We start from the raw sequence: 72,089 nt of genomic DNA, 5'->3' as shown, positions 1-72,089 counted from the left end.
TGCCAAGAAATTAAAAGCCTTTGTTAATCAATTCTAATCCTGAAAAGTGAAACATGTTCAACTCAATGTTGATTTATTTAGTTTTTTTTCTATTGTTTAATTAATCCAAAGAAAGTGGTTAACGTTACAGGTTGGATAACACAAAATTAGTCCTTCTGTGATGATCAATAATTATTTTATAAAGTTTAATCTTTGGCTTTTTTTTTCTCAAAGTAGTTTAGTACATTGAAACTGAAAGTACTTAAAAGGGTTTCATTTTATTGTTGTGGTTTTATATATTCTGTTTGGAAAATAGTGAAATTCTAATCGATTATGAGTAAGGGATTTCTCAACTGAAAATTCATTTGCTCTAATCCGTGTGGTCAAAATCTGACATTACGTACACCTGGTTCAATACAAGAAACCTGGGTTATTTCTACGGATTTATAGTCATTAAGTGTACAAAGAAATTTTTGTGAGTTTTAGAGATTTGTAGAGATTTTAGCAATTTAATAGTTGAATTCATAAGTCAATTAAAGCTACACCACCATGGAAAACCTGGAAGAAGCAGGACTCGAACCTAGGGCCTTCGATATCCCGCTCGAACATTTTACCTCCAAACCGCTTAGCCAGCATCCAACGGTGTTGACGTCCAACTTCAACCAATCCACGAAGTTGCATGACTATCTTCTATTGTCTGAAGTAGATGCCTGACTTTACCCGACACGGATTAGCTCCACTGGTCACGATTTCTAACATTGTTCGATTCATAATCTCAATAAAAAAATCTATTAAATTCCTGTTAACTAAATATTACAACATTTTAACTTGTCAATAACTTCATTTATTTTCATTTTGAAAGAATGCTACACATCATAAAATGTTATTCTACAAGCTGAATTTATTGAAAAATAAGTGCTATAAAGCATACTTTTTACGTAAGATGTAAGTATAAAACAATAGTTTACACAAAATAAGCTGTTTTCTTCCATTCAAACTATTCATTCTCCAAAACACTTAATCTTCCATGTACTGATAGTTTTATGCAACCCATAATATCCTGAGTTCTTTTGTATATTCTTACATATATTAGACTTTAGCAAAATCCCTTCATCCGATCTGTATTATTATTATTATTATTATTATTATTATTATCAAAACTACCCAATAGTGTCAGGTTTCTGTGCACTATTTATATCCTGTTTTATTTCTGACATTTTTTCTTATAGGTTTGATCTTATTCAAGTGAAGTAATAGTTTTAAACATTAATCCAAACATTAGTTCAACCCAAAAGTTATGCTCGCTCTTCCATCACATGAATTATCTACTTCAAGTAAAACGTCTTCGGGATATTTGACTGACTATAAAAGACCACTCAATAAATCTGATTGTTGTTCTCCTTCCACTTCATCATCTGCAACACCATCTTCATCTTTGTCAACATCGCCTCCTGTATCCCATTCTGTATTTAATAAGATGACATCAAATTCTTTACTCCAATTACAAAATTATTCAGACCAATATATTCAACAAAACAATGAAAGGACTATTTATGAGAATGAAAATTCTTACAATATTCAAAGCGAAATGGCAATACCACATTTTAAATCGGATTTAAGGACTTTAGCTCACTTCAATGACAGTAAAACCATGAATTCTAATGGTTATCCTGTTGGTAACTATGAAAATCAAAGATATCACCTTCATTCTAATGAGTTGCTAAACACTGAAAACGAGCCAGTTCGTTACAATCCCGTATCAAATTGTTTCATTGACACCTATCAGTCTCCCTGTCCACCATATTCACTATATAATAAGTATGGAAATAATTCCACTGGAAAATCAGATCATTACGTCAGGCCGGAAATAGAATTAAGTAATATAAAAAATTTCTCAGCAGTCGATTCTAGAAGTCATCAGTCCAATTGTAATCATGAACAAAATGGAACAGTACAAAACAGTTCATCTTCATCGAACTCCGAAGTTTTTGCAACAACATTTCACTCACCATTACTCGGTGTTGGTAAAGAATATGATGATAATGATAATGCTAATGAAGATATTGATAATTCTTTACATAATTCTGCTGAATCCAATTATTCTTTGGAAGAAAATGAAATGAATAAGATGTATTTGACTGAAAATATGACTTTAAGCAGAACAGTCAATATGAATTCATCTTTACACCAACATGGATATAGAAAAGCTATGGTGGAGTATGAAGGAATAAATGCAAAAGGTAAACTTTTCAGCTACTCATCACTTCAATGTTTAAGATTAGAATTCATTTGTTGGATTATATGTTTTTCGATTTTTTAATATGATACAATGAACTATCATTAAGGATAGTCACTGTTAATGATAGTGGCATGTTTGTCAAATAATTAATCATAGATAACTTGCACTTTTGGTTAAAAGTATCTACAGAAACACCAGACTGACAAACAAGAAGGGAGAGAACTGGTGTTTATCACGTACGACAGGCAATTTGAATCAAAGGTATGATAGGGATATGTAATGAGAAATGAGGAAATAAAGTAATTTTGTAGTTAACAATATTAAGTACTTGTCACTGTAATCAAAGATGGTTGCTAGCTTAAATGTCAATTCATATCCGTCGAACTCCCAATGTAAATTAGTTTTTATAGGCATGCTTTCAAAATGATGTCATTCATGAGAACTGCTTTTGGGAGCTTCTCTCTGTAGGATTTTTAGCCTTTCTATTTTGTAACATACTTAACATGCTTTATGTTTCATGTTATGCTAATGAAGATAACTCAAAAATCACATATCGATGATATGACTATATATGACAATTGTTCATCACTAATATTCCCTAAAAAAACACTTCATTTTAGTACACTGTATTTCCTTGATTTGACTGTTTATTCAAGACTCATTTGTTTTTCGAAATGAAAAAAAAGGATTTTTGTATTTATCCTGAGGTCGAATATTTCAGTCAGTAACAACGTAGAACTTCGTACGTACGTACATTAGTTCGAGTTGCCATACCACATTAGCACACAGATGCAGTTGTCCATTCAAATCCCGTAGTGGTAGAGGCGGTAAGAGTATAAGTAATAATCGGAAAGATTAGGGTTTGGAGATGTTATTTAAAGAGTATAATACAGTGAAATAAATTTGGAAAGAGGAAAAAAGATACGAGGAGAAATCAGGAGATTAGGATTTAGGAGAACACAAAGAGTGGATGCACTTGCGCCATTGCAAACGATTTTGAGCCATATCATTCAGGGTCTCTAACCATCGGTTGCTATCATCTCGCAGTCCCCAACCAGGTAGTCTACACCTACCAACATGACTCAGTCCACTTTTCAGTGACTTTATGGACTTGTGCCATGTTTTGGTCTGGCCGCCTCTAGCTTTCTTCCAATCTACTCCTATACCACTGAACGTCGCACGTCGAGGCAGTCGGTCGTTGGGCATACGTAACACGTGTCCCAGCCATCTCAACTGATGAAGTCTCACCACTTCATCAATGGATTTGCCATCCTTACCTAGTGCCCGTTTCCTAACAACTGCGTTACTTACTCTATGGTCCCAGGATATACGAGCAATGTTTCGAAGACACCTATGATCAAATACTAGTAACCTACGGATATCCTCTACTCTTACCGGTCGAATATTTATCATAGTGTTTACATAACTTAAAGAATATTAGTGTGTACATGACTGAATTGGCATTCAGAAAGTTTACTTTCCATAAATAAAGTGTAAAATTACTGATAGATATATTGAGTAAAGTCAAATAAATCAGAGTTAATTATACCTATCAAATATCTGAATACAATTAAGACAGATAAATGGTAGGTTCCACTTGTTCAGATAAATACCCAGAATAAATTATTATGTAATATCTAAATACACAAATGAATTACGTGTAAAAGTGAACACAATAAGAATGGAACAGATTATCAATTAACTTATATCTAAATGTAAACAACTCACTCAAGTTTTTTTTGTTTGATGACGTAACAACTGATTCAACTTATCAATTAATTGTTCTTTTTTTCTGTTGTTAAATCGATCTACCAGGATGAATCGTAATAACAGGCTTCTACCTTTATTCAATTTAAACATCAGTCTTAAACATTTTTTTTCATATCACTATCTTAAAAAAGAAAGTTTTGACAGAAATTGATTATCATAATGATGACTGATAAGAATTAGATAAGTATTTCTACTCTTATATAAATGTAAGAAAGGGTCACAATAGTTAGTTCGCTATTTGTTAGGAAAAATTAGCGTTGCCTTTCAGTTAAAGTTCTTAATGAGTCATATATATGTATAACTGAAACGCGTTTGTTTAAGGTTTGTCTGGTAAGTCAAAATGAATTAGTCTATCTATGGTAGTCTTAAATAAATGACCAATATGAAAAGGATGGTTTTGTATATCTAAGATCTACTATTCATTTGATTCCAATTTCTGGAAGTTCCATGTTGAACTTAATTCACGTCTTCAGTTTATGTTCCTTTAAGAATATTCAAAATATTTTGTAAGATACACTTATCTCTTAAATATTATTTTCATGGAGTAAGTATTTTATATTAATCACTATCCGTTGTGTTTATTATCATTTTTTAAAATTATTTTATGAAATCAGCCTAAAATCATTCCATGTATTTATCAATTATAATAATTTATTCTCAAATAACAGTTTGTTACAGGAGACATGCCAGTTTACAGGCAAGATCAAATTGTTACAAATGATACAATATCCACTGTAGTAAATTACTCAGCAGGGTTGATAATTTATAAGAAATGAAATGTAAATGGTTGTAGTCAGTATAACAGCTGGCGCGCTTCATGAAAGTGGCGTTGCGATGTGCAACTGATGGTCAAACATAGATCCATTGAAGGTGGGAGCTTCTAGAAATTGCAACCTTATATCTTACTTACTTACTTACTTACTTACACCTGTTACTCCTCGTGAAGGAGCATAGGTCGCTCACCAGCATTCTCCATCCAACCCTGTCCTGGGCAATCCTTTCCAGCTCCTTCCAGTTGTAATTCATCCTTTTCATATCTGCTTCTATTATCCGACGTAACGTGTTCTTTGGCCTTCCTCTTTTCCGCTTCCCTTCAGGATTCCAAGTTAGAGCTTGCCTCGTAATGCAGTTTGACGATTTGCGTAATGTATGTCCTATCCATTTCCATCGTCTTTTCCTAATTTCCTCTTCAGCTGGAAGTTGGTTTGTTCTCTCCCACAGAAGGCTATTGCTGATGGTATCCGGCCAATGGATGTTGAGTATCTTGCGTAGACAGCTATTTATAAATACTTGTACTTTCTTGATTGTGGTTGTTGTAGTTCTCCAAGTTTCAGCTCCATACAGTAGAATTGCCTTGACGTTCGTATTGAAGATTCTCACTTTGATATTGGTTGAAAGTTGTTTTGAGTTCCATATGTTCTTCAATTGTAGGAATGCGGCCCTTGCTTTGCCAATCCTCGCCTTTACGTCTGCATCTGAACCTCCATGTCTATCGACGATGCTTCCCAGATATGTGAAGGATTCTACATCTTCCAGAGTTTCGCCATCAAGGGTGATTGGATTGCTGTTCTCCGCTTTGAATTTAAGGACCTTGGTTTTCCCTTTGTGTATACTGAGGCCTACTGATGCAGAGACTGCTGCTACATTGGCTGCCTTTATCTGAATCTGTTCACGTGTACGTGATAGGAGGGCTAGGTCATCTGCGAAGTCCAGATCGTCTAATTGGTTCTGAGCTGTCCATTGTATTCCGTGTTTTCCTTCAGATGTCGAGGTCTTCATAATCCAGTCGACCACCAGAAGAAAGAGGAAGGGAGAGAGTAAACAGCCTTGTCTGACTCCGGTCCTTACTTGGAATGCATCTGTCAGCTGTCCTCCATGCACTACTTTGCACTGTAGTCCGTCGTATGAGTTCCGGATAATATTGACAATCTTCTCAGGAACTCCGTAGTGTCGAAGAAGTTTCCATAATGTCCTCCTATCTACACTGTCGAATGCCTTTTCATAATCAATGAAGTTGATGTATAGTGACGAGTTCCACTCAACTGATTGTTCGACGATGATCCGTAGTGTTGCAATTTGGTCTGTGCACGACCGATCCTTTCGGAATCCAGCTTGTTGATCTCGAAGTTGGGCATCTACTGCATCCTTCATCCGGTTCAGCAATACTCTGTTGAAGACTTTCCCTGGTATTGACAGTAGTGTAATGCCTCTGTAGTTTTCACATTTGCTCAGATCTCCTTTCTTTGGAATCTTGATGAGGTGTCCTTCTTTCCAGTCCATCGGCACTTGTTCCTCCTCCCAAATCTTTTTGAATAGAGGGTAAAGCATGCTTGTGGTTACTTCGACGTCTGATTTCAGTGCTTCAGCTGGTATGTTGTCGGATCCTGCTGCTTTCCCGTTCTTGATTTGTCTGACGGCCATTCTAATTTCTTCCGTCGTTGGTGGGTTGACATCTATAGGAAGATCTGTGTGTGCTACTTCGATGTTCGGTGGATTCATTGGAGCCGGCCTATTCAGGAGTTCCTCGAAGTATTCTACCCATCTGTTTCGCTGTTGTTGAATTTCAGTGATTGGCTTGCCTTCTTTGTCTTTGACCGGCCTCTCTGGTTTACTGTATTTCCCTGATAGTTTCTTCGTTGTATCGTAGAGCTGTTTCATATTTCCTTCTCTAGCAGCTTTTTCTGCCGTCGTTGCTAATTCTTCCACGTATTTCTTCCTGTCGGCTCTAATGCTCCTCTTCACTTGCTTGTTTGCTTCTATGTATTCAGCTTGTGCTTGGACTTTCTCTGCTCGTGTTCGGCTGTTGTTAATTGCTGTCTTCTTGTTCTTCCTTTCTTTGATCTTGTCCAGTGTTTCTATAGAGATCCATTCCTTATGATGGTGTTTCTTTAGGCCCAGAACCTCTTGACACGTTGAAGTCAATGTTTCTTTGATGCCTTTCCAGTTGTCCTCCATGGTAGTTTCTTCTTCCTTCAGTAGATCTTGAAAGGCTTGGAATCTGTTGTTGAGAGCTATCTTGAATTCATTGAGTTTGTCAGTATCTCGAAGGAAGGCTGTATTGAACCTTTGTAGTGCTGTTTGTCCACTTGTCCAGTTCTTTTTTAGCTTCAGTTTTAAATTGGCTACAACTAGGTGGTGATCTGAAGCTACGTCAGCTCCTCTCCTGGTTCTCACATCTTCCATTGTCCTTCGGAATTTTTGTTGATGCAAATATGGTCTATCTGGTTCTCTGTAGTGTGGTCCGGTGAGATCCATGTAGCCTTGTGTATACGTTTGTGTGGAAATATTGTGCCTCCTATGACTAATTTGTTGAATGCACACAAATTTGCAAATCATTCTCCATTTTCGTTCCTCTCTCCCAGTCCATGTCGTCCCATAATATCTTCATATCCAGTGTTGTCTATTCCGACCTTGGCATTTAGATCTCCCATCAGAATGGTGAGGTCCTTTCTTGAGCATTTCTCTATGATTGACTGCAGCCGCTCGTAGAATTGATCTTTAATGTCGTCGTTGCTACCATTGGTGGGTGCGCAACCTTATATCGCTTTGGAATATCTGAGGCTTTAAGGATGGTGCAGGATTAAGTCACGTGTTCCATATCTCAAGGGGGCTAAAAAAAGGAGCAAGTAAAAGAAAGGGAATATTTAATAGACTGCACAAAAAGTATCAGTACTTCACAGAATATTTATTAATGGTATTCTTAATAGTTTGTCAAATTATCCTGAACTTATACACTGTACATGCAATACATTGAATAAATGAAATAATAGAATAAGTGTAAAACTACGCAATTATTTGATGATGATCTTTGTAGACTTCTGTTATTGAATATCTTCCATTTCTATACTAACATTGAGTTTCTCATTACATTAATCTATATTCCTTATTCAATATTCACAATAAATACTCACTAATAATTTCATTAAATTAAAATGACTTTAAAAAATGTCCAGTATACAAAGAAGTTTACTTTAGGAATTCAGACGTTGACCATAGAAATCATACCATATTTCTTGAAAATAATATAAAGTTCACAGATATTTTACCACGAATATGTACATTATTTATATTTACACTACATAATTTGTAAACGTCATTTGACTAATTTTCTCTTCTTTTCTTTTTCTTTTACTGGTTCGATTTTTAATGCGGTCAACATTAGCCTCATAAGTTCCTTCGTTTTTTTTTAATTTTTATTTTTATTATTTACGTATATGTGAAAGTGAAATTGTTTCAGGGTCATATGTGTGAAAATGTGATCCAGTTCATCTAGACTTTTGAAATTTAGATCAAGAACATTATTTTCTTGTGCGTAATTATCATACATGAAAAAGAACTAATAGTAATAATAATAAACTGTTCGTCATAGAAATCGAAAATGATGTGTTCACTTTTGTTGACCGTGTAAAAGAAAATACTTTAACTTATAGTTAAATAAGCTAGTTATGTGTCTATTATTAGATGTATAATAAAATTCATTACTTTTAGGTTTATTTGGAAACAAATGTTTAACTACTACTAGTACTACTCAAGCGAAAAAGTAACAGCCTTCCTTGCAATCAAGATCAAATGACTATGATCAAATCATATTACCATTTGATCATTCTTAAAATCGTAAACACAATAGAGAGTAATTGTTCAGTCTATTATTCACAATCACTCATGAAGATAAAAAGAGATATGGATAGGAATCGGTGGAAAAGTAATAATAAATGAAATAGAATATAAGGTCTTACAAGAAACACAAAACAGGTATATAATAATTTAAACTTTACTAATAAGTGAGTAAAATTTATTCAGCAGTGAATGAATATAGATATAAGTAGTATATTGAGTACATACCGGGAGGGCTTATGTTTATGTTTATAATGATAATCTTTAGAAATAAATATGTTTTATATTTTAATTATTCTTCCGATAACAATGTACCATAAATATACCAATAATATGGGATATTTGCAAATTCACAATCCAGTTAGGTGTGTACGATATTCTCCAATCAACTTATTTAACATCACCTACTAGGCCAAATAGAACTATGATCATTTTTGGACGCCTCCACTGGATTTGGGGGTGTATATTGGCAAAAATAACCAAAAAGTATCTAATGATCTTAGTTCTCTTCACAATGTGACGTTCCAGTACTTGGTCGTATTATATTATGATAATATTATTAATGACCAGTTGAGCGTTAATATTCACGAAAAATTTCAAATGACTTGCTATGAAGATTTACTTACAAACAGCAAATATTACACTGTTAATTATTTTATATTAAGTAAATTTAATGGGTAGTTGAAAATCAACCACGTGGTAATCAACAACAACAACTAATACTAATACTACTACCCTCGAAGTAACTGAGGTGTATAGAAATTAATAACCCAACTATAACCTTGGCATAATCACAACATAAACAATGTCCCGTTGGTGATAGAATGTAATTAGGCTGATTTTTTATTTGATGCTTCATTATTATTCATATCGTTTTGTGGTTAGAAATCTATGGTTGACCTACAAGAAGCATCATATGGTTTTTGGTACATGATTGTAGAAAAATAAATTGAGGACAAAGAATAAAGATTACTTTATTTGATAGATTTGTGGGATATGTATGCCACTGAAATTTAATTCAGTGTCTCAAGGAGATTATGTTTGAAATAAGACCTAAAAGTTTTGGATTCACTCTTGTGTGAATCGATTCATTGGTATGTACATTTAGAATAAGCTGAATTAAGAGGAAAAACTGTTTATCTTTGGTTATTTCTCAAAAATTTTCTAGATAACGTTGGTCACTCATGAAAACTTCCACAAACTGAAGAAAAATTTATTTATTTAAGTTTATTGACAATATAAACAGGTATCCGTCTTTAAATTGGAGGCTGACAGCGAACAAGGTAGTAATCGTAATATAATGAATAATTTGAAACTGAATAACTGTTACTATCAATAGAATCCGAAACTTTTCTTTAGTGGAAATCACGCATATAATCTCACATTATTTCATATCATATTGAGTTTCAATCCCTCAGACCAAATTATTTGTTCAAGATTCAAGCCTCAAATGGCTGCATAAAACATGTTATATCACTAATTGATAAATATCATTTCCCACAACAGTAATTCATATAGTTAAAATTATCCATATCTTTCTATTTGATTCAATAGATTCAAAGTTATCAATGAATCAAATTTTTCCTAAGACTAATCAAGAATGTGTAAAATGTGGTGAACAAATCTATTCAAATGGGCAACCAGATGGTACAGGTCATTACTTTTGTAGTCGATGTAATCAGCAAGAACAACAACAACCACTCAAGTATGAAGGACAAGAAACAACAAAAAATACGGAAGAGTACGAAGATGGTGATGATGATAACGAAGATGACGATGATGATGAAGATGAAGATGATGACGAAGAAGAGGACAGAGTTACAGATCCTGATAAAATATTTCTAACTAACTGGCCATCTGTTTCGACGGCTATAAACTGTACAGAAAATAATCAGATATCTAAGTTATCCATGGAAGATGGAATAAAACCATATGCAACATCAAACAGAACCAGTTGCTGTGATGTAAAAATCAACAATTCAATTAATTATGGAGTGAATAATGATACTTATGGAAATAAATTAAATTCATATGAACCAGTTAGTGAATCTTCAAAGAATGTCATCAATGATCATGCATTTTTATCCAATACACCTTTTTCTTATTCACCATTGTCATGTAGACGTGCCTTCCGTAGTGGTATTGAAAAAACTGTTACGAACAGGAAGTCAGTAAGTTAATTTATTTCCATGGTAAATACTTTCACTGCATTGTTTAACTTTATGAAATTTTAGAAATCCTTTGAAACCGGAAGGTCTTAAGTTATGATTGCGTCTGTTAGGCAGATTGGAGATTATAAGTTACGGACAATAAAGAATTTGTTAATTTAGACTGTTTTCTGTTTCAAATTAGGATTATGCATGAAGATTTCAAGAATGTTTTCTTCTTGTCAAAATAATATACTGTGTATATCATTTTTATCATAATCATTAATGATATGATCCACTTTAACGAATGAAGTTAACCTTAGTTAATTACTATCGATGATTATTATGGAAATTTACATCATGCTTTAAATTTATCTAGAATAGATCAGTTAATTTTACTTGTTTCCATTAGGTTTTTATATTTCAACTAAGACTCACTGTTATAGAGTTGTGACTATAATGTACTGAATATTTACCAGCCGTTATTAAACCCTAAAAGTACCTATGTGTGATTTAGTTTGTAAATCGACTTATCTAATATATGTACTCCATTTCTTTTACTTGATAATTACGCCTTAGTTCCAAAGTTGATAAACCGTATCTGATAATCATTGATATATCAAACTAATTCTAACCAAGTTTACTTTGTGTAAATATTCACTATATTAGTGTATATCGTACTGCGACGTTAAATGACTCAGATTTTGAGAACCGGTCATTCTGTCTTATCATGATTATTCATTGGTGAATTGGATTGATAAATATGGATTTCTCAGTAGTTGCCACATTAATCTCATCAATTCAGTTGGTCGACAGAAAACAGCCCAATTCATATAAATTCACATCTGTTATAATAGTGCTAATTTTTGACTGTACTGATTAAATGATTTCAGCACGAAATTAAATGAATAAACTGGATAACTTTTGATTAATTCAGTCTTCAACATACCTTGATGAAACAAATGTTGATTGAACTCTGATATTCACTACAAAGAATATACTGTGGATGATTGACAATATCAAACTCAACTACGTCTAAAATCTTATCTTTACGGTAGCTGCAATACTAAATCAACAAATGTTTTCTAGCCAAAACAATATCAGCTCATACTGAAAAGAAGCACCTAGATATCTTGATACTATTTAAATAATTATTAAAAATTTCAAAGATCAGAATGTTTCCCTATCTCAGTGTATGAATTTTTAACAATGTAAATAAATTAACTTAAGAGTAAGGTGAAAACGTTAAAACTTTTGGCACATTAGGTTTAAAAATATATAATGATTAATCGTAAGGTAAACATTTTTCTTCAATGTGATTATGTATACTTAGATAATGTTATACAGATCTTATAATGGACAGAAAATCAAGGAAATTACGAATCGATAACTTTTAATTAGCAGGTCGTTTTTCGACACAGTGAATTATGATAATTTATATATTTTAAAGAAAATAAGGCTATATTGAATTAGAAGTCACTAATCTCCTAGTTACCGTTCTAACATTATGTAAGACGTATACCATGGAATTGATATCTATTTTGTTAAAATCATTTTAATTCAACTCTAGAACAGAAGAACTGACTCACATTATGAAACATAACTGGATTACTGTCCTTCATTTGGCTATCTACTAGTTACTAGTTATGTTTCATCTGTTAGAACAATATGAGAGCAACTTTGGGTTCAGTAGTCCGACTGAAATTTCAACTCAGATTTTGGTTGACCCTATTGTGTAAAGAATTAGATTTATGGTTCAGGCATTCAATTTTCTATAATTATGTCACTCTACCTACTTAGATTTGGACAAGTGAATAGTACTACTAGCCGCCACATTAAAGGTATACCACGAATCACAGCAAATAAATTCTAGCTCAACTCCAGAGTTACATTTGCATGAGTTTGAGGACTAATTTATAACTATCATTGCCATTATTACTATTAATATTAATACTATTATTACTGACATTGTCTCCTAAGAATATTCAAATATTTATCAACTATGTATCGTCCTGTATCATAGATTACAAATAAGCGAAATAGTTTTAAATGACTAGGAAATGTTATAAAACTCTTTCATCTTATTTTAATACATTTTAAAACCAATATTTATTTCATAATTTAATGTTTTCCTGAAAACACATTTGACCAGAATTCATGTGAAGTATTTTCAACATTCCAATTGCTACGTAGCAGCAGACAATCTAGAAATATTCCATAATAAGATCTAACTTCTCCCTAGGTATCAAGAACTTCAAATGTTTGTTTTGGCTACTATCATGATGATGATGATGATGATGATGATGATGATGATGATGATGATGATGATGATGATGATGATGATGATGATGATGATGATGATGATGATGATGATGATGATGATGATGATGATGATGATGATTGTCTTTAAGTATTAAATGAGTAGAAATCTCTCCTTTAGAAATTTCGACATAGATAAACGAAAAGTTATTAGACATATATAGTTTATTTAAATAAATATATAAATATATATTGAAACACAATGCACATTATCATCAAGTTAGTTAATGTTCTGTTTATTCAAGAAAACGAATAAAACCCAATATTTTTGTTTTGTTATTTATCATAGTGTTGATGATGTTCTTCACACCCTCTTCTACCAAAAAAAAATAAATTTATTTAGTTTTAAATTTTTCACTAAAGTAAACAATTAGTTCAAATTTAGTGTACATTTGTCCACTTTGTCTCTTTTTCATTGAATATAAGAAGAAAAAAAAACAAATTGATGAAGACATCATGGGAGGTGTGTGAGGGTGTGTACACATATCTGTTTGTGTATTTATAAGTGTAAATGAATAGCTGTGTGGGAAAATTGTGCTTCTTAGTTTTAAATAGAAAAATACAAACTCATTTAATAATTTGCTATATATGCTTATATATTTACATGTATATCTGACTATAGACTATTATACCTCAGTAGACATGTATGAATGCGAGTGTGTACAGTATTATTATTATTATTACATAGACCATAAGAATATTATAAACTATGTTATCGTCATTTTTCTCTCTGTTTTACTGTAGCGTTATAGAAATCTTTAATAAAAAAACAACAACAGAAAGTCTAGTTAATGGTATTTTCAAATTTTTGTGCATTTCCATATTTGTATATTTTAAATTCTTCCCATATATATTAATGACTAAATAAGATAGTCATATTATTCTACATTCAACACTAAGTTATTTCCTTTCTACATTTGTATATATATAGTTAGATCTAGTTGGAAAGTAGGTAATATATATATATATATATATATATACTTTCTTCACTTTACTCTAGTACACAAATTAATTGAAAGCTTAAATATATACAAAATTACTAAATGCCCATACAATAATTTGTATCTTTGGAGTTTCTTAGTTTATGGTTAACTATGAAAATTATTGTTATTATTATTAATACAGTTGCTTTCTTCTTGTTTTTTTCTTCCTTACTTGACTCATTGTCGCCTACCGCTGTCTGTAAAACTTAACAAACAAAAAAAGAAACAACATTGTTTTCCAAACTAAGTTTAGTTGGTTTATATGTACTTGTTCGTTAAACCTTTATTAATATGGATTTTTAAGGAGATTTCCAATTTTTATAGTTTAAATGAAATTTCAGATCTTTAAGACACTTTTATGTGTAGTATATAGTTCTAATCAATGTGTTGCTCTTTTGTTTGTTTATATTTTAACTGCATTTATATGTATGTATGTTTATCTTGTTTTTTTATTTTTTATAAATGTCCTTTAGACACTTTTCATTAATTGGGAGTTTAAAGGGATTTTCATTTTTATAACTCTCTCTCTCACACACACACACACACACGCACACACTCTCCCTTTCTCCATAATTGTCTTTTAACTTAGTACAAAATAATCACGATTTATTAGAAAACGTAGGCGGATTGTGATATATTAAACGATGATTGTGTATGTGAAGCACATTGTACCCTCTTATTGAACAATGAACAGTGACTAGTAATCGCTATTGATAGTTAAATTTATTTCATTAAATGTAAATTCTCAGTTTGTAATGAATTTTTTTTCACGAGTAAGTGTAAGAAGGTACTGATAATGATTCAACTTTTAAAGGATCCACTTTCCTCTTGTAAATATTTAAAAATGATCTGTAAATTGTGGTATAATACGTTTCATAATTAAGCCTACTTACTTACTCCTGTTATCCCTTAAAGAGTAGAATAGATCGCCAACCAGTATTTTCCATCAAATTATATATTGAATAATTGTTTCAAGTTATATCCAGTTGCTATAATCAACTGGAAAGGACTGTCTGACCGTAGCTCTTCTAGGATTACTAACGATCCCAAGCCCGGGTAAAGGAGTAGAGTTGGGTTCATATACCTACTTGATAGTTTTACACTTAATGAGAACATTTATATTCCTGAAAATTAGTTAGATTCAAAATATTTACAAAGAGGATTTTACGGACTAGAACCAGTCTAATTATAATAAACCATTAACTGTTATATGTTTAAAATATAATGAATATAACTGATCATGGAAGAATCTCAACTAAAAACCTCAATTACCGCTTCAAAGACAACTGGAGCAAGTCTGAAAGGTGAATGATTTACATTCTATGGAGATTTTATATATATTGAAATAATTTAATGGGTTCATTATAACAATAAAACACATGAATGAGATACTACTCTTAAGATTATAGTGTTTGATCTTTATCAAAATATAATATGGCAAAATTATGTGTTAGCTTAGGTTACCAGACCATTTAATCACAAAGAGATGAAATTAACAGGCAAAATCCTAAAAGGTTTGAAATAATATCCGTGATGGCAAGGAAATTTAATTATAGGAGATTTCGGTACATTGATTGTAATGTAAGTTGGATTTATTCAACGCATTCTAAATATTCCATTACTGATCTGAAATGACATTTTTAAGCAGTAACATTTATTGATAAACTATAATGACATCCAAATAATACAGTTTGGAACAGATAATAAATATCGTTCAATCAATTATCTTTGTAGGAAAATAGTAAATATGTATAATATTTTTGTCATAGCATTATATTCTAGTAATATGCTTTTATTAAGTACTTTAACTCATTACACTTACAGCAAACTAACAGAAGAATTGGATTGATTTGTTCGAATTGTGAAACTACCAAGACCACATTATGGAGGCGTAATCTTGATGGAGAACCTGTATGCAACGCTTGTGGGCTATATCAGAAATTGCATGGTGTAAGTGTTCTATGGGGGAGATTATCTAAGTTTATTTTTTAAATTTTCTTTTATGGATTGGAACTGATCTACTATAAACATAACGAAGGTAAATTTATCCCGATAGGATATTTTACAAATTCATATTGCTTAGTTAATGGGTATTTATTCGAATCTTATGCTAACTTTTCTTTTTCGATGAGGAATTCAGTTAGAACAAGAAGATGAACTAAATTCGGATTATATTTAATACCCTCCTATCTGTTATCTTCTAAGATAGAGGGAGTCAGCTACAAAATAAATTTTGACCTTGGCCTACGAGGTCTGAGTGTGTTTAAGGTTTAGGAAGTATATTGCTGGGTAGCCTCAAATTGGCGCGATATAGTTCACCATGGACAAAAACTAAATACTTGTATTAATCTTCTCGAATGACCTATTCGCGCTTCAGTTCCGAAACTAGTTATGGTTGTAAGCCGTCACTCGTGAAGTGAACCAAGTATGAATTGAAACGATAATTTATTGATGATAGTGAATAAGAACCGCTTTATACTCAAAACTGACCAAAGTCGAAAACGTGGATCATTTATTTGTGACTCGAAGATGCAAATATATTGCGTTGTTCGGGAAATTCGTAGGTCCTAGATTCAGTTAAAGGTAGAGCGTTATAAGCCTGTGAATTCTAGACAGATCGTACGCTATATCGAGGTCATAACTTAATTGAAAGATACAAGTGTAGAATTTACTTTTTTGATTGCATCATTCGGTCAAGGTAATAGTCCATATATCCCTATCCAGGTCAGTGAAGATACACAATAATAATCCCACGGGTTGTATACATTACTATCCTGTTTTAGAAAGAAAATTTCATACACGTTCTGAGTCTTACTCTTGTTTAGTAGGGTGAGTTGAAAATTATGATGTCTTGCGCTTTGCACTGAATCGGACTTGTAGATCATAACAGTTAATATGTTTGGACTTTTTAAAAACTCGAACTGTAAAAAAGGGTTGTTCAGCTTCATGTTTCTCAATGGTCATCTGGTTGATACCACCATGAAAATTATCTTCCAATTTCAAAGCTTCACACTTTTAAATATCGCTTACTAAGTAAACTCACTATAGATCACAATGTCTCAGAGGTCAATTAATTACAACTACCTAGTGTTTTTGATATACACATACACAGACAAATTATCTCATTTATATTTTGATAAAAAATGTGCCCAGTAGGGAAACTAACAGTCACTTGTTACGTATCACTTTGACAACTAATAAAGTGATGAATTAGAAAAATATAAAAACTATCAATTTCATTATCTTTGTTGTTAATATGTGTAAACTGAATTACGTAATAATGAGGTGACAAACAAAAGGAATAAAAACAAATGAATAGTGGTTTGATTTAATTTATCATGACCTTTTACCTTCTTAGTTTTGTAAACGGATAGACCTCGAAATAAATAAATGAAAGGTTATGATAAAATTTTCAGTAAACATTTTTATGTGTATGTATTCTTTGTTCGCTTCCTTGTATGTTTGTGAAAGCCTCGCATTGTTGCTATGTTGTTATTGTTCAGCTTTGATGTTAGCGCCCAACAGTAAAACTAGTTGCTAGTATTCTGATGTAGGACAAAATATGCACTCAGTATCCCATTACTGATAACCATACGAAATATATTTTTTTAGGTATCAATGCTAAAGTTGAACTTGATAGTTTCAAATAAATTGAATACTGGGTAGAAAGTTAATGATAAATGTATTTTTTATGACATCCATTTGAGTATAAAATTGTATCTCTGATGTTTCGTGACTTATTGCAAGCCACTTATTCAGAGTAAATAAATAACCGATATTAAATTAACACAAGTTCAAATAGTACTATTTACTCATTGGGATATCACAAAAATATATTTGTCATAAAAATATTTGATAGATATTCAAGTATATTCGGGTTATAATCAAATGCTTGTTCCGATAAATTTTCTGAGCTAATACTTACCTTTTTCATTTCACTGGATACTTCGATTTCAAGAATATTATAAATCCAATGTTAGTTTATAACAAAGTGATATCAGATGAAATTTGGATTTATACTTAGTTTCAATCATCTGGTTAAATATCATCATTGTGATTGTTGCTAGAAATGAAAACAGTTATCTACTTCACTATTTTTTAGAGAACGCGTCCAACATCAATGCGAAAAGATGCGATCCAGACAAGGAAAAGAAAGTCGAAGAAAAGAAAAGATTATAGCTTGACAGTTGCTGTTGCAGCAGCTGCCGCAGCTGCTGCAGCATCAGTAGTATCTGTAACTGCATCATCAATCTCTTCAACACCTGTAGTACCCACACTAACGAACCCTTTTTATTGGAGACCTTGTTCAACAACTGAATTATGTCAGTCAAACAAAATGTCGGTTTTTAATCCAGGTCTATTCCATTCAAACTCAACTAATTCACACTTATTACCAATGCCTGGATCATTTTCACGATTTCTTCCAGAACAATTGCCGATGTTGCGAAATAAGAATTTTGAAGATTCAGGTAAACCATTAAAATTGTATGATGACTGGCAAATATAGTTTTATTCCGTAAATCAAACATGATATTTGTAAATGGATCAATTGGTTTAAATTATTTTGATGGTCAAATTTTTAGTTTTCGATGATTTGTTTTCCTTTCAAATGACACATCATTTTAACTTAGTGTTTTCATGTATTGATGGATAAAGTGAATTATTCACACAATGATTAGATAAACTTTATTCAAAGAAATAATAATATTAGGAACAAATTATTTTGGTGGAGTTTCGTTCTCTGAGCTGCATAGTTTTATCATGCAGCTTTCACTGCTCTTCTGAACAATCTGAAGTTTGTGTCGATGATATTATTCAGAAGAACAATAGAAGCTCCACGACAAAACATCCGGCTCCGAAAACGAAGTTCCATCAAAATCATTCACTTGCGCTACAAATCTTCGCCGCCATCTGAATAACAAAATTAGTTTGCCTCATATGAAGTGAATGTAGGATACTACTGACTTTATAGGACGCCTCACTGAAGACTTCCGCTCAAACTGACACTTAAGATTTTTTATAGTCTGCCTCAAATAATCGAATACAAGAGACAGTAGATAAAAATCCCAAGTTGTCTAACATAATAAACACATCACGTACAAATAATAGTATAATCCATTTAGTTAATAAATTCCTTAAATATGCATAATGCATAAGTTTCCTCAAATAAAGAAGTCGGTTTCATCATCATGATGATTTGGACACTTAAAAACAAGAAGATAAACCTGATAAAAATTCACAGCATTTATTTAAATACATCAAAGTTTGGTTGTCGAATCTACTTTATGGGTACTTTTGGGACTGATTATTAATCCCATTTTTGTAGATTAAAGCTCCCTATCTGATAGATTTTGTTATCCTATTCAAATTTTATCTATATCATTCAATGATATAATAGATTATATTAATGACCGGGTTCATATCATAATGAACGGCTTAACGACGTTATAAACAAAGTAAATCTAAGAATCATTTAAGTAGCAAAGAAAACTATTCCATAGAAAAGATTTGAACAGTTCCACATATGAAGGATTTGTAAATATTACTTCTATACAGTATTATGATTTTATGACTTTTGTCCATATTATTTATTATTGAATCAATTATCATTCATATAGCCGGGTTGAAAAACATCGTAATTTTCTTCAGATTAAAAGTTCTAACTAAGTAGTCAAGGAAGATTCCAATTGAAATTTCGTGTTACTTACGAGAGATGAGAATGAAGTGCTATATTCACTAAGAATGATTAAAGATTTATATGACTGGTCATTTTTAACGACACAAGTTCATAATTATTTATTATCTACAAGTTGTTTTTATATTCACCATCATTTGAAATCTCTCTATTGTAGCATAACATATTTGTTTTCAAGTTATAGTTTGAAGATCTATCGCATAGTTTATAGATACAACTATACTTATATTCTGATGTATCCAAGATTTTTTAAGTTTTGTGTTGTCATGTATTTCGTTACTTCATACAGTATATAGTATATTACAAATGTATTAATTTACTTTCATATAGTGTGTTCTCCTACGTCTGATAACTATGATAAATCATTAAGTCAATACGAAATGACAAATAACAACAAAAGTGTGGTTGAAAGAACATCAGCCTACACTACAAGTTTTTTAAATTCAGAGTCAAACAATTATGCTGATCATCAGAAGCCAATGTTAAATTGCCAAAATTATCAGGCTGAATTAACTTACCAGTTACAAAAGCATTTCTCACTACAATCCAATCAACTAAACCTTCATTCAGGTACACACTTGAATAATGATAGTTTATGCTTACCTTCATCTGTGAACTATCAACAAATTCATCGACAAGAACTTCATCCATCATTCCCATCCTTTTCACCATCATCAATATCGTCAAATCATCGACAATGTGATTATCCTACTTATCAAGAAAATGAACGATATAGTCATAATCCTCATTATAACGGACCATTGATGAGCATACAGAATAGTTTATTATTAAATTCTTTAGATTTAAATGAAAAAAATTCTCATGTAGTAAATGAACATCATGTCAATCTACTGACAACTTTAAATAATGACAAAAGCAATAAACTAAGTGCATACAGTATATTATCACCTTATAGGCAACGACACTCGTATCACTCAGAACAGCTTCAACAACAACCAAATATCTTTATTCGGTCGTCAGAAAGAAACCATAAACCACTATCATACTTTCCGATACAATACACGGATGATAAAATGCTTTGGAATATATCATCGTCATCATCCAACAATGATAATCGAGAAAGTTTAAATCCCACTAAAAATATGCACCTATTGAAACAACAGCAACAAGAGGAAACTTATGAGTCAAACCGATCATTGGATAATTATTTGGATCAAATGTAATGTAATTATATATTATGTACAAATCTAGAATGCACAGAAGTAGATACAATTTTGAAGGTTCTTAACATTATTGCTGCTATTGTAATGTTAGTTAGAAGATGGATAAACCGAGTTATTGGACCATTTCAACAATGTATTATAACATATCAACCTTCAATGTGACCATACATCAATTACTTAGTAAAGTATTTTCTTTCATACTTTGTCAAGAAGGCTGAATTCGAGAAGGAAATAGGGAAAAAATTTAGAGACAGTAGTAAAAAAATAGTCAGAGGATAACAAGTGTATTCAATAACTGTACATAAATATACATTCTGTTATCTTCCGCACTTATCTTTCGATATATATGGAAAACTTTTTCATTTATACAGACGATTTCTTTCTTCCATTTGACAGAGTACTTGCTTTCGTGTTTGCGATTGTTTAATAAAATTCATTCTTTTTCTTATGATTAACGGTAATATTAATCATAAATATGTCAGATAATTGATTTACCTTCATTGTTGAAACTATCTGAAAACAAGAAGCCGCAATAAATAAAATAAATGAATGAAAAATGAGTAAGACATTCTTTTAACGGGTAGTAGTATATCCAGAGTAAACGTTCGAGAGGCTTGTTTTGGTGTCTGCACATTTTAGTGGGTCTACTGACTAATTAAAATTATTTAATGGTTGTACTTTAAATCAATTCGAATTAGGTAATTAACTCATCTGCTGAAGCAACAGCATCGAAACATAAAAAGAAATAATTATGTCATTCAATGTGATTCTTCATGTTAGGTTTAAGAAACAATCAAACTTCACTAGAACAATGATCGAAATCTCTTGTAGTATATTTAGAAACCAGTCAATTACTTATGCTTGATTATCAATGTTCAGTCTAACAGTATGTTTAGCAAAAGGCTCAAGTGAGTTTTTTTCCAATCTCTATTTTTACAATTTGTTGACTAGATATTGTTCGCGTGCTTACAATCAATAATGTCTCAACCAACAGATTTAAAATTCATCTATGATGAGTCGATGACAAATATATGATCTACTGGGCAGGCGATAATAAAAACCGTTCTCAAATTTATCAATTTGCAAATGTATATAAATTATAATTGACGAAGGCGATGGATAATACCCGCTCAATTTCGTACGGTAAATAAATTTACAGACCCGAAACATTGAATATCAATCTAGTGATCGAAAGCTTAGACGTAAGCCGAAAAACATGAGTGGGCACTGTCAAACATCTCTATACAAGGATCAGACAGCTCCCTCTTTTGCACTATACTACTTACTAATGTTCAGTAACGTATATTGTTATCAATCACTTTTGGATATATGGCGTCGCTTCATTGCGACGTGAGCTAATTCTAATTATGTACATGTACTTACCACATTTAGCAACTTAAGGAAGAAAATGGATTTCCCTAACATTCTCCATAGTTTTTCTTCACATCACGCGTGTTCGTTGAATAGCCATTTATTTGCAGGAATTTTTATGGTTGGTGTACGTAGTTCCAGTTTCAGTTTATTATCTGTAGTTGTTCCTGACAAAAACCCATCCATAATTATGGCAGGAAACACTTCCTTTTTAAGCTTAACTTGTCAAAATCATGTAGGTCAATCAAAAGAGCCTCCAGTTTAACATATACTTCGTATAAATCCTAATATTACCTTACCGGGTTCATCGAGCTAGGTGTACTTCGATTTTTACAACCCTTTGCCAGTAAGAGTGGTCAGTAACAGCTTGGATTTCTCCGTGAGAAATACTCAGAAAATAAAGCGAAGCGACAAGTTCAGATATAGACCCTGTAGTTTTACTGGTTGGATTTCTTTGTTGAGAGATGCTAGACAATCTCACAAGTAGCAGGCTATCTCAATAATTTTCTTGGTCTGGTGATAACTCCTGTCACTGTAAATCCAGGAATTAATATAACCGTATATGGCGCTATAGACAAAAGACCTACAATCAACTTTCGTTACACAAATAATGACTTAAGTGGTAACAGATATGTAGAATCCACTTCCGACAAAAAACAGTAATATTCATCATAGTTTAGTAGCTGTTCTGAATGAACTATGTCTTAAGTATTTTCAAAAAACCTTGTGGTATTTGAACGAACTAATGATTCCTTTGTACTTGTTGAATGCTTGATTTCGAATTCTAAATACGGTACATTCGTTTGTGCTTATCTAGTACTTCTTGATTCAATTACGTATTTTCTGGGATTCTTAGTTCATACTATAATTCAAATACTTCTAATCATCACAAACCTCCATTCTTAAAGCGTATGTATAATCACAATAGTGTCCGCTTTACCAGGATTCCGCTGACTAGCTTAGTTCGATTTTTTTTCACCTATCCAGGTTCCAAATGAATGAAAAATAGATTTTTACATCACTACTGAAAAGCTTGAATTTCCGAGTTTTTGGTATCTGAGCAATCTTTTTGGCATATAAACATCCTCTTGTGTTTGCTACAATGGACAACAAGGTCGGTGTTTGAAACCAAAAGTTTTGAGTTCAAGGACTAGATGTGGATAACGACATTAGGATAGAAGTGTGTTCAGCTGACGAATCCAAATTAGGACTAAATGAGAAACATAAGATGAAAAGACCATAATTTATAGGCGGATCGATCAGATTTAAGATTGCACATCTTGGATTTTGGTGCGAAATTCGTTCAGTCATTTGGCCAAACACATTTTGGCATTATAGTTGATGTCATTTAGTGATTAAAACATTAAATCTAGTTCATAACCCTAACGTTCAACCGTAAATCCTAATCTTAATTCCACCCAATAATCTATAACCCTCATTTAACCCCAGTAGGTGAACATTTTAAGGTCATTTTAGCGCTGCTCAAAAGTCGTCAATAAGTCGTAGTTTCACATACAAACTCGATTTCTAGTTAAAACATACCTATTTCGAACAGTTAAAAGTTCTGGAAGATTTTGTTCACAGTGTAAGATCCATTTTGAGTGTTTTGTGTGTTGGTGGAAATCCCTCCATGTATATACTTGTGCTTTGTTCCTGTTGATCCCCTTAGTTGTACATTGTTGTCTTTTGATTACATTTGAATTGTTAATAATTGTATTTTTATTGTAGTCTTTGTTTTTCGTACGCATTCACTAAGTTTGTGTTTCTTCCCGAACTGCATCAGTGTTGTTTTACTTGACACTTGTTCTTGGCGGTAGCCATATTGATTTGCTCCTCCTTTTGTGTGTGTGTTCTATCCAGTCAGGATAGAATAGCGTTCATTTGTTGTGACTGGTAATTTTCCCTCATCTTTTACCAACTTCTTTATTTATTGTAATTTAGATTTTATTGATTGAACAATTATTGGTTGAATAGCCGGGTGGTAATATTTGTTTAGGTAACGATTTACACTTAAATTTATGATGAATTATAGGACCGCTATTTACCCGATTACTTGTTTTGATTTCGACGGGAAAGGGAGCGTGTCTAACGTACCTGGACGGCTATTCCTCTATCCAAACCATAGTTTGGATTCTACACACAGTATTCTTTTGTTCCTCAATTTGTCTTGTTTTCATCATCGTTGAGTGTATCTTTCAGTAATGTTTGTGTCCATAGGTGTTAAGCTATTTTGTAACTAATAAAGTCAGTTTTTAAATGTTGTTAGGTACAGTTATACACAAATCTCTGTTTTGTTTGTGTTCAGTGGCTATCACTTATCAAGCTTTAAAAGAAACATTATCAGCTTTTGCTGCGAGATAACAAAACGAATTTATGGCGCAAGTAAAACATCGTTATGGCACACGTGCATGCCCTCTCCCTGTCGATGATGGGACGCAATGTGACAACTGCAATGAGTGGTATCACGATGTATGCAACGGACTCCCACCAGCAGCATATAAAGTTGCAGCAAGCCATTATCATGTGCAAAGAATGTTGTTCAATAACACCTATGCTGATTCTAGAGGCGATCGAGCTGCTGAGCATAGCTAGAAAATTGCCTTCAGACAAATAGACAATAGTAGATGAGCAGAATTCTGCTTTCGCAGAACGTTATCATGTGCCCAGTTCTGGATTTGAATGAGACCATAAAGGTGGACCCCATTGTCACAAGGAAAAAGAAAAAGCACTCTAAGAAGAAACTACCTATGGACAGTACCAAAGTATGTGAATCTACTATTTCATTTCCGGATTCACATATCAACGCAAAACAAACTATGGGGGATCGAAATCTGAGCGGTGTAGAGGATGTGTTTCGGAGACAAAATAAGGTGATTGAGTGGCTCACAGTCACATCTAGGAAGAGATAAGTGAGTAAACAGAATGTGACCTCTGTGTTTGGCGCTAAATTTGAACCAGATTGCAGGGAAGAGATGATTTTAGGAATTAAAATTCCATAGGCCATAAGTTAAGAGAATTTTCCGAAAAGGAACCAAGGGCTAGATTTGAGTACGACCTCAGTCACATTAAGTCCCTAATAAGCAGCTACTCCCAAAAGCACTTTTAGAAATTAACATCTGTAAGCTCTATAGAATAGGACAAAAGGTGGATTCTGGAAGTATCCAGAGAACCTCCTCCTGAAGGTCACCTTTGCTGTGGTTAAAGAAGGAAGGCTGATCCTGGGAAACTCACGCAAACTGATTGGATCCAGAATATACGTCCATGAGAATCTGTCTGGTTGACCGTATTAAGGGACGAACTTCAGAAGTAGAAATAAATGAGCGCCGCCGAATCGGCGTAAGAAACCTCGTACTTAAGAGTTTTCAAATTGTAAGCATTCGGAGCAAAACGATCCCCAGACCAGCCTGATTGGTAATGAAAAGTTCTCTCCAGGATTTCAGGTGTGCTACACAAATGCTCGCAGCCTACTAAACAAGATAATGGTGGATATAGAAAAACTAGATGTTATTGTTGCCTCAGAAACATGGTTAATGTCAGAAGTGTTCGATAATGAAATTCAGTTGACTGGTCTTTTATCCAGTAGGGCTGATAGATCAAACCGTAGGAGAGGTGGTGTTATCCTGTACACGAAAAGTACCCTAACTGTACGAGCATTTGAGACAGTGACACTTGATTCATGGACATGTGAACTGGTTCGCTGCAGGCTGAAATGCAGACAGCAAGATGTTGAATTAGTCGTAGTATATCTCGTTCCAGAATGTGTAGTAGATGGCTTCCTCATAAACAAACTTAAGTCTTGGTGTAATATGTATAAAAGCCTTATAGTAGGCGACTTTAATTCACCTTATATAAACTAGATAAACTTAGAAGTAGTGTCATCGACAACGTCATTCGATTGCAAACTGTTAGAAACCTCAATTGCATTAGCTTTATTCTAACACATTAGAGATCCCACCAGATATGATTTGCAAACTTCTTTTCTTTTTTGGATTTAGTCTTCACACATGGTGATGACGTCGGTCAAGTGACTTTCCTTCCACCGCTAGGAGGAAGCGATCATGCAATCATCTAGTTGAAGTTTGTGACTGAGTTGGCCTGTCAAACAGTTGCGCCGGCCCGTTCTGACATATGGAGCGCAGACATGGAGGCGATAGACTCTGCAGCATCGGCTGAAAACTGGATAATTGACTCAGGGGCATCACGTCGGGCTCACCACTTTCGTGCCTTTAGGTAACCCTCGTGCTATTGATAGAAGAAACCAGAGAAGTAGTGAATAGGTCTTTATTTCGATCTTCGCGCAGTCACAGTGGAGCTTTGGATTATCTGTTCAGACAAACAAAGCCTCTCAACATTCAATATAAGATATTAGGGAATATAACGCTTATACAAAATAAGGAAGTGAATGAATACTTGAACAATACTGTTTTGGCATATGTTTGGTTGTTTGGGGTCAACTCTTAACCAACCAACCTAAGCTGTTACAGAGGCATGGACTCATTAAGGCAATTATACATTCGGGTAACTCAACCATATTGTTATGACCTTGGATGTCTGACTTTTCGATCACACGACTTATCTACCAATCCGAATACGACTTATACGAATCTTCGCACTAGGCCAACCAATGACGTTCAACCGGTGTGGGCAGTTTAGTGTCCTTATTGGTCCTATGTCCTACGAGCCCTTCCACTTGAGTCCAGAACAAGATACCAGCTTCCGAATCAGAGCAGATCAGACCAGAATCAGAGCAGATCGTTTATTTCAGGCATACTTAGTTTATATATCAATCACACAGACCGCAACGTACCATAAAATAGGAAATAATATTTGTACACAAATAAGCCCAAAAAGTGGCTGTGAATGTGGGAGGCAGTAGTTAGTAAACTGAACATAACTTAAGAACCGTAAATCGTACAATAATAAATTATAGGCCAAAATAAAGCTTGTCATAAGAGGGATATAAATATACATAGTGTAATTGTTGAGTAGTTATACAATAAGAATATCAGTCCATGAATAGTCCTCGGAAGTTACCTGTAACTTAATCTCCACTCGGATATAACACATATATACCCTGGACAGTCCTAAAAACGAAGAAGCACGGCTGTCCCTTGACAGGTCGGGATATTTGACGTTTACCAAGACAAAAGCAGAAATGCTGGCATGTTGCCATCAGCCTCGGCACGGTAAGTACGATGGAACGTCACAAGTTGATATGAACAAGTGTATAATTAAAACCCGGGAAGCTCAGAGAAAATATGAAATGTACTTAGCACAATCTGCTTTCAAGCAGCCTAAGAGGATATTCTCGTACGTAAATTACAGAACACAGATGCAGCATTGGATTTTCAAACTAATTAACGAAGGGAGTGGATCTGAAATAATAGAGGAAGGTCGGGAAAAAGCCGAGGTTATGGCAAACAACATTTTGGCAGTTTTCACTCAAGAGCCTCTTTTATATGAAGAAATAGACCCAAATACAAATTCGGAAAACCGTCTGCCCATCGTGGATTTTGATCGAGACGATGTACTTAGGGCTCTTAGCACCCTAGACACGGAAAAGTCAACAGGACCGGATGAACTACACCTCAACATCATGAGACTTATTGCACAATATATCGCAACCACACTGACTGTGATATTAAATATGTCGCCTGAACAAGGTGTGTTATCTACGGACTGGAAGGATGCAATCGTCACTCTAATACATAAAACAGGACCAAGACAACGTCCACCGAACTACAGACCTGTCAGCAGGCTCACCAGTGTCGTAGTCAAAATACTGGAAAGAATGGTCAACATGACCATAATGACATTTCTGGAAACCAACAACTTATTAATTAGCAAACAGTATGGTTTCAGAAAGGGTTTATCTTGAACAACATACCTCCTTATAACAAGAGAGCATTGGATAAAGGCGCTAGACAACGGAAGCTCAGCAGCTGTTGTGTACACAGACTTCAGCAAAGCATTTGACAAGGTACCAACAAATAGACTGCTACTGAAAATAGAAAATCTTGGCATTACCGGACCTGTCTTAAAATGGCTTAAGGATTTCCTAGTTGGTCGTAGACAGGAAGTAAGAATAAATTCGAAGTGCTCCACCTAGAGACCAGTACGTAGTGGAGTACTACAAGGTTCTGTCACAGGTCCTTTTTTACTGTATGTAAGTGGTCTCCCAAGTATAGCGCAGTCTCAGTGTTATTATACGCTGACGATGTAAAAGTCTGGTGAGGACTAACGGGAGACGCAGATGCATGTGCACTTCGGGCAGACTAAAATAGTGTGGTTAACCGGTCTAAAGAGTGGCTGATGCCTATCAACGCGGCAAAGTGTGTCCACATACACTCTTCGGATACAAAAATTAATAGGCAGAGGAAGGTATTTAGAACTCTATGGGCTTTAAGATCGACATTCACTAGGTTAGATACTACCATGTTCACTACAGTACACACAACGTTGATGAGAACTAATCTTGAGAACAATTGCGTTCAGGCTTCAAGCCCCTGTTTGAAAGATGATTCGGATATCCTGAAAAAAGTACAGAGGGCAGCTATAGAGCGCAATTACAGAACTCCGACGTTTACCATACGAAGAGCGGCTTGGAAAGCTAGACCTTTATACTCTGTCCTATGGCAGACTAATAGAAAAGTCAAAAACGAATAAAATACCCGTGGCATACAGGTTTTCACACCGAGTCGTCAATTATTGGGATCTGTTACCCGAAGCAGTGGTGTCCATACCTTCAATAAACCCATTCAAAAGAAGACTGAACACTCATGGAAGCATACTAGAAGAGAAATAACTTACGCCGCAGGTCCTCTGTCCTTACTACACAAACCTGAATATGAAGGAACAAAATGTGATTATGATATTTGACACATGTATACATGAAAAACAATTTCATTTATGAGCCTCAAAGTAGCCCTTTAAGGAGGTGTGCAAGTTAAAATTGCAAAAGTTTCGTGATATAAAAAACTAGTAGTTTTATCCAAAAACTGTTCCAGCAACACTGCACCACATCACATGAAAATATAGAAGTTGATGCTAAAAATATTTTTTAATCATCAGACACCTAAGTCTTCATCAAAATATACATGTGAAGAATCGATCGAAAACTTACTGTTTTCTATTTGTTTTTCTAACTTTATGGTTTGGCGAAAATCCAATTCGTTTTGTTTTGGCGGGTTGATCTCCTTCATTACTTTATTTGGTAAATGCCATCTATAGGTCTAGAGTTAATTTATCCACCTAATTGTAAGCCCATAAATGATGATTTGTCGAAAGAAGAATTAAGAAGACGCCTGACTGTATGCATTATACTCATTATTATTCTTCAGGAGCTATGTAACGCACTAGACAATGTTATCGAGGAAGAAGGAAAATCAACTGAAACTTTACTGGATGGAGAGAGATTATCGCTTTCACAGGACCATACGAAATATAAGGGACTATTTCTTTTGCTTGGATCACCAGAGTTCCTGAAAAATGCAGATAGAGATATTCAATTACGAGTCGGTGTATGTATTTGCAAGCTACTTAAAATATTTTGCCCATGCAACCCTCTTTCTGGTTTATCAGAAGAAAAAGTCCTTACAAAAGTACTGTTCACTTCTTAAACTAAGTTTCTAGGAAATCCTATATTTTTTAATTGATTGTATTGGATTACTTTCAAACGTGAAGACGAAAACCGATGCTGTATATATTAAACTTCATACAATGATTTATGTACGTTGCAAAATCTCATAACGTCCCCACTTAGATCTGTGCTCAAATTGATGTCTTCATGTGGTGTTCGTTTTTGGAAGATGAATCTGTTTTATTTGGCTTTGTCAAAATGGTTTTTGCTATTGTTAAGTATGATTCATTTTACGAAATAATAGTGGTAGAAACCTTGATGTCTGGTCTTGGACTGATAATTCCATCGTTCGCCAGATGATTTTAGATATGGCTGTGAAGGTTATCATCCAGTCTGAGAAATTCCTGTCTTCTGACCTAGTCACTTTTATACTTCAGTATCTAATAGAACCTGCAAAAAGTACTCAACCGGCTCAGCATACATTCGCTCGAGACTTAATAATAAGGACTGCTGATCAGCTGGAATACCGAATTCAAATGGTAAGTTAATTATCTAGTATTTCCTAGTGACAAGTTATTACAAAACTCCCTAATTGTAGGTAAATGTAATGGGACCCAAATGAAAACTGAAGGTAAACCCGTCCGTCCTCCTGAAGAGGTTTTGGAAGACAGCAGTGAGGGAATATCTGATGTGAATGAGTCTAAAGATGATGAGGGAAGTCCTGACCTACTTGGAGAGCACGCATTTCTCATCATATACGCTCTGCACACAATACAAAGCAGTATAGTAGCTCCAGTCCTTCCGACTATTGAGTTAAAGTTAAAGTCGCCTATTGTACGTGAGCGTAAACGATCTTTCAGATTATTAGCACGCTTATTTTCTGAACCGGTATGCATTTACGTCTTTTTTATATTAAACATTTAAGAATTCTTTACTTCACAGGAGAAATCCAAGTCTTTGGGATGCATTCCTGGGGCGCTTCAATGACATTGATAGTGAAGTCCGCAAGTTATGTATTCACATGTTGCCTCAGCTTTTAAAACAAAACCGGGATTTGCTTCATGAACAGTTGCTGACAAATTTTCAACAGCGTATTTATGATCCCGATGAAGGTTAGTTTTATCATTTTATGGCTGAATGTAATTAAGTTCTTATATAAGGTTTAAGGGAAGTAATCTTATCGTATTTCACCTGGTTGCTTCATTCCGAACATTTAAGTGTCTTAAGTAAATGATTATTGCCTGAAATATTGGATTCTGCAAATGTTCATTTGATAAGAAACTGGCTAACTAACATGTCCCTGCTCCGACTACAAGGATATCTCAAGTAAGGCAGCGGATCTACGGAATCAGCTATCATTAAGTGTTGACATATGAGTCTATTCATTGACTGCTAGATGCGAAAGTCAGTAGCTAGTGAATAACTTTTCGAACTCGTAAACTTTTTTGTCCTTACAAATATGCTGCATCGAAAGCATGTAAAGTCAATCAGTCAGCTACAATGTAGGACCAGGCACATATATGCATCTATCCAAGTCGCAACACATCATTAGCACAAGATGAACACCAAATTCATAGAAGTAGTTACTTTAATGGTAGTAATATATGAAAAAAGATTGCATATATAATACAGGGAGAAGGAATTAGTTTGTAGAATGAAAGGTATAAAGTGTTTTTATTCTCACGGTTTGAGGGAAAACAAAGGGTGTATATACCTACGCCATTGTGACCGATTCCGCGCCAAGTCATATAGTCTCCAACCATTGGTTACGGTAGTCGCGAAATCATTTTTAAGTAGTGAGTTGTAATAATGTCATTCAGGATTTCTGTATATGTCATCAAGAATGTATTCTGTGTAGTTAATTTTATATGACAAAAAACTTAGGATTCGTAGGCACAGGCTTTTACGCTTCTTTTTATATTTCAACACATCATACTCCTTAAACTGACTGCTGAAGCCTAAGTCAGTCAAAGAATGTCCACATCTGTAATCTAGTTTTTGAAATTCACATGTATAATCGGGAGTCCGACACTCCATACATGTGGATTCATACTTCTTATTGTTACTTTTTTATAGTTAAGAATCTAGTATATTTCTAACCCTGCCAATTATTTGTTTTAATAGTAGCATAATGTTTTCATAACGTTTTTTTTTTAATTCATAGAAGTCCGACTTTTAGCTTTAAAAACAATGACTGGTCTTATTAAACAATCTGAAAGTGAAGTTAGCGATGATGCATTCGAATTGTTAAAGGAGCGTTCTCGAGACAAGACCCTGTCTATTCGTAAAGAAGCTTCTTCCGCTTTAGCTTCGTTGTATAAAGGTGGTTTGCAGTCGGGTTGGTTATCTGCTACAAAGTCAGCTTCCGCTCTAAATACAATTTTGCACTTGTACTATCAAAACTCAACTGATGACAAGTTAGTTTCAGACATATTTTGAGTTCCTATAAGTTTTGAATATTTTTGTTCTTAATATGGGACATCTTTCGGATGTAACCATCAACTGAGGCATTGTTTATTTATCGATTATCCAATGTGTTTTCGGGAAAATACAATCTTACATTTCCTATAGTTCAAACTGAGATTTTTGGTATGCTATTATTTATCGTGTCCTTATCGTATGATATTTATTTATATGCAGCGACTCGTTACCACATGTTGATTGACAGACTCAGGTTTAAGAGAGATCCTTGGGAGTTAGTGTAGTAATTCATTTCATTGGTGAGACCAGTTTATGAACAACCTTTGAGTGACACCAATGTTACCTTAGGAAAATCCACCTACTTACTGGGGTCTAGTGTGAGTAATCAGAATTGGGACTCAAAGTTAAAAGTTAAGGTTTTCACCACGAATTGACATCAGCTATAGTGCCAAAACGCTATTTAGCTATATGAAAGAATAAATTTCTCGCCAAAACTTAAGATTCGTTATCCTAAATCTGATTAGTCCCAACATAGATCATTGTTTTACTATTTTATTCGCAGTTATTAGTAGGTTTCCTTATTACTTTGACCTCGGTGTTTATGATATTCCCAATTGAAGGGTACGTCTTTCTGTTACACTTCATCTCATTGCTTCTCTGATCCCACGCAAACTAATAATCCAGGTGTACGGGTTAGTGTATCTGTGTTTGATTCTGCTAGTTCAGCTTCTTGTATTCTAATTGAAATGCAAAGTGTATGGCTCATATGGGTCTTTTTGATTCTAATATTGTAGTGTCCAGATCTTAGTTATCATTCCTTTGTATAAACTAGGTATTTAGCACTTCAATATATGTTAGACATAGTTTTGTTCTTTTCTTTTGAAACTTTTGTTGTTCGAATATGCCAACCATATCTTTAGCTCATTTCTAAGGCCTGGATCCCAATGATCACACAATGGTTTTGCGTATGCCCGTTGAATTTTATGATTTATACGAGCCATCCCAAAGAGTACTTTCCAATTTCACTCCACTATAGTTTTGTTTTTGTCGTATAATTTTTATAAGAACATTTAGTTTGTTGATTATAGTGATTATTTAAATTTACCAGCTACCTGTCGACATCCCATAAACTACGATTAAGTTTTTGGTGTATTTTTTTTCTTGCTGATCTTAGATGTTTTGTAGTCAGTAGATTAAGAACAACAAAATATATCGCTGTGGATTTCATAGATAACTGTTGGTTATTTTGCAGTAACAGACAAATATTGCAAAGTTCCTCAGTGAAAATTATTTGACATTTTAGTAGTAGTATTGTCATTACAGGACGCTAGGAGGTTTGGCAATAAAAAGAACTGTTCGGCTTCTTATTAATCTTTTAAAAACTTCAGATCTGGTCATTCAGTTTTTTCTTCATTTTAAGATATCCTTTTTTCAATAATTGCTTTATAGGCTTATCGTTGAACGGTTATTAAAGAGTTCAATCATTCCGTACAATTTTGAAAATGCTGTCCGTATGCAAGCCTTATTTCGCTGTTACAGTTTGATGGATGAAGCTTCAATCAAAGCTATGCAGGAAATTTTTAAGACCCAATATGTGTAAGTCTACCAGCGTGTTTTAGGAATCCTGTTGAGGTTTAGATTATTATGTTATTTATAAAATATTGTGTTACAGAATTTTTGGGTTTATGCCCATGATATTTTATGGTGCTCATAAATACATAGTATTTTATTTGTGTTATGTGTCTCAGAATGGTGGGTATTCCAGTACAAATAGTTTGCGGGCTTCACTTGTAACCAAATAAACAACGAAGGAATAGGACAATGGGAAATCTTCATTTCCCGTAGTTTGAGCTACTCTAATAGAAAAATTCCAGGAATCACATGATTCACAGCGACCTTCAGATATCACAGCCGAAATCAACTGACGTAAAGAAAAGTGATAAATCCCTTATAAAATGACCTGTAAAAACTAGCCAATTCCCCAATATGCTGACATTTTGAAAGAAATATTCTATTAAGTTCTATTTTGCTTTACCGGTTGTCACCACAGTCACTAATCCGATTCAGAACTCTCAGCTGACTTGAATGGATGCCTTCGTTTATGATTATTTTTGGGAATACATTTTAGTACTAGGAGAGTAAATCCGCTATATTATCAACTCACTTCTAAATCACCTTGTTGTTTGTCAGTAACGATCTGAACATTTTAAAATATCTTTTTATTAGTGCCCTCAAACTTCTTCGTGATGTTGTCAAGTTGTTAACTGACCACCGTGATGCGAAAATTCCTTCCGAAGTTAATACTGAAATAATGAGTGTCATACAGCATCTTAGCAGTAAGTATCCAGAAATGTTTTCTTATTTTGTACGATTTTCCTTCAAATATGGGTTTCGTTTTATAAATTCATTTGTTATTTTATTTACATAATTCATATTGAAGGCAACATTCCTATCGGAATCCTTATATAAGATTTCAGTCATTTTGAATGTTTTGCACAATCATAACTGAAAATAAAAGTATGCGACTATCTGCATCTATTTTCTTAGATCAATAATTTAAATGAACTGAATTATCTTACATTGTCATTCCTCTATAAATTTACTACCGGATTTATGACATCACAAATAGTGTTCAAAGAAAAGACATTATTACCCGTAGGAATGTTTTTTTTCTTACTTTGAACGTACAAACGATATAGCAGTTACGTTCAGTATTATGATGGTTTCATAAGCTATACTCCCTAAATTAGTATTTATAAGCGTGGTGTTTTCCCTCATTCAAATGGTAAATACTAAGAAAGTTAACATTCGTTTTTTCTTGAACTTATTTTTGATAATGAGTCTGAAAATAACCTGAAGGTCCATATGCTTGAATGAATATCAATGTATAAACGATAAAAATAGTACCTGTATCACTTGCGTTCATGATTTTATATAAATTATGTTGCAGTTTAATTTCATGTTTAAACAAGTGTGATTATTTTACCTGCTAGTATTTAAGTTATCAGCAACCGCGAAATTGCTAAGTCATTCCAATTATTTACAATATTCTGTTCACAGTTTGAGTAACTTGCTCTATGAGTTTGTCGTTGATCCGTCTCAATTTTCATATATTAGATTATCACCATTTTCGAAACAATCTCTTATGTTTTTATTAGTTTAGCTACACTTATAGATTTCAGATGCTTAGTGATTCTCCAGATTTTATATTAAGCTACTGTCCATGATCATTATAATGGTCCGTCTTTCGGTTTATCTCATTTCATATTATATATAAAAGTCATCATTTATAGACTGTTTCTGTTAAAAAAAATTTGATCCCTTGGATTCCTTCAATCATATAGGTAGATTACTAACTTTGTCTTCAACAGTCTACGGCAAATTCTTTATGATACCAGACAATCAAAGGTTAATTGCCATCTCTCGTTAGTTGTCTAGTTAGTTCTATATTATCCCCACCTACTTCGGTTTGAGTAGCCCTCTCTAAATGTATTCAGTCTAGAGCTGATTTCCTCGAATTTCACGACAAACCGTCCTAACTTTATGCTAATAATATTCAAGAGCAGACAACAATCATAGGATAAATGAAGAAAATGCCAAACGACTTACTGTTTTTACGATCCATTAAATGTCATCCAATTGTATTTAGTTCAGTTGACTTAGAAATCCTTATCATGTTGATTTTCTTGCCGCTATTCTTTCTTCACTTTGGGCTTCATTCGTTGAATTTATTGGTTGTAACTTATAATATTGCGAGATCAAAGAAGATTCTGTTTTCGATCTTCAAATATATTTTTAATCTATTGTATTACCTAGGGTTTCTAAACATTTATTCCAGTTGACTAACCATGTACGTCAATAATGTTTTCAAAATATGTAGTTACCCGCAAATCTTGTTGTAAAGATTTCAAACGCCATATACTTTTATCATGTGTTTAATGTCAGTGTAAGTATTTTTTTAATACTGTAGGTTCATAAAACCAATATCAGTCTTTACTTTCTATCAATTTTTTAATCTCTATAATCTTTTTTTTTCTCCGTCAAAGTTTTAATACCGAAATCAGAAAAGTCAGTTGAACATCTGAAACGTTTCTTCAATCAAGTTCATACAGATAAAACACTATGGAATCATTTAGTTAAACTGACTAAGCCACAAACCGCTTGTTCTCAGGCAACATCAGCGTTAGTAAGTATTTATCGTTCTGATTATCAATATTTATGTTACACATATATTAAGTAAGTCAAACTGTTACCCGCATAGGGTTTCAATTTTTGACAAATCACTGTTTGTCTTATATTCCTGATCCTGTTTTTTTTAGAGAGATATATTAAAAAAAATAGGGACGGCAACAGAAAATCCCAATAGTGTCAATGATAACCAAACAAACTACGCACGTGTTGTAAAGATTTTACTGGAACGATGTGCACCTGTTCTTTTTGATCGTAATTTTGGCGTGGAATTAGTCAATCAGCTATATATTATCAAGAAAACTGGTTGCTTATCTGGAACTGCTGGACGTATGAATGTGACACGTTCACTACGTTTATTACTTGCAGTGTCCGTTTATTTTAAAGTGAGTTGATTATTCACTTTTAGTAAAATTACGCGTTGTCGACTTTCTGAATGCGTAGTTGGTTTCGAGACTATTAGGAAAATGTTTTAACATCAATTAAGAAAATAATAATGGAGTTATTGGGAAATTAGCGACTAGATATAATCTTTTATTCAATTTAACAGTATATTCTCGAGAAACTTCTTTCCTAATTGTTATGTAGTGGATTTTCCACATTAAGCGTTAAAGTTGGTTTATAAACTTATTGGCTCATCAAAATCATCCATGGTCGTTGTTTTAATTGTACTGATTTTCATAAAGTTCCTCCCCTTTGTATTAACTTTATCGATTTAGACCTACATAAAACAGTAGTACAGTGTTTTTTGTTGTACTTAGGGCTTGGTTACTGAGTAATAGATTTGCCTCTAAAATAAACATTTTCATTTATCTCGTATGATAAAAACAATGTTGAATTATAAGTGTAATACATTTGTACGTTCTAGGGTTGGGACCCTCTTCCCGCGCAGACGTGGTTGTACCTTTATCTCTCAACTGATAAAGGAATAAAACTATTGGAATCCGTTCTCAATTGATTCAGAGTTGAGTTGCTAGTCCACCAAGCTATAATCTCAGCGTTAAAATATTTTATTGATTTGAAATTAAATTACATGGCTCCGGCAATTTGCGTAGTATAATCTGTATTGTATAGTAATCTCTTTATAAGAAAGAAATGAATTATTTTCTCTTGATTATTTGAGATGCTAAGTTAGATAGCTTCTTAATGAACTGTGCAATCCGTGGAAATAGTCATGCAAACCATATATCATTAGTATGGATCAATCATAAACTACCTTGTCTGATGGCAACCTAGTTGTCCATTTTTTTTAGTTATCACCTTTTTCCCTATATAATTATTTCATTATTATCACTACCATTCCTATCATTTTAATTCACAACTGTTTATTATATTTTTTTTGCATCGAAATCTAATTAACTTCAGGAAATACTACCTTTAAATAAGGTTATGGATTACCTACTCTGTATTTTATCTGATGAAAACTCGTCAGTGCTTAATGATGATAATGATGAAAATGTATCATCGTCAGCTAATTCAAATTCTTATGACGATTCGTATACATTACAAGAAGTGGCTTTAAGTGTAAGTAAGAAGACATAATATTTCGTAAACCTTTATTCCATTCAGTCCTTATTATCATCTGATATGCAGTTATATTTTTTTTAATGATTATTTTGTCGGTATTGAACTCTATGTTTTTGGAGAGAAAAAAACATAAGTTCATTATGTATTATTCAGTAAGTCTTGACATACATGATTTTCACCAAGTACATTTTATTTGAAAATATCACTTCAGGCATATTATTACCCAATAATTGGAATTGAGGTTACATGTGAAAATCTAATTTTAAGTTATTACTGTCGTTAATTCAAACAGTGTTAACATACATTCTCATTATACAGCTGAATAATATTTAGATAAATATTAAAGATTGCAATAAGTGATTCTTAAAACATATCTGTTTCAGTGTAACTTAAAATTGTTAACCATTAAGAAATTATGATGTGGACTTTTTAAATTAATAATGATAATAATGTATTAAAAAACTACAGTGTTTCAGTATAATATAGTTAAATGACTTTTTATGGTATGAACCTGAAACCACTTACTACTTATCATTCAATGAGTCCTACATAGGATTACATAAATTATTTAGAAATAAAACTATTAATATACTGTAAAGGGATTCCAAATGGCATTCATAAACGAAGCCGAATTTACATCCAGCCTAATTCTAGAGTGAAGCATGTAAGTTTTTTAAGGTCAGATAACTGTCATCTAATTTTTCACATAGTCCATAACTCAGCATACATCCATTTCGTTTATTTGATAGTGAATTCAATGTGTCTACAATTCTGTCAAACCTGAAGTTTGATACTTTAGAATTTGACTGTACACCTTCCCAGTTGTTTTTAAGTGACAATTGTAAATCTCCTAAAGTTTCACGAAAATTCTGACAATGTGATGGTTTTATCACACGTTTTAATTTTTTTGATCTGGTTACAACTCGTTACTTATTTAACAGTTCTCTGTCGAAAAGGAACATTAGAATGAAACGAAGCAGTGTACCCAAAGTTCTATAAAAGTGAGGTTTAGCTAGGACATAACAGTTGATCTGATCTGTTGTTACCATGGCCAAGTAGTGAAACTGGTAAGAATCAATGCGTGCAGAAATAAGGTAACATCCCAGAGGTTTTGAAAATCTATAATCTATAAAAAAAATATCATTTGATGTAGTTTTATTGGCACTAAACCAATTACTTTTTCTTAATTGCTGTATAGTGTTTTGCTAAAAGATACACGAACTGAAATGGATACTCATTTTATAAGGGAAATGAATCTCAAACCATGCTCTTTTCACAATACTGAAGTTTGATACCAGGTTAATTTCCAATCAGTCAAGAGTATATTATTATTTTATTCCTCTGAATAATCTTACTCTACAATAATTCTGATATCTGAGCAGTTTTCTTATTAAAACTGTTACTAACGTGATACGAAACATTTGGTTTTCGTCTAACAATTCTGCGGTCAAATATCAACTGTTTAGTCAATAAGAAAGTATCATCTTTCTGTTACAACTTCATATTTCCATGCTTAATGATGTTATTTTTTAAAAAAAATTTTGTAGATCCTATGTTGTGTACTTGGTGGGGGTCCAAGTGGAGCATTTAGTAACAATGACCTAACTGAGCCTCTTCAAAATATTGCTGACAAACAAAATCTTAGTATTTATACTCAGTTAACTGAACGTTCGGAAGAATTATTACCAATTTTACGTCGTTTTTGCTGTACAGGAATTGTTCCCATTTCTCTGGAATCATGTCAAAATAGAGAAACTGCACAAAAGTCTATAAAAAGTAAATCTAGTGAAATTTTATTTGCTGTTTAATCAATGCGAAAGACGTGTTATGCTTCCTGATTAGTTTTTTTTTCTCAAAAAAAATTTGACTTTATTTCAATTTATTAGCTCATGATTTTCTCCTTAGTTATTGACGAAATAATTGTTATAATGTTCATCAATGATTGAACTTAAATTTGATAGTTGTTTTTCTTTTCTCGTATAATTCCAATATTTAGATAATCGAAAAACAACAAAACATGGAGTAAAAATTCCTTCACCCAAGTTAATAACAGATACTGTTTCGAATAGTGGTATTGTTTGGCGTCGTGAACGTCGTCGTTCTAAGCTATCAATACGTATTTTGTTTTGTCTATGCAACGTTGTACGTCATTTATTAAATTCAAAGAGTAAATCTGAAGCAAACAATATAGATTTGGATGAAGAATTTACTATATCAGTGAATGATGATTTAACTGATGAACTGGAAAGATTATCTACTTTAAAATCTAAAATTAATGAAATTCTCAATGATATTGTTCAGGTTAAGTAATTGCATTATTTATTGTTGAAATGATAAAAGAGTTTATTTCAGGTTTTTAATGGGAGCGAAATTTCCTTCTTGTCCTATTTTAATAATTTTGGTTAATACTAGCCTTTTAAAATTCAACACATTTTTACGTATGATATTTCTCATCTCACTAATAATTAATGTTATGTTTGGAATAGTTTTAGCTACAGGATTGTCATTTATGTTATAGCAACTCTCTCATATAGTCAATTTCGATTATAGTTAGATTTTGTTAAGTCATTTTATTAACTTACTTAACAGGCAATATTATTCGAACAGTAACAATTTGTCTATTTCTTTGTACTCTTGATGTCATGACAGCCTATACACATATCTCGCTTTAGCTTAAATGTCGCTCGATAAGTCACTCTCTTTCCCTTGTATATATTTACTCGAATCTTATTATTAGCCTTTGCATTTCCTATCTGCGCCTTGTATTCGATTTGACTATAAATTTGCTCGCGTACACACATTCGCCTTTTTGCTTCAAATTCGCTCGATGTGCTTGTAGCTTTTTCATCTGCGCTATCCGCTAATAAACTGTAGTCACCGCTTCTTATCGCCTTCTGACTTCAAATACTGTTGGGATTTATATAATAACGGTTATCAAGATGATTGATTAATGAAGCTAAGCCACTACAACGTTTTGTATTCTCTCGTTAGTGTGTACATTCAACTGTCGTAAACTTATTCTCCAAGATTTATCTTAAGCATGATTTTGCCTTCACTCTGAATCGTCATTACCTATCAGAAACAATAAATGAACTTTTAAATTTGATAAATCCACTTATTTTCTATTTTGAAGTCATTTTTAAGAGTTAATCATCAATCTTACTGCATGACATACAGAATGACATGAAGAAAATTTCTGATTTAGAAAATTGATAATTAACGAGAATTCAGGATTTCCTTTTTTTTCTAAAGATTATAAACACATATTCAAGCATTCTGACAAATTATTGTATCATACTGTCACTAATTCTATAATAATTACTGTTGATAACATTCTAGTTACATTACAATTTAAAATTTAGGCCTAGTTTAAATTATATTCGATTTTAGAGAAGCAGTTACAATGGTAACAGATCAGAAGTGATTACAAATTAACAATGATTTACAATGTTGTATACAAGGTTATAAATAAAACATATTATGTGATAGTTAGTATTACTTATTGAAAAAAATTCCCTTTTAATTTGTCTTTCTGTATAGAAACTTGACGACTGACTAGTTCATTTTTCCCCTCAAGTTTCTGTATCAATCATTTGCTATTACTGTGAAGTGTATCTGTTGTTATCTCATAATTTGCATCATAATACGTCTTGTAATTGGTCTGTTCCTTATTGTTAATGTCACCCTAAATGACCACCTATAGTATTGTGTTGGATTGTTTATTAACCAAAACTAGCCACTTCTAACAAAAAAAAACTCCATTGCTAATTATTAATATTATTTTGCTTCTAAATTTTCTCCTATTAGGTTTGTATTTCATGCCCTATTTTATCTAACGATTACATATCCTGCCTCACTTCATTAAGCCATATTGCTTTATTATTTCCTGATGTATACAACGAAGATATTAAAAATTTCATTACGAAATCTTTGGTACAACAAGTATTAACATTTGAACCAGATAATCTGCCAAATCAAGAACAAGAAAAAGACAAGACGCCAATAAACAGTGTGACATCAAAGAATTTGTCTAATCAATCCAAAGCTGAATGCAATGCTCTTAGTTCTTGGTCACCTGATAGTTCAATCAGTAACTTAACTAGAGCAAAGGTAAACACTACTGAGTTCTTCCCAGTATTTCTTATATGACCCATAACTTTCTTTAGTTACTACTAAACAAGCCAAGATCAATTAGCTTCTCATTTTCAAAATCAATCATAAGTATGATAATGTATCCCACTTACAGGTTCACTCACTCAATTTCAAGCCTCATCTTTTTTACGAGGGTTTATACCATTTTATGATTAATCAAAATTACATGGAATGGGTTTCTAACCTGAAACTCTATTAACTAAGTGCCTGGTCTTTAACCCCCTAGCCTAATGTAGCATTCTCGAATTCTGCGATCAAACAGGAATTTCCAATTTTCTCATATTGAGCTGGGGCAACTTTATGACTAAATTCATTTGTTCGAACAAACAATTGTGTGAATCACTCAGATTACAATTGAAGTTTATACAATCCATGTAATGAGTCATCATAAATTTACATACATATGTGTTTTATTTATAGTTAACTAATTAGATGATGAACATGTCTGGCTTTATTTTCCCTCCTGTCCTCAAGGTCATCAGGTTTAAAGTGAACTGACAATACAAAAAATATCATTTTCTTCTAACTACAAAATATATCTTCAGTCTGCCGTTTCTTATTATCCAGGGTTATTATGCTTAAAAGACAATAATTTTATTTTTATGTTTTTCACATCTGTGTATAACTGATTGAAATCCATTTTCAGTAACTCATAAATCACATTAAAAATTATATTTATACAAGTTCTAGTGACATTATATAGTGGAATGGATACTTCATTATATATTGATTATCGTTGATTGTTTAAACTTATTGCTTGATTTCTCTGGACATATTTTTTTAAAGTATGATCTAATAATTGCTTGTATTGTTCCTCTAGATTTTTTTTAATGTTCTAGTTTTCTATGAGTTGTGATGGGAAAACTTAGTGCTAGTGAGAAGATTCATATTATCTATTCTGTGTTATCTAGCAGGATAATTATTAACACGGAAACATTCATTTGTAAATCGTAAATCTTTCCAATATTATTCTATTAAACATATCATCTACTGTGCATTACTCGATATTTTCTACTCAGAAAACCTTGCTAGTTTGCATAATCTTAACATATTTCTGTTTATGTACTACTTACCTAATTTGATCGCTTTAAACATCGATGACATTCCTAGGTACGTTTGTAAAACCAAATGTATAGTGTAGCAAAACTTATTATTCCTATATAGAACGAATCTTGTCCGTTAAAGTTAAATGGTACCCAACTTAATATCATAATTAAAGTGCTTCAAAAATACTATTCACCTAAAACTCGATCATTAAACTAATGGTTGCCCATATAGTGATAGTTGTTGTGTTTTGTAATGAGAAATATGAATTTCAATCTACGCTAAAATATAATACTTTTTAATGTCAACCTCACTGTTGGATTGAAATTTTACTTGTTTAAATAATATTATATGTTTATAATCAAGTTATTTTTTTATTAGGTTAAAACAATTTAATCCTATTCTATCTTCCAGATTTCAGCTATTAAACTAATAACAAATTGGTTAGTAGGTTTGAAAAATGAAGTGAAACCTGTTGTTCAAGTTATTATTCGACTTCTTTATCGTATAATCATTCATGATGGCGATTTAACAAAAGGTGGTAAATTATCGTAAGTTTTAAAATTGAATAATTGTCTCAAGTACTAAAATATGAACCATCTACAAAATTTCATTGGGTCCTCTCGGCTCAGTGGTTTAGAGTTTAATGGTTCGTGCGCGAGACGAAAAGTCCTAGGTTCGAGTCCCATTTGTGGGACCATGACTGCTCACTTCTGAGGAGTCCCATACTAGGACGAATATACTGTCTAGTACTTCCAGGTTTTCAATATTGGTCTTAGATCGATTTGTGATTTCGATGAAATCCAACGATCTCCTAAACCCCATACTGAAAATTTACAAAATTATTGGAGTGAATTTAATTACACTTCGATGCGCTGAAAATTATGGATTAGTAGATCTCTATTTCACTTTTTTATTTTGTCTCGAAAATATGGATAAAAATTTGCTTTCTGTTGGAGTTTCAGGATTAGAGTCCCTCTGTTTAGCGTATTTTTAGTAAAGGTCTTCTCTACCGGATTGGATTGTTAAACACCTCATACCCAACCCACCCCGTTTATTCTGGTTTGGGACTGTCAGTAACCCCAGAAAGACTCCAGACAGTTTTAGAGATTCTCTAATTGATAAATATCCGTCTATTTGCATATCTTACACATTTTCTTGAAATTTACATAATGCCAATAATTTATTTAGCTTCGTTTTCAACCAGTGTTATACAAAGTTAATAGATACGATTATCATTGAGTTCCCGTCGTTTACAAATAGTCCGCAAGTACTCTAAAATTCTAAAGTCGGAGTGGATTCTAAGATGAATGTATTTTAGTTGTTCACCGCAGAAAACTGAGTATTCATCTTCACCATACTGTATAATTGGCTGTTTTAATGAGAATACGAACTTGCAAATTCATTTTGAAGCTAGATGAAGACGATATAAACCATCAGTGTTTTCTTGCATAGAAGATATCGTTTGAATTTTACACACTATCGATTACTGTCTTATAACTTCAACATTAATTCAGTAATGCAACTCTACGGTAGTCCTCACGATAGGCAATTCTTATATTTCCTGATCCATCTATTACGACTGTTCGGTCACATATATTTATTTACAGAATTATACATTATTCTGTGTTTTGAAGCTGTAAGAGTCTTAAGTCTGGCAACGTAATTACGTTATGCTTCTGTGAATTGCATTAAAATTATACCTAATAAGTAGTTAATTTTGTTTCATTTTCAACAATTGCGGTTGCCAATACACATCCGTTCATTTATATGTATTACTCTTAGATACGGTGAAATGTCAAGGCTGCGCTTAGTTGCCGCTACATCTTGGTTAAAGCTTGCACGTTCTCAGGCTTATGTTGAATGTATTGAAATTGGCTGGTATTTGTCAATGAGCTATATACTTTGTGTAAGTTCTTTCTAGAAAGATCTTTGCTTTATTTTTACCATTAGTTGTTTAATAATGTTTAAATTTGAATATTTTGAACATGTGTTGTATATGCTGTGTGTTTTGGTAACAACGTCATTATTCCCTAGATATATGCTTTTCAATCTTTAACGCTTACCAGTTGGGGATACGTAGAACCTTCGCATTACTTGTGATTTCTTGAAGAATTTTAATCCTCATATACACACGTAGTCACAGAAGTGCTCTCAGTGATCTTTTTTCTGAAGATTCGCCCGGTGTCATACTAAAATAAATAAACGTATTGACGATCCTTTCCAATTCGTTGTACCGATTGAGTTCATAAAAATCTTATTAAATTAGATGACTATATTACAACGAACTTTATAATATCGTTGAAGTTTGTCAGCATGCTATTTTTGTTTATTACCACTTATTTTCTACCAAATTTCAACTGACGCTTTTCGTACTCTTTTCCATTCAAGGATCCATGCCCACAAGTGCGTTCACACTTCCTAACTAAGCTCAATCAGGGTTTATATAAACTGAGTCTTCCTCTTGAGTACATGGCTATTTTCGCACACTCTGCTAATGTATCAGAACCTGCATTTAAACAACGCGCAAAACAACTTTTTATTGCGAATATTCAACGTCGTCGAGCATTTTTAAATAAACACCCTTCGTATTTTCGTGATGCCAGTAAGCCTTCCATGTTGTTTTTTCATTTGATTCTTCCATATTCAGATTTCTACAGTTCATATTTCAAGAGTTGCATACGGAAAAAGTAGTGTGATTATGCGATAGGACAATCTACCTTTGAACCCTTGAATGGTTCGCACTAAATTTCCTCATAACTAAATAACTCCTCTAGCCAACCAAATAAGCTCTTGATAATTCTATTGATTATCCGCATGTAACTTCTGTCTTAGAGGTGTCACAAAATAACACAGTACACTGCCAAAAACTAAGCAGATACAATGTTTAGAGCAAACTAATCTGAAATCCTAAGCCTTTCCACTTGTAGTTAAATCCCGAGGATCTAGTTTATCTCTCAGCCGTAAAATAGATATGCACAATTTTGGTCAAAAAAGTTACTTATATATCACTTTTTAGGAGAATAGTTTTACTGAAATAAGAGCAAAGTTGTGATTGAACTTCAATTCGTATGCAGTTAACTACCTAATCGAGTTATTTAGGACAAACTGTTTATGAGATCAACGATCATTGTTATGTTGGTCTGAAGGGAATTAAGATAATAAATACATAAAGGACCAAAATACATCAATAGCTTACAGGAGATTTTTATTGTGCTTTAAAATAGACATTTTACTGTTTCCTTGTTTTGATTTCATGTGTGTTGATATTTTAATAATCTATCCCCTAAGATGTGTGTACTTAAAATGAGTGGTAAATAATCTGTTAGTTAATTGTATCTTCGTTCTTGTAGTTTATTTCTTTTACATATAGTTTTCATCTGAAATTTCATAAATCGAAGTTTTGTCTAATATTGTTCCATCTGTGAGGTACGTACTCCAAAAGCAGCATTATTCTCTTATTGACCCTTTTGATCGATGAGTAGTAGTTATGTGATCTGTTTGTGACCATTATTGCAGGTTGCTAGGTTAAAACAGTTTCTCTTCATACTTAGAGTTGGTGGTTTCCAGGACTAGGAGAGTGCCTGAACATAGTTGTAATAGATGGATACTGTTATAACCACTTTGTGCTTAGACAAAATAGAATTGGTTGTTTGTAATTGATAATAATGTTTTTATGTTCTACTGACTTTATATGATGTTATGAATAGTTTTTATGTATAACAGTATCTTTAATAAGTTAATTATTTTTATAATCCCTACAGAGTTTTTATTTGGTCTGTTGCCTGATTACGTATTACCGTACGTGATTTACTTACTCTCTCATGATTCCAAATGGACAAAACTAGATGATGTAGAAATACTTAATAAAATCAAAAGGTGTGTTTTTTTGTATTAAATTAACCTAAAACTATTGTATCAGTAATATTCTTTTATAATGAAATTATGAATAATCAGCATACCTTGGAGGTAATAAATTGTTTAAAAAAATTTTTTTTTCTTATTGTTTACTTATGTTATCTAGTGCTTTATGGTTCATAATGGAACCGATTATGTCTCATGGTGAAAATTTCAGTTTTTTACGAAAGATTATTGAAAAAATTAAGTACGCACGAGATGCCCTTCATCCTGATGATACTTTGGTTAATGAGGTGATTTTTTATATTTTGTTTTCTTTTTTGGCTCGTCAATTCACTCTTCACTTAAGAAAAATATCTTTTTGTATTCGGCTAATAATTTACCCAATATTAAAACTAGTTTTCTGTTATTATGCAGTTAATTTCGTACTTTTTTCCAGGGTAATTTTTATGCTATAAATTTGATGCTAGACGACGTTTTCTATTGATTATATATAAACAGTGAGGAAAACGACTTTTGATATTCACCTTGCGTTTGTTTAGAATTAGCCTAAAGTGTAGAAACAGTACTTGTCCACACCAGAACTGTTGATTGTTCGTTGCTTTATTTAGTCTATTGGATAAATATTCTGTCATTAGTTCTTAATGGAAATATCGTCCGAAATTGAATTAGTGGTTTTTAGATATTTTTATCATGCAATTAGGAAGATTTTAAACGTATATAGGGTGCATTCAAATTTTGTGTCAGTCTCAGCATTAGTCTGGATCTAAAGGGATTTAGGAAACGTGTTACCAGGATGTTTTCAGTGACCAAATGAAATGTGTCAATGGCGCATTAACTCGTGACATTTTCAGGATCAACATTTCATAGCCTTTCCTTCCCTTTGTGAGGATGCAACATCTCTGAAGATGCTGATTACATGACGGGAAACTGCCTTGCTGCTATCACGCTCTGTGCAATTAACAGTACTTCTCTGTTGTACCTCAAGCTGCTGCGTCTATTCTTACATTCTTCCAACAGAACTTGCTGATATTTTAGGACCTAAGTAAATGAATGTCCTAGGAAATATAGTTCGATTGGATCGCCACGATAGACCATCAGGCCAAGATGGTAATCACAGTTAGGACTAACTCGCTGAACAATAATAAAATGGCAAATATTGGAAAGTAGACCTTGGTGTAGGCAGCTTTTAGTTTTCTTTTGTGCTGTTTACAGCACTGAGAATATTATTAGCGCCCCTGTCGCATCTTCTAATCGTGTGTATGAAAGTGTTGCATTCCTCTTAATCAATATATAGTGTTTTTGTAAAGTAAATATATGTATTATTATAAGCCTCTTAAGCATCTTGTTTCCATCTAATTTGAATATCAAGTGAAAACTGACCATTAGTTTAGTATTCAAACGTATGATCAGCTTAGAACTTATCGATCTCAAATGGAAACGTTTTCCAGAGCCATTGCACTTGCATATGGCCTTCACCTTACCTCGTTTAAAGTTTGTATCCATAACAATTGAATACTGTTAGTTTTTTCTCCAGTTTCTGGATTATCGAGTTAACGTAAATTTGGAATACGATTAATAGTATATTCATAATCTCGTACGATTCATTGTAAATCCAACTATTATCAATCCGCTCTTTATCAATTCAATGTTAAATTATTCACGCGATAGTAATAGATCACAGTTATTGTTGGAAAATCTCCACTAAAACTTAGTGTTTTCCGTATCTGATTTAATTTATCAATCTGTTAGCATACTCATGCTTTTTGAACGTTACCTTCACTATATATTTGATGACCAACAGTAAAGTCAATCACACGTGTTGTATTCTATTTAATTTTGATTATGAATTAGTTTTCATTTTTAAACTCGAACTAAATGTCCATGCATAAGTATTTAAACTACGTTTATCAATTGGACACCCCTATAGCCTTGTGTTTGAACCTTAGTGAAAAAAATTACCACACTTGAAACTGCATACTCAATTAAGATTCGACTATACCTTCCTCTAGCTGTTGATAAATGACTGAAATTGTGTGGTTTTTTGGTGTGTTAACAATTATATTAGATATATAAAAAAGTCGAAACTTGTAACTTGACAACTGATATTACTTTACTGTTGTATTTTTCCCCTTTTTAATTATTTACTCAACAGAAACTGTATACTGTATGCGATATTTCTTTGGGTCTTTTATTATCACGTTGCATTAATCCGACAATTAAAGAGTATCCGGTGGATGTCAAGCTACCTAAAACTCTTTTTACCTCTGCACCAAGTGATTTTCGCAATCCTGATTTTAAGCAACTGATAAATATCGGTTCAGAAAGTGAAGCACAAACAGGTACAAGCATTACAAATCCACCTTTGGAAATGTCCATCAAAAATAAGGTCCAACCAATTTTACAGTTCACTCCCAACAAACACACAAAAGCATTTAAAGAGGGATTAATTCCTCCTGAGCTTGTAAAACCCAAAGGTGTTAATACTTCAAAGCCAAGGTATTTAGTTAACTATTTTTACACTATATTGGTTATCGGTAATGGCCAGAACAACAATATAGTCCCGTCATATGGACATATTTTTTCACTAAGATGAAACTGTTTAGTAGCTTAACGTGTTTCTAACTTAATTATTGACTTCTGGTTTTACGTTACTTATATTTTTGCCAACTCAAATCATCTCCCAACCGGTGCCGAAATGGGAGTATTTGATTCTTCACTAGCAATTTAGTATTTGGTAAGAGTATGCAGTGCTAAAAGATGTAAAACTTTACAGTTACGAACAAAAGACAATAGTTTTCTCCCAAATTTTTTCACACAATTAGGAGTTTTATTAAGAATCTTGGAAATCCATTTATCATCAGATTGTGGTTGAATTAAAACTTCCTCCTAAACCAAAGTTGATTTTGTCCGTTCTACGAATAATTAATTACTTATCACAAGAACTGACTAATATAAATCAGGTTCGCACAAGTATATAGATTCCGCACTGTAAACTAAACGTTTATGAATACTGTTGAGTGGCCAGTTACTTAGATTTTCAATATTTAGTCGAATTCTTTATGGTTATGTCAAATTAGTCATGAGATACTAAATTTATCGTTGTTAGTTTATCATATTTTAATGTACTAAAATATAGCTGTTCTTTCGGTTACATACAAACAGTTTACTTAGTTAAACTGGGCCTTTTAACCGTGTACAATTTCCTCACTAATTATCCCGTTTTTTATTGTTTTTATGAACTTTCCTGAGACTCAATGTGTTTTTTTTCATGTAGGAAAAAAGCAGAAGAAACAGTCAGTCATAAGAAAAAGGAGAAAAATGAGGTGAGATTTAAGACTAAATCAAATAATAATATTGACGAGCTATCAGGATGTGGAAGCATCGACGATAATGAGAACTCCCTGTCAGACAGCCGAGATAAAATAGATCAACAACAGGAGATTATATCCATTTGTGTACCATCTACCAGTAATAACATGTCCTCAGAAACTGATCCTAAAGTTTGTACTGATATTACAGAAACACAGGAAGTGAGACCGTCTACCCCTAACCGAGAAGCTGTTAGTAGGAAAAAGCGTCGAAAAACAACTCCACAAGAAAATCTTAAACGCCCACGTATTAGTAAATTATCAGACTCAAATTCAAACAAAAAACAATCCACACTTGATTCTGTTGTAAAAGTTAGTGAAATTTCCTCAAACAAGACATTTTCCCAAATAAAGAATACAAGTCAACGATTATCTTCCGTCTTTCCGAGTAAGAATGTAAACATTAAGGTTAAGAAAAACCCACAACCCAATAATGCAAAGCAAAATCAATCTCGTCCTAATAAAAACTCTAGAAAGAATACTAAAACATCTACATCTAAAAAAAACAACCAGAACGTCTCATTAAGACCAAGGAACTCAGTAATTTCAGAAAATTCCCAGAAGCCTACTAGGAATCCAGGAAAAACCTCACATTCTACTAACAAAAAGCTTGTGAGAAGGAATGTAAGAAGTTCATCGAGACTAAAAACCAATAAACGTACACATCTTTCGGATGCCCTGTTAAGACGCCCATCCTCGAGAATGAGTGCGGTAATCGCCAGACAAAAGCTCCTAATCCCAATGTCTCAGTCTAGCTCAAACTCGACGTCTCAACTGACTCCAAAACGAAAGTAAGTATATTAAAAGGTTTCAGTTTGCTTTATTGTTAAATATAAAGTATGGCTTACTTCGTCAAATGCATGTATAAAAGCTTTTCACTAAGTTCATTTCTCAAGGCGGGGGTGTTCTTTACGAAATTAAGGGGACGAAAAACGAATGTCTAGTGCTTTAACCGGGTTGGTGGATATGGAGGATCCACATAAGGGGGGGGGTTGGAAAAACTTGATTTCAAACCAATTAGTGTACATGGGCTCTAGTATCCTGTAAGAACAAATGGCGTATGAACCAATCGTTGGTCACCGGCTACCATGGGACTGCATCTTCCGACGTTGTTCCACTACCTTGTGGATTATACCTCTAGGTCAAAGGCTCGGGGTGTGGCCCCCTAAAAAATCCACCTGCTTCGGTTTGGGCACCTGGGTAGTTTGGTACCTCCTTGTACCAATGTTCATGTGTTCAAATAAATAAAAAGTTCATTTCTTTATCATACATGGATATCCCACTTCGATTCATTCCTTACATGTGCATTAATGTCATTTGGAAAAAGTTAAATAAATATGTAATTTTTTTCGCGTAATAATGACTGCTATTTCATGTTACTTAAGCATTCTAATGATTGGATTACATACTTTCATATAAGTCCCAATTAGTGGAAATGAAAAATAAAAAAACTTGTTGTACGCATAAAAACAAATAAAGCTGAGTGGTTTTTAATTGAGACCGATGTAGAGAATTAGGTCCAACTATTTGCAGTAAATTGTTAGCGATCATTGTGAGCCATTCCTCATTGGAATCGAAAACCCTACAGATAACATGAAAATGAGAGGTTATCTTTACGCTCTATTATTAATGCAGCTTCAAACTTCATCTGGACATCCTTTTTCCCAAAATAGAAAATAAGCTTTTGAAATATGTATTTTGTCCGTAACACAGATTGAAGGATCACTACTGTCATTCAGTAAAGCCGAATACACTCCTGACTAAAAACTGGTATAGACTACGTCAACCGAATAAACAGACCTCACGAGTTTGACATTTAAGAGAACTAATTAATCGCTTCGTAGGGTTAACAAAGAAATGCAATGTAACCAACTTAAGTGCTACATGAAATAATTACTCATTTAAGAATTTGATCGGTCCTAGTTACTTTAAACTAAGAAGGTGAGGACTAATGTGTTATTACGACTAGAACCATGTCTCCGATCGGTTAACACATTTTTGATTTCCAAAACCCTAACGGCTTATCACTTATTCTGTTTCTAGTTTTTTAATCTTATCAATGTTTTGAATTTGTGATTTTCTTATTTCATAGGTGATGATACCTCTTGTGAGGCAGAGATCCTGTTTTAATTCTTTTGAAATCACTTTCCGAGGATGATTTGTTTTAATATTTTGTTGATCTGATCTCGAGTTTTTGTATCGAATTAATTTATCTTTTTCAGTAACATTTTATTGCCTGAATCCCAAGTTCATTTGCTATTAACCACCACATAATATTTCCTTGTAAATTATATTTTTTCCTAAACGCATTTATCCACGATTTTGTGCGTTTAAGATATGTGTGTGGACGTTTTATTATTAGCCCTCTTATTCACCTTCCTGAAATACACCTATGTACGATAAGATTCTTCTGATTACTTTTTTCCAAAAAGACTTTCGAAAAACAGAGTATATTGACATTTAAAGAAGAATTAAACGCATCAAGATAATCTGTTCAGTAATCTTGTTTCACAGTCTGCTAAAGCCCAATGATGGTCGACTACTTCCAATGCTTCCCATTCTGCCTTGAATGCCTTTTGCATATCCTGTGGAGCTTGTGGTGTAGGTACTTGGTGATCTGGCAAGATCATCGAGTTATCAGCTGCGTTGTCCGAACCAAGTACCAAACCATACATACTTCTGAGGCCAAATATGTTCAGAAAATACCAAGATGCAGAGCTAACCCTAAAACCGGTTCGACTATTAAACAAAAATTTACCAAGATGCATCCAGAGAAGTAAGCGACTCACAGCCCCTTTGAAGCATGGGCTTAAATCGATAAGTGAGTGGAAATGGAACTTTCGTGGTCAAGAAGCCTGAAAAAGCCCAGTTGATCCAGCTGCCAATAACAATCATTGGAACCATATTGAGCGCATTGCTTCTTAGCATCTCAGTTGCCATTGAGGGGTCTGTCGGAAACTTGGTTGTAGTGTATGAGACTTACCAGCCATTGGATTATTCATTGGACTTTCTCGCTTTTGTGTTTTAAAAAACCCATGCTCCTTATCGTTGAAGAAATACTTGCGCATTTTAAAAGCCTACAGTATCTATCTATTTCCAAATCTTACTTTTGCGGGCAAGAATCTTCCATTTTCACGTAAAAGTCTACTGCGGACTAAGGCATGACTGGAATGGTAAAGAAAGTTGAACTCAAGGCTTTACCTATCACCGATATTCTCAAGTTCACCCTTTTTCTCACTGGTGAACATGATAGTCATGTAGTGACGTAAAACCCCAAAGAGGAAAGTAATTATTACAAGAGGAAGGAATACCCAGGATCGAATAGATGGGTCTAAAAATAGTTCGGCCATCTAAAATATAAGTTATTTGTTACTACTCAACTGAATGGTTATTTTGATTTCTTTAGATATTATTATCGTTTTACGTGTCGTGATTTGCAACTAAGTATGACTAGTCAAAAACAGGTTTGATTTAACTCTTATAGTCCACAAAATGAGTTGACAATTGGTGCAACTAGCATAAAGGATTTATAAGAATAAAAGTGATTACCATATCGGAGGTAATTCAAGTTTTAATTACCCACCAGTATTTTGATCTAAAATTAGTAGCAGTGAAGGTCATAGTTGTTGTGCTGACTAGTTTTATTTGCTTTATCACAGAAATCTCTACATTTTTAGGAGTTTATTCCTCTATTTAATGCTGTATGGATAGTAGAACTGCCTTTGTTGTAACCTTATGAAGGAAGTTTGATAATAGGAAAGTTGCCCTGATACAAGTGGGAGTATACGGTTCTCATCTAATTTCACGTTGACCATCGTTACGTTTTGTGGACGGAGGACAATTCTGTCTTTTAAGGATTTGAGCTTTGTTGGATCCAGCCTTGTAGTCTTGCCTCTTCTCTTAACATAAAGTTTATGTTGTGTTTTGAGGGTTTTCTTTTTTCTAAGCCTAAGTACTTAATAAAACTGCCTCAAGATTTTTTCTGGTAACGACTACTTTACCTGTTGATGCATAGTGTTCTCTACCGTACCAATCGCATTTCAGTGATTTCCTCAGATTTGCAAATCAGGGTCAGTTCAGTTTAGAAGGTATTCTGCATTTTAAAGTGGCATTCCATAAGACGAGACTATGATTTATGAACGGCGTTCAAGCGACCCTGAGAATGCTCACCAACTTACCATAGTTAAATGAGGCTTATACATTATTGTGGGGAATCGTTTAACGCTAGTTTTAATTTTGTAGTGGAAATGGTAAGATGACATTTGTCATTCAATACATACTTTCGACCAGTAGATTAGTGACAGTAAGATAAATGAGCGTAGACTCTGACATGTAATTAACCTACCACGTACACGTCCTTTTAGAATACATAGCATCTTTAAGCCTAGTGCGAGTATGATTAGTATTATACATAGCTGAGTAACCTGGAATATATAAGTACTGACGAATGGTTAAGTAGACCTATTGTGTTATGGGAATAAAGGCGAACATAGGAGACCTTTAGGGTTATGCTAATGGTGTTTTAAAAGTAGACAATTTAGGCGGAAGGTAGACAACTAAGCGACAAAGAGGGGAAAATCAGTATCATTTCCCCTGGACAGGCGAAAAAGCAGACACTAGCACGTTTCCCCTTTGTTGGTTGATTGAGGAACACTAGGGTCCTTACCAGTGTGTTCGGATAGGTAGATTCCCTCCCGGTCAACATTTTTATTAAGCCAGACGGGATATTTAAAGCTACGTGCAATGTCACAAGGAATGAGCATCCAAATATTGCAGTTTTTTGGAAACCGGTCGGGTCCCTCTAGTTGGCCTTCGAAAGCTGAACCAAGAATAGTTATGAACGGCTTTTGAGAAACGCTATTGCAACCACCTGCTAGCTATGAATAAGTAAAGCTTATAGACCAGTACGATGGATTAAAATTATGGTTTACAGTAGTCCGATTTCTCCTAAACTACTAATCCGAATTGCTGATCAGTAGACTTACAGATACCAATTAACTATCTTTTCGATAACAATAACGTTATGAGATAGAGCTAAAGTTTCCAAAAACGGCTTTGTGTCGCGGGGTTTGGCGATATTATTTATGTCGAAGACACTATTGCACTGGCGCGATACACAACCTTGAGTAGCGTCCAATTTTGGGAAACCCACTAACTTGAACCGGATCTCTTGTTCGCATACATAGGCCTAGAGACGTTGTACAATCTGTAAAGATAAAACTTAGTTTCCATAGCCATTCAGTTTCTGCTTCTTGATTAATTGACCCGACTACTTTACTCAGTAATTCTCATCTTACACGATGGAGCTCTTACATAAAACTTTATAAAAACCAATATCAATTAATTCGTACGTAGATACCTCTTAATGAAGACCAAAGGGTTAAACACTTTTATTTCTACACAATGAATGTAGCTAGTAGTTGTCCGGTGAAGTGCCAATTTAACTAGGATAGCTGAACTTGGAAATGTGTGAACGCTCAATGGGATTTTTACTTCTCGCGAATTATGTGCTGGAAACCAGCTTCACTCTTTGAACTTTAAATCTAAGGGTACTACCTGGTGGAATACAGACGAACTAGTAATGACAGCTATCGAAGTTCATCCTTCATTGATATTGTAGCGGTAAATAAATCCCCAAAATAAATAGCTCTGTAAGTTTTCGACATTGGATGCTGACCATATGTTTTAGTGGACTCATCTAGCTGAAGGCGCTCGGTCAGGCATCCGCACCAGATCACGTGTGGTAACGCCGTGCTCAACATCAACCGCAATCGCTAGCCAGATTAGATCAGAGAATTCCGATATATTGGTCATCGCCAAATATACTCTTCCGATCTCCTCGACTCTGTCTTTTGATTTCTCTTGGTGGGAACGAAATACATTAGGTGTTACTGGTAGAAGCGTTGTCAAACACTGAATACCTGTGACATCATCATTGGTGAACCCGACGTGATCTGGTACACCTAATTGCAACTGTGAGTCTGTTACTTTTTGGGATTTTTTATATATCATTGCCTTATTTTTTTAATTTTTTTTTAAACATTGTGATTTTTTTTCGTGTTTTTTCTTGGATATATATATATTTTCCCCTCGTTCATTATCGTACTTCATATTTCATCATGACTGAACAGACATCTAAAGTACTCAAGCTTAAGACCTTGTCCCCAATTTCGTTTCAACTGATGCCTTTCTGGCCCGACAACATCGAAGCCTGGTTCTGCTACGCAGAAGCCGACTTCTCCGAGCACGGCGTGATCGACACACGTGCACAATTCCTCGCAGTAGTCAAGGCACTACCGCGCGAATTCAGCAGGTACGTAACACCTAGTATGTTTACTAGTGATGTTTCCGATCCTTACGAAATCTTAAAACGCTCGATTCTTAAACGAGGAGACCTAACCGATTGACAAAGGTTAGATCAACTCTTCAATAACATCGACCTGCGACACGGTTCTGCGACGGACATGTTGCAACGGATGAGAGAGGTAATAGGCCCAAGAACTTTCGACGAAGGCCTATTCAAACAACTCTTCTTGTCCAAACTTCCCCAACAGGTGCGAGCGGTTCTGGAGTCGTTTCAAAACAACGCCTTAGACGAACTGGCTGCATCTGCCGATCGTATCTTAGAAATTACGAAATCCTCTACTACCGAGGTATTTTCAGTCAAAAAAAGCCTCAAACGACTCAGAATGACATAACCGAGTTATGTCACACACTCACATGTTATCTTAGTCTTCGTACCGACTGTAAGAGATCGCGAACTCCACGTAAGCGATCTGTCTCTAGACCACGAATGACGGATAACCCCGACTGGTGCTGGTATCATAACCAGTATGGAAAGTCTTCCAGAAATTGCAGAAAACCCTGCAATTTTCCCAACACGTAACCGACTGATTCGAAAAACAATTCGGGAAACTTCCGAGCCGGCACGCGTTAACGGCAACCGTAGCCGGCGAACATAGCCATCTGTTATACGTCACAGATGTGACAACGAGAGTTCGCTACCTCGTCGACACTGGCGCAGAAGTTAGCGTTCTCCCGGCGAATTCCAACGACCGACTTCACGAATCGACCCTAAACTTACAGGCGGCAAACGGAAAACCGATCGCTACGTATGGAAAGAGGTACGTTTACCTTAACGTGGGTTTACGCAAGCCCATTCACTGGATCTTCGTTGTTGTAGATTTTTCTATGCCAATCATTGGTATGGACCTTCTACAACATCAAAATCTGATCATCGATACGCGCAAACGGAGGCTAGTAGACGGAAACACTAATTTATCCGTTTGCGTAACTTCTTTTACTGGTTGCAGATTATCCCCAGTCACAATTAAGCATATGATAGACCCACTCTATCAACCACTACTCGATAAGTACCCTGGGATACAACAAACGCAACCGAGATTACCGTGTGTAACCAGCAACGTTACACATCACATCACGACTACAGGACCACCTGTATTTTCTAAAGCACGACGACTAGCTCCCGAAAAGCTAAGGTTAGCGAAAAACGAGTTCGACCATATAATAGACTTAGGAATCATACGACCGTCAAGTAGCCCATATGCATCTCCGTTGCACATGGTCCCTAAAAATGACAGCCACGATTGGCGTCCAACTGGTGACTATCGGCGATTGAACGCGAAAACCATTCCCGATCGTTACCCGTTGCCTCACATTCACGATTTGACAGCTACCTTGAAAGGTACAACTGTCTTTTCGAAAATCGACTTGGTTAAAGCGTATAACCAAATCCCTATGGCTACTGACGACATACCGAAAACAGCTATCATAATTCCCTTCGGACTCTATGAATTTTCGCGAATGCCTTTCGGTCTACGAAATGCTGCTCAAACATTCCAAAGATTCATAGACGACGTTTTTCGAGGTCTCAACTTCGTACATGCGTATGTTGACGACTGTCTAATCGCAAGTTCGGACAGACAAAAACACATCTCAAGCATCTGGATCTTGTTTTCGAACGACTACAAAAACATGGCATTACTGTTAACGTTCAGAAATGCCAATTCGTAACCGACTCATTAAACTTCCTAGGACACACTATAGATGCTCAAGGCATTCGACTCCTTAGGACCAAAGTGGCGGCAATTCTGGATTACCCAGAACCGACCACCGTCAAGCAATTACGAACGTTTAACGGCCTCGTAAGTTTCTATAGACGGTTAGTACCGAAATGCGCATTACTTATGAAACCTCTTACCGACTAACTCCGTGGAAATGCGAAATCCATCAATTTGGACGACACCGCAAGAAAAGCATTCTCCACAGTTAAGGAACTGATTGCTAAAGCAACAATGCTCGCACATCAGGACACCGAAGCACCCATTAGTATCGCAGTAGACGCATCCGACTCGGCAATCGGAGGAGTCTTACAACAATGGGTTAACAACTCCTAGCAATTATTGGCATTTTTCTCTAGAAGGTTGCTGGACACCGAATCGAGGTACAGCACATTCGTTAGGGAACTCCTAGCTATGTATTGTGCTGTACGGCATTTCCAACACTATATCGAAGGCCGTGAATTCACTCTTTTCACGGACCATAAACCGCTCACTTTCTCGTTAAGCTCTCCTTCAGACAAGTACTCTCCCCGTGAGTCTCGACAACTGGACTACATTTCGCAGTTTACTTCAGACATTCAACACATCTCTGGAGCAAACAATGTAGTTGCAGACGCTTTATCTCGCATAACTTCCTTGAACAGTTTCCAAGGAATCGACCTTCTTAAACTCGCCCAGCTTCAAAAAGAAGTCAGTGATCTTCAGCACGAGTTATCGTCCACAACACTTAAACTACGCATCAAACAGATGGGAACAGGTAAGGAAACCCTACTTTGTGACGCATCTACAGGTAGGGATCGCCCAATCGTTCCGAAACATTATCGACGCAATGTCTTCAATACATTGCACAAACTTTCTCATCCAGGTGTTCGTGCAACCATCAAGCTTATAGCAGAACGGTTTTGCTGGCCTGGAATGAATAAAGACGTGAGGGAGTGGGCACGCTCCTGTGTAAGCTGCCAAAAATCTAAGGTTATCAGACACAATAAATGTCCCTTAGGCTCGTTTAAAACTCCCGATGCTCGTTTCGACCATGTTCATCTGGATTTGGTAGGACCTTTACCAGATTCAAATGGATACTCTTACCTCTTAACCTGCGTAGACCGTTTCACTCGATGGCCAGAAGCAGTACCTATCAAGGACATCACTGCTGAAACAGTGGCTCGCGCCTACGTCGAACGATGGGTAGCAAACTTCGGCTGCCCTTCAACCATCACCACAGACCGCGGACGTCAGTTTGAATCTGATCTTTTCCGTCGTCTTACAAACGCAATGCGTTCAGTTAAACCTGCTTCCACTCGACCACAATCAACCGATGTTTTCGTTCAACCTGACTTACGATATAGTACACACGTTTTCGTTCGTCGAGACTCGCATCGACGACCATTCGAATCAGCATACGAAGGACCCTTCAAAGTTCTTCAACGTGAATCTAAGTACTATATAGTCGATAAGAACGGAACAAACGATAGCATCAGCATCGATCGCTTAAAAGCAGCGTATTTAGAAGGAAATCCTATCTACGTCGATTTTCCTTCGGTACAATCGAACGACACGACTCCACTCATAATTCCTCAACCGACAACCAACACTAGCGATGATACTCCGAATGTATCTGAAAATAAACTTAAAACGAAGCGTTCTGGAAGAAGAGTTAGATTTCCAGAACATTTAAACGACTATTGCACGTAAGACACTGCTCGACATTTTATATTATCTCGATCTTTCTTTTTACAATATACAATATATTTTAAAAAGAACAATTCTAATATGTTTATATATTTATATTTTTATTAAAAAAAACAAACAAAAAAACATTATAAATCTTTTTTAACGAAATTACGTGTACATGAGTTTATTTTCCATTTTTTTCGCCGACATTGTGTTTTTACGCACATACGAGTGTATTTCGACATGCACTTACATTTTCTTTTTTCTTTTCCAGGACGGCTGGAAAAGAACGATGACGTTTATGAGGAGCTGAAAGTTTCATTGTACATTTTCTTTTTTTACTATGTTGTACCTCGGTCCCATATAGTAAGGAAAGACGACCAGACGCTGCTACACTTAGTAAGCTATCAGAAGAGTGTTTACCAACGACAAACTCGTTGGGTTTAAACTTCTGGCTGGCCACGTCTTAGGGTCGTCACTGCCCCACTAGGGGGGGAGTGATCTGTAGCGGTAAATAAATCCCCAAAATAAATAGCTCTGTAAGTTTTCGACATTGGATGCTGACCATATGTTTAAGTGGACTCATCTAGCTGAAGGCGCTCGGTCAGACATCCGCACCAGATCACGTGTGGTAACGCCGTGCTCAGCATCAACCGCAATCGCTAGCCAGATTAGATCAGAGAATTCCGATATATTGGCCAACGTCAAATATACTCTTCCGATCTCCTCGACTCTGTCTTTTGATTTCTCTTGGTGGGAACGAAATATATTAGAAGGTGTTACTGGTAGAAGCGTTGTCAAACACTGAATACCTGTGACATCATCAATATCATGAATATCTTGAATATTTCAATAGAAAATATCCGATGTGCTGAGAGCGCTTGCTTTTTCTAAAGAAGGATATCAGTTTGCAACATTTGGTGTGAAAATCGTGCAGAGTGTGGAAAGAACATATTCTGTGTGTAACTTAAATATTTTTGTACTGTATTTCGGAAAATTCTTTTGACTCCAGATGTAAGACTGTGTTTAGGCTTTTTATCTAGTTTGATGGCTGTTAATGAACATATCTGGTTCTCATTAGAATTCGTTTTGGTGTGAATTAATGCGTTAAGCTTACGAAACATATAGTGATCTAATTTTCTTCTTCGCTAACGTGGTAATACTTTGGAGATCAATTCGAAACAAAGATGATTAGCTGACGTTTCAGATGAACCCTAATGGACTTCAGAGTTGAGCAGATAACAACGGACTTAATTTCGAAACTTCAGGGTGTAAATTAGTCCATCTGATGCATTGCAAACTACATATGTAACTCATTTAATTCTTCTCTGGGGATGTCTGAACCTGGAAAAATTGAGCGTTAGTTGCTCATTGTCTAAAGTTGTACAGTAACTGTGACAAAAACATTAGTGTCAAATGATTATTGTTTCCCATATTTTGCACTTACTGCCATGCCATCCTATTCCAGGAAGAATACGTAGTAACAACCTGTAAAATAACTGTTAATCCAACCTTTTTTGGTGGTTACATCTTTATCCTAGTTATTTATTTACGAACTAACCCTCACGTTGTATTATTTCGATAACAATATACTATTAGGTGGCTTTCCTTTAGACTTGGTTCGTTTTCTTTTACTCAGTACTGTGTTAGCATCGTATTCATTTATCTTAGAAGGCCTGCAATTAAGTAGTCAATGTGCTCGCAACTATATAGATGCCCTTACTTAAGACCACACTTAGTCCCATATATTTCACTATCAAATGGCCACCAACACATCGTTGACTTCCGGATGATTAGATATACTACTAGACTCACAGTAATAAGATAACAATTTTAATATTTCTTCTTAGAACCTATGTATTAAATGAATGTGATTGTAAGCTACTAAACGTGTGATCATTTTCATAGTTCCCTCAAGTTCCTTCACTCAGACTGCCTGTGAAATGAAGATTTTTCAAAATTCCATATTTCTCGACAATTATAATTGCTTGTCAGAGTATTTGAAATCAAACGTCAACCCTAAGTTTGAGAAAATCCCTCCAGAAATCCTGAGTGGAACGTGACATAATCGCTACGACTCAACAATGACTGGGTTTTTCAACCAACGTGCTCCATAAGATTTTCCCTGACCTTGAGCTCTTTCCTATAACCAACTATGATGAATCAAAGTATTCATTCTGATTTGCTAACTAATAATTTCTGATATAAAGCAATTTAATGCAGGTAAAACTAGATAAGCAAAACTGGATGTACTATACTTTGAGTTCGTAATGAAAGTTCGATCAAGTACAAAGTAATTATCAGTTAGTACATATATCACACAACACAAAATTCACATCTGTTATATTGTTTTACCTAGTTTCCAAATGGTATATCCACAATCATTCTCAAAGTCTAGAAGACTTTTCACGGAAATATAGTTTATTAAATAACACCCTGGAAAATTTCATGCGACACCACTCCACACACTATCCTTAGTCAACTTTATAACAATTGGCAAATAAACAAAAAGTTGTTAAGACAACGGATGCCTAACAAGCACCGGCAAATTCGACAAAAGTAGCCAGTTTGTGACCTGCTCATACGCTCACTAGATTCTCATCAACCGTCAAGAGAATGGTAGTAGGCCTTTCTCCAATCTTCAAAGAAAGGAAAAAAGAGACTCGGCCTTTTATAGACTGGTCAAATTACCCCCATGCTGTTAAAGGTAACGGGAGGACTTTTCAACGAACAAATGAGGGAATAAATGAATAAAAACATCATCCTCCGTGAAACTCAACACCGGTTCAGGAAAGACAGGTCCTGCGAGACCAACATCCTCATATAATGGGATAGCTAGACGACCTGAAGAGGCCAAATGACACAGGTTTGTAGAATCATGGTCTACTTCGGTATTAGTACTACTATAGTTACAGACCTAATCCCCAAACTGCAGATTTGTTATGACGTGACTATCTAATCCATAAGCTCTTATATGAAAGTCATATAGTATACACTGACTCCTGACCACCAGTAATATAAATAGCATTTCTGACGAACAAATATGAGCTTAAAATATAGTAATATATTTGATAAAAAAGCAAGAGGTTATAGTCGTGGCGCCTACGTGACCGAGTCATGGCATTTCGATGAACTGTTCTCGCGTTCACCGTAGCTGACCTTCTATCCGTGCTAAATGTTGGATACGAATTTTCTCAGTTATCTCATGCTCAGCTTCGAAGATCATATGGTTAGAAACAATATCACTACATGTCCATGAAATATTGTTTGACTTCGTAAAAGTGTTCCATGCAGTACCACACATACTCCTCACAATAAATCACAAAGCTGGGTTTCACGGAGCCACTTTTATCCTGGATTCAAAACCTCCTGGAGAACAGTATGTTTCGTACCAAGGTGAATAGAGTACAGGACACCTGGCAATTCTTAACACAAGGAGTTTCACAGGGGCTATATTCAGTCCACTTCCTTTCCTGACCTCTTAATGACCTTATGGATAAAATTTTCTTAGCGGTACTAGTCTATGCAAATGACGTGAAGATCTGGAGGTCTACAAAACGCAAAAAATTGACCTGGGCTTCGAAAGAACTTAACAGTAATTCAAGATATGGCAGTATTAATTACTCAATCATTCACTTACACCTGCTACCCCCCGTGGAGCAGCATATGCCGCTCACCAGGATTCTCAATCGGACTCTGTCCTGGGCAATCATTTTTCGTTGTTTTCGGTCACTGTCCATTATTTTGATGTCTGTTCTCAATCCTCGACGCCATGTGTTCTTCGGTCTTCCTCTTTTCCTTTTCCCTTAGGGATTCCGGTTTAGCGCTTGCTTTGTCATGTGGTTTGATGATTTCTGTAATGTATATCCTATCCACTTCCAACATCGTTTCCTAATTTTCTCTTCGACTAGAAGCTGATTCGCTCCTTCTCACATTGGGTTGATAATAATGGTATGCGGTCAACGAACACTGAGTATCTTGCGTAGACAATTGTTTATAAGTACCTGTACTTTTTTGTGGTGTTTGTGGTAGTTCTGTTTCAACTTCTGTTGACTGGTTTGTAGCTGACCAAAAACACCTGTTTATTTGAATCTTCCCACTGATGTTTAGGGCTGAAATTGATCACTCTCTTATTGGTATATGTTCCTCGATATTGCCTTGATATTGGCTAGTAGTGGAGTCCCGGCCTCGCGTTTCGTCCCATTTGGGACTCAACATATGGAGATATCTGCATCTCTGAATAGATGTTCACTCTGGGACTCGAACCAAGTACCGTTCGCCTCAAATACCATCGCGTTGTTCACTTTACTACTGGGTCCTTATAGCTACTAGCTTGTGCAGTGGGGTGTGGATAAATTCAATTATTATTGTTTGTTTGACTTTTGAAAGCCCTTGTATGTTTGGAAAGGTAACCTCGCTTTGGATTTCTTCTAACAATAGACTGGGGAGTACTCACCCGCACTAAAGTTTTCCAAGTTTCAGCTCCACGCAGTAGAACTGCCTTGATGTCCGTACCGAAGATTCTGACTTTGATATTGTTTGACATATGTTTTGAGTTCCATATGTTCTTCAATTGTTGGTATACTGCCCTCGCTTTGCCAATCCTCGCCCCTTACATCTGCATCAGATCCGCCTCGTTCATCAGTAATGCACACCTGGTACTTGGAAGTCTCCACCTCTTCCAGAGCTTATCCACCAAGTGTGATTTCGTTAGTGTACTGTGTCGTATTTGAGGATGTTACTTTTTCCCTTGTGTATGATGAGGCCTACTGGTGCAAAGGCCTCTCCTAAACTGGTTGTCTTGACCTGGATTTGTTCGTGCGTGTGGAATAGAAAGGCCAGGCCGTCTGTGAAGTCCACGTTGTCCGTTGTATTCAGTGGTTCCCGTCAGATATAGACGTCTTCGAAATCCAGTTAACCACCAGAAGGGAGGCGAGAGTTGGCAGCATTGTCTGACTCTGGTTCTCACTTGGAATGCATCTGTCAACTGTCTTCCATGAACGTATCTTCAGTGTAGTCCGTCGTAAGAACTCTCGATGATGTTTACGATCTTCCCAGGCATACCATAGTGTTATAGAAGTTTGCATCTTATCCAAACTGTCAAAAGCCTTCCCATAGTCAGGGACGTTATCATATAGTGGCGAGTTCCATTCGACTGATTGTTCAACGATGATTAATATTGTCAAGATCCGGTCTGTGCACCACTGATCCTTACCGAATCCAGCCTGTTGATCTTAAAGCTGAACGCCCACTGAATCTTACATCTGGTTCAATAACATTATGTTGAAAACTTTTCTTGGTACTGATAATAGTGTGTTGCCTTTATAGCCCTCATATTTGCTCAGAACGCCTTTCTCTGGTATATTGATGAGGTGTCCTTCTTTCCAGTCTGCTGGCACTCATCCTTCTTAAATTTTCTCAAATAGAACCTGTAGCACTTTTGCAGTTGCTTCTATGTCTGACTTCAGTGCTTCGGGTGACATATTCTCACTCCAGCTTCTTTCCTACTCCTTATTTGTCTGATGGCCGTCCTGATTCCTCCGATCATTGGTGGGGTGACAGTTATTGGAAGGTTCATAGGTGCTACGTTGATGCCCGGCGGATTCAATAGAGGTGACCCATTTAAGAATTCTTCAGTCTTCTATCCACCTTTTTCTCTGTTCCTGAATCTCAGTGATTAGCTTTCCTTCTTTGTCCTTGACCAGTCTCTCTGGTTTGTCATTTTTCCCTGCTAGTTTCTTCTTTATGTCATAGTTCTTTCATATTTCCTTCTCTTTCAGCTTTTTCCACCGTCGTTACTAGGTTTTTCACACAGTCCTACTTGTCGGCTCTAATGCTTTTCTTCGCTTGCTTGTTTGCCTCTGTATATTCAGTTTGTGCTTTGACTTTGTTCTTGGTCGGATGATGTTAATTGCCGCCTTATTGTTCTTCCTTTCTTGTATTCTGTCTCGGGACTTCGTAGAGGCTCACTCCTCATTATGAGGATTCTTTGGCCCTAGTACCTACTGACATATTGAGGTTAGTGCTCCTTTGATCCCTTTCCAATTGTCCCCAATAGTAGTTTCTTCTTTGAGTAGATCATGTAGGGCTTGGAACCTGTTGTTGAGAGCTATCCTAAATCCGTCGATTTTTTTAGTATCTCGAAGGGTGGCTGTATCGAACCCTTGTAAAGCTGCTTCTCCAGTTTTCCAGTATTTCTTTAGCCTCAGTTTCCTCTTGGCAACCACCAGGTGGTGATCGGAAGCTATATCAGCTCCTCTCCTGGTTCTCACGTCTTCTATTGTCCTTCCGAATATTTTGCTGATGTACCTATGACTGGTCTGATTATCTGTAGTGTGATCCGGTGAAACCTATGTAGCTTTGTGCATGTGTTTGTGAGGGAATACTATGACCCCTACAAATCTGCAAACCTGTTATCATTCTCGTCCACTTCTTCCAGTCAGTCCATGTTGTCTGATGATATCTCCATAGGCGATATTGTCCATTCCAACTTTGGTCTTTTTTCTTAAAGATGTGTGTTATTATAGTCAACTTCGTTATTAGTACTGCTCTAATAATAGACCTAATCCTAACATTGTAGATTTGTCATGATGTAACTATCTAATATATAAGATCTTACGTGGAAGTCACATCACTGTCTACACTGACTAATCGTACCGTAGCAATCACCAATACAATGAGTACATTTAGGCTGGAGATACAACAATTTATTTAATATGGATGAAAGTGACAAGTTACACAAGAATGGCCACGCCTGCAAGGCTGAACCATGCCGTTCAATTGGATTGAATCAATTGAATTAATGCTTCCCGCTTTCTCCATTGTTACGACTTTCTCCGCGTTAAATGTTGGATATATATTTCTCAGCTGTCTTGTGTTCAGCTTTAAGGATTATGTGGTTAGCGCTGGACGCCATCACAGATGCTTTGATGATTATGGGTCCATGAAATTAAAACCCGATAAGTGCATTACGTGCTTCTTTGGATAGTACCAGAGCAACTCTCTGAGTGTGCGAAGCATTTTCTATTCCGTGAACAGAGTACAGCAGCGTATCTCCCTAATCTAACATTTTCTGTCCGGATTGGGTCCAATGGGTTTCAATGATCCCGGGAAGTGTCAAGCTGTATCTCTTCATTTCCGTTGCTATTTGATTGTTCCACCTGGTTCGCCAACCTGTCCGAACATTCCACATGCCGATATTAGTTGTTACCCTGGTTGTTAGAACGAGCATAGCCTCGTGACTTCCGAAAAACCTCAGCTGTCTTCATGAGGCACCATAATACTTTCTTCAACTTCTAAGACAGATTTCAAGTTGTTTGATTAGTTCATTCTGGCTACTGTTTTCTTAGCAAAGTTGTTTTCTATGGGATGGGGCTGCTGAACTCATGCTCGACCCTCCTCTTTTACCCACGCTTGGGACCAGCAGTAACCCTAGAAGAGCTACAGGAGAAGTTATATGGTAATATACAATGAGTAAAAACGCAAGCTTGTAAATGTCACATCATGAGCATTCTGCCTCATTTGGCACAAAGCGCTTACACCCTATATGAAAATCTGCTCCCGTTTGCCTCCCTATAGAGTGATCTCGCTCTTGCAACCATGTAGAACTTAGACACCATCTCCAACTACATAAAAGGTGCAGACAAGGCAAATGCATCTCCATACTCTGTGCAAAGATAACTTGGTTCAATAGCCCAAGAGTTGTTTCTAACACTATTTAAAATATACTCACAGCCACACCTTGAATTTCACGACATCGTTTCATGCCTCTTTCTTCAAAAGAGATGTAAATCTCTTAGACCAAGTAAAGAGACGGCCAATCAAGTGGATGATAGGGCTACAACATAAACCTTATGAAGAAGGACCCAGTACCTGGGACTATTCTCTCTGGGCTACAGGAGAACATAGGGCGACCTGGCAAACAACACATTAAGCATGTCAGTCCACCCCAACACGAGCATATCGCCAGAACACTATCACCACGCCCCTCGGGTCAACTCCGAAGATTGCACACCAAAGAGCGGACACCCAAGAACCTTCCTGATTTTTTTCACTATTAGTTGCATGCATTCTAGCCGGAGTGGCCACAGCTCCATCACTGGACAGATTTGAGGGGTGACTTGACAAACATGTAATCACCCAGCTGTCTGGTGCATGTCTCATAAATTACCACGGTTACCGTTGCCGCATAACAGGCATCTACTTTCGATGTCTCCCATCATCAAAATCGTTTGCCCACCCATTCTTTTAATCCCTTCTTCGTACACATTACCAATTAACTAATTTATTTATTCTTGAGACAATAATCTCTAGCATTCAAATCAGCACTTTGTTATTTTCGCGCCACAATTAGCCAACCTTCTATTCAGCAATGGGATTATTTCTGGCATCCAGAATATTTACCACCATGATAAGAACGTACTTGCTCAAACTACAAGATATATAGATCCACAAATAATTACAAAGCTGACTGGAATTAGTACAGGTGAGGGGCTAGACTCCCACCTACTGGGTATTACTGAACACTCGAAACCCTGCTGAAGCAGCACGAAGCGATCGCAAAAAAATAAATCAGTTTATAAAAGCTTGTGTCAAAGATATTGGACATTGCATAGGTTATTTTAAATCACTGACTAATTAGATCGTACGTGAAGGTCATTTATGCTGGTGATTTATGGCTGAATCGGACAAGCTAAATATCGACAGTTTGATATCGAGGCTTTTAGAAGGTATTTCGTGATAAATTTCAATTTACATATGTTTTGTGCACTGCATAGTCCGTGGGTCTCGTCCTGGAAAGAATGTGCAATTATCCGAAGCAGAAATAAGGGGCCTAGCTCTGAAGTCAAGGGAAATTTTCCTTCGACAGCCCATTCTGCTGGAACTCGAGGCACCACTTAAGATTTGTGGCGATATTCACGGACAGTATTATGACCTCCTCCGTTTGTTCGAGTATGGAGGCTTTCCACCAGACGCGAATTATTTATTCTTGGGTGACTACGTTGATCGTGGCAAACAATCCCTCGAGACAATTTGTCTTTTACTGGCTTATAAAATAAAATATCCCGAAAACTTTTTCCTTCTCCGTGGAAATCATGAGTGCGCATCAATCAATCGCATATACGGCTTTTACGACGAATGTAAGCAGACCATTTGAATTAATTTTATTATGCAGGCAAGCGGAGGTACAACATAAAGTTATGGAAGACGTTCACTGATTGCTTCAACTGCTTGCCAATAGTCGCCATAGTGGATGAAAAAATCTTTTGTTGCCATGGTGGTAGGTCATAACCTATATTTGTAAATACGTAGGCCTCTCCCCTGACCTCCACTCCATGGAGCAAATCCGTAGAATTATGCGCCCAACCGATGTCCCGGAACAAGGTTTACTGTGTGACCTACTTTGGTCCGATCCGGATAAAGACATTACTGGATGGGGAGAGAATGACCGTGGTGTGAGTTATACGTTTGGTGCAGATATTGTCACCAAGTTCCTTCACAGTCACGAGTTAGACCTCATCTGCAGAGCACATCAGGTAAGGTTAAACTCCATAATAACTACTTAAATTTTCTAGGTCGTAGAAGATGGTTACGAGTTTTTTGCCAAACGCCAGCTCGTAACTCTATTTTCTGCTCCAAACTATTGTGGAGAATTCGACAACGCAGGGGCTATGATGTCTGTTGACGAAACCCTTACTTGTTCCTTTCAGGTGAGAAATTTGTAAACTTTTTTCACCATTGCACATAGATATTAAAACCCGCAGATAAGAAAAAGTTCAACTTTCGATCTCTCAATTCCGGATGGCCTGTTACTCCTCCAAGAAACTCTAAACTCGAAGACAAATGAATTTCCACCATATCATTGTACTAGTTTCCAGGGTCCGTGGAACACAATGCGAACCAGTAACTTGGTAATGTTTTTTAAAATGTACAGTCCTCAGACGTTAGATATTCAGCAACTTGATGAATATATGTTATTTATGTCCTTTATTTACTTCACTCTTGCTACGTTATGGTTAAGATCTTATAATTTAATGTTTTAAATTTCATGCTTTTCTCTACTTGCAAATTTTAACGCACAAAATCTTTCTGTTTTGCCTCCATCTGGTTATGTTCAACATAAAATAATGTACAGACATCTCTGCCCTATTGTTAACTTATGCTTATCATTGTACAATAATCTCCATATGTTGTATTTGAAAATGTAGGCACCGTATTTTCATTGTACTTACCTCATTTTGTCATCGATTAGCTTTTCATCGTTATGCGCATCACAAACGTTTTCCTATTAGTTCCATTAAGATGTCTGTATAAATACAAATTATGAAGTCTTACACTTGTTTCGTTATTTTGGTACCCAACGCTCGATATGCTCCCATTTAAAGTCGTATTTTAAGTCTTCAGTTTGTTAGCTGCCACAATTTGGCGTTTTCATAGAATTCCGTAACCTCACCATGATGTTTATTCGTCAAACTGTCGTCGATTCCCTTCTGTCATTGTCATCTGAAGGTATACTGAAATTTTAGACAGATATTTTAGATTTCAATAACATATGTATAAACCCAGCCAATACCACTTCGACTGAAAAGCTACAATCATGCCCGACCACCGCATACCCTGATGCGTGGTTTTGTTAGTGTATGATTAGGTTGAAAGAAAGCTTGGAGAGGTCGAACGAAAACGTTGCGTCTGTCGATGAATTTATCGACGGTTGGACTGACTTGTGTTGATAAGTTGATCTTGCCTGATTGCAGTCATCGCAGTTATCATAACTAGTGATTGGAGAAGTTGGGTGATATAGCTTATGATCAGTTTCAACAACTCAAATGTATTCGCTTTGTTTTCGATATGTCCTGAATATCAAAATTTCATACATTTCCTCGAATCATATTACATATACCTTATGTTTTCTACTTCTAATACCGTTGCTGCTTCTACCACTCTGAAATTTGTCTTCGTACTTTCATCTCCGTATCGTCATCCTTTATCAGCTTGAGTCGACGGACGTATGTACCAAGTCTTACGTTGCTTCTGGCGGACCATGTGGATCAGTAATGTGTGTAGTTGTTTGAGGATAATTCCCTGTTAGTACTTCGAACTCTCAATAAAACGTAACTCAGAATTACCTGTTGCTTTCGTAAAGTGTGTCATCCGATTGTATTTTCTTATTGGACAACATTTAAGGGATTATTTTTTAATAGTTGAGGAACTGGAGCAAATTTTTGTTCTAACTGTTTTCTTTGTCAGTGACTTATCATAGGCACAGATTTACATGGGCCTTATTTGCCATACCTAGCTTGCATGGTAAGATGAAGATAAAGTAAGAGATCGAAGTAATGTAGTATCAATGGTAAAAAGAAAAACTTAACCTTAGGAACATGGTTTTAAAGACACAGTAGATAGGTGTTTTTAAAGAGATACTGGAATTCAAGATCATGAGAAAGATGAAGATTAAGCACACCTACGCCATTGTGAACGATTTTGAGCCGTGTCACCCAGTCTCCAACTACAGTTCGCAGTTGTTACGCTGGCCCAAACCAGGTAGCTTACTTCTACCAACATGTCTCCGAAAAACAACCGGCGACTTCATTCAGAGTCTAATATTTTGGACCTTTTGTGAGTAAAATTGATTCCTCCGTGTTTATCACGAGATGAGTTCATATCCTTTCTTGTAGACTGGAACGATGAGCTATCGAAATCGGTCAAATGGGACTATATCCATTTTCAGGATTCTGGCTAATATTTTAGTTGAATTGCTAGGACTGATACACCAGCCTTAAATATCTTGGGGGCCAATCCACATGCACATGCTACCCTCCTTCGTTTTAGATTACCTATAACCCTTCCAACTTCGTTAAGAGCTGGGAAACTCATGTCGATCTTCCGTTCAGGTTAA

The 72,089-nt window shown here is 35.1% G+C and overlaps 4 protein-coding genes across 7 annotated transcripts in view; 3 read left to right on the top strand and 1 right to left on the bottom strand.

The window, feature by feature from the left end:
• GATA4 (Transcription factor GATA-4) overlaps positions 1 to 20,930 on the top strand; it is a gene marked incomplete at its 3' end in the record, with an annotated part of 31,359 nt that extends 10,429 nt beyond the window's left edge. The window contains exons 2-6 of the mRNA XM_012939248.2: positions 1,209 to 2,219; positions 10,157 to 10,773; positions 15,876 to 16,001; positions 18,154 to 18,520; positions 20,077 to 20,930. Of these exons, the coding sequence (XP_012794702.2) occupies positions 1,277 to 2,219; positions 10,157 to 10,773; positions 15,876 to 16,001; positions 18,154 to 18,520; positions 20,077 to 20,930 (2,907 nt within the window). The 5' untranslated portion in view covers positions 1,209 to 1,276. The remainder of the gene's footprint in view (positions 1 to 1,208; positions 2,220 to 10,156; positions 10,774 to 15,875; positions 16,002 to 18,153; positions 18,521 to 20,076) is intronic.
• An 8,543-nt stretch (positions 20,931 to 29,473) lies between these two features.
• On the top strand, positions 29,474 to 52,846 carry MS3_00005076 (uncharacterized protein). 2 transcript variants are annotated; one of them, XM_051213095.1, is made up of 24 exons: positions 29,474 to 29,611; positions 29,642 to 29,902; positions 29,934 to 30,029; positions 30,064 to 30,158; positions 30,191 to 30,419; positions 30,454 to 30,768; positions 30,806 to 30,992; positions 32,045 to 32,297; positions 33,751 to 33,897; positions 34,528 to 34,637; positions 36,348 to 36,487; positions 36,621 to 36,875; positions 37,855 to 38,013; positions 39,564 to 39,792; positions 40,013 to 40,317; positions 41,824 to 42,126; positions 43,627 to 43,763; positions 44,998 to 45,121; positions 45,604 to 45,817; positions 46,977 to 47,091; positions 47,237 to 47,363; positions 49,226 to 49,569; positions 50,348 to 51,232; positions 52,534 to 52,835. In XM_051213095.1, exons 1-24 carry the CDS (start codon positions 29,519 to 29,521, stop codon positions 52,535 to 52,537), a joined length of 5,127 nt encoding a protein of 1,708 aa, XP_051069040.1. In that variant the 5' UTR covers positions 29,474 to 29,518; the 3' UTR covers positions 52,538 to 52,835. The 2 variants fall into 2 exon arrangements, with proteins under 2 accessions (XP_051069040.1, XP_051069039.1); XM_051213096.1 differs by having other exon boundaries at positions 29,474 to 30,029; positions 30,191 to 30,768; positions 52,534 to 52,846.
• Positions 52,847 to 52,863: 17 nt separating this feature from the next.
• On the bottom strand, positions 52,864 to 55,778 carry EMC3_1 (ER membrane complex subunit 3). Of its 2 annotated transcripts, XM_012939250.3 has the most exons (6): positions 55,427 to 55,778; positions 53,643 to 53,791; positions 53,549 to 53,606; positions 53,425 to 53,518; positions 53,200 to 53,389; positions 52,864 to 53,165 (listed from the first exon to the last, which is right to left on the bottom strand). In XM_012939250.3, exons 2-6 carry the CDS (start codon positions 53,789 to 53,791, stop codon positions 52,922 to 52,924), a joined length of 735 nt encoding a protein of 244 aa, XP_012794704.2. In that variant the 5' UTR covers positions 55,427 to 55,778; the 3' UTR covers positions 52,864 to 52,921. The 2 variants fall into 2 exon arrangements, with proteins under 2 accessions (XP_012794704.2, XP_051069038.1); XM_051213094.1 differs by having other exon boundaries at positions 53,425 to 55,778.
• Positions 55,779 to 68,850: 13,072 nt separating this feature from the next.
• On the top strand, positions 68,851 to 70,527 carry PPP1CA_1 (Serine/threonine-protein phosphatase PP1-alpha catalytic subunit; the record flags this gene model as incomplete). Of its 2 annotated transcripts, XM_012939252.3 has the most annotated exons (6): positions 68,851 to 68,922; positions 68,971 to 69,333; positions 69,369 to 69,473; positions 69,506 to 69,729; positions 69,769 to 69,903; positions 69,942 to 70,040. In XM_012939252.3, the coding sequence occupies exons 1-6, from the start codon at positions 68,868 to 68,870 to the stop codon at positions 70,038 to 70,040; spliced, it is 981 nt and encodes a 326-aa protein (XP_012794706.2). In that variant the 5' UTR covers positions 68,851 to 68,867. The 2 variants fall into 2 exon arrangements, with proteins under 2 accessions (XP_012794706.2, XP_051069037.1); XM_051213093.1 differs by having other exon boundaries at positions 69,506 to 69,903; positions 69,942 to 70,527.
• Positions 70,528 to 72,089: the final 1,562 nt, after the last annotated feature.

This window comes from Schistosoma haematobium, chromosome 3 (assembly GCF_000699445.3).
Source record: "Schistosoma haematobium chromosome 3, whole genome shotgun sequence".
Classification (NCBI taxonomy): Eukaryota; Metazoa; Platyhelminthes; class Trematoda; order Strigeidida; family Schistosomatidae; genus Schistosoma; species Schistosoma haematobium.
The sequence above is the reverse complement of the archived record's forward strand: the minus strand, read 5'-3'. Positions and strand labels throughout refer to the sequence as shown.

Coding starts and splice junctions, on each gene's coding strand:
- MS3_00005076 (XM_051213095.1), top strand. CDS start 29,519: ATGCCATCTATAGGTCTAGAGTTAATTTATCCACCTAATTGTAAGCCC. Junction 30,030..30,063: donor AACTTCATACAATGATTTAT/GTACGTTGCAAA, acceptor GTCCCCACTTAG/ATCTGTGCTCAAATTGATGT. Junction 47,092..47,236: donor ATACTTAATAAAATCAAAAG/GTGTGTTTTTTT, acceptor TATGTTATCTAG/TGCTTTATGGTTCATAATGG.
- EMC3_1 (XM_012939250.3), bottom strand. CDS start 53,791: ATGGCCGAACTATTTTTAGACCCATCTATTCGATCCTGGGTATTCCTT. Junction 53,607..53,642: donor CTTGAGAATATCGGTGATAG/GTAAAGCCTTGA, acceptor TTACCATTCCAG/TCATGCCTTAGTCCGCAGTA. Junction 53,519..53,548: donor GAAGATTCTTGCCCGCAAAA/GTAAGATTTGGA, acceptor TAGATACTGTAG/GCTTTTAAAATGCGCAAGTA.